Genomic DNA, 72,089 nt, shown 5'->3' on the forward strand with positions numbered 1-72,089 from the left:
GTTTCCTGGGTGAAAGTCCTTTTTATTTGACCCATCCACCTCCCTACCCAAACCCTTTCTCGTTTGTTGTACTCGTTATTATACCACGTAACTTTCGCTCAATATTTTGAGTCATCTGATCTGCGTGTTGCTTGTCTTACGTCACTTGCTGCAAAAAACGTCCACATTCAATGTCTGGTTTTCAGAAACGAAGAACGGCAACAACAACAAAAAAAGAAAATTTGGCTGCTGGGCTTAAGACAGACAAATGGGAATGGCTAGTTATTAGTTGTTGTGAGCTTCTGTGTGAAATGTGCTTGAAAGCTGGAACAAAGGGGCCATTGGGGTCTTTATCCGTTGTATTCCCTTGCTGTCAAATATTGATTGGATATGACCCAATGTTAGCCACAACAAGCGTGGAAACATGTATTTTTATGACATTATGTCCAACCTTTGTTTTGCAATCTAATTAAAGCATGTGATGCATAGCGAACGGCTCCATTTAGAGCAATTCCATCCTTGGCAGCACCTGCAGCTGACCCGTTTCTCTGCCCCATTTGGCTTGTGGCCATCGTTTCAAAAGAGTGAAAGCAAGAGATTTGTGTCATAACAAAACTACCTTAGTCTTTGCCTGTAAAAAGAAGATCAATCTAACCATACACACGGGACAATTTATTGAGCTAAACCCTCAGCCTTGAAGTGATAAAAAGAGGGACGAGCACATAGAGAGTAACAAGTATTAAGCAATAAAGAAAGGCAGGCGAGAGGAGATATGTCTGTGCTGCCCCGTCTTCCCTCTGGAAAGATGAGGAGCTCATGATACCTGCATGGTTCAGCCACTGGCCCCTGCGGTGTCTGGTGAGATTGTTCAGCACCGAGTTGAATTAATCAGTGTAAATGTTATAAATAATATAGTCAGCATATGAATTGGCTTCTATTTTGGGGTTGGAAAGTCAACGAATCTGCAGTACGTAATTTAGTTAGTTTTCCTTTCTTACTGACAGAAAAAAAGTTAAGAGCATGGGGAACTTTTCACCTTAAGTCTATATTGTTGCCATGGGTAAGCCTCTTTACGGCGTCCAATTATATAGACACGACTGACAAATCTATTCCCAAATAAGGTGAACACTGTACAGTGAATACTGTGAAAGCAATGTGACATAAAAAAAAACCTATTAACAAAATCTTGAAAGCTTATTGTCCCTTTTCTATCTGCCCTCGAAAAATAGACAGACTCTTGTCCTGGTTACGTAATTGTGGAGTTGGGGTTATAAACAGTCCAGTCTCCAAGTGGAATTACGTATAGTGGTTTGTTAGGACAATCAAAGCCCTTTGCTTTCTCTTTTATCTGATTCAGGAAGAACAAAAATGGCTTGGATAACTTTACTACAGTATATTGCGGTCCACAAATACGGTTATTTTTGTTTAGACGGGGTACCAATTCAATATACTGTGACTCTGCATTGTTCTTTCAATTCTGTTGTCAAGCAGCAGAATGGCCAATGGCTCAAATCAATGGGAATGTATCTGTCTAGAAGCTTCTGAATTACAATGTGAAGTGAACTCTCTCAGCTTGAATAAAAAAGGTTCAACAGTAATGAATCCTCATTATCCATACAGCTCAAGTGGAACACTGAGGCAAAGTTTATCTTAATTGCCGACAATGGTGCTGATCCTGTGATCGATAGGGATCGTCTTTCCAGAATACATGCATTTGTTAAATGGCTGAGAGACAGATTCCTGCTAATGGCGAATGCAACAGGCCAATGGTGAATTTAACCCTGCCCCAAAGTGCAGTTTTCCAAATGCCAGGTCACAGCATGAGGCTCCAGCTCTGGCAGAATTGTTCATCTTTTGAATGTTGCTTTGCTTTTTTTATTGAACAAGGACAGACAGATTGTACTTCATTCATTAAATAATGCAAATACCTTCTTAACTTTTGTTGATCTTTAATATAGCATTTATGAATCTTATGCAATAATTTAATTAATAGGCATTTAATGATTTATTGACAAATAAGTGAACTGCTCCAGGGCATTGGTTTGCATATGGACTTTAGTGTCCCCACCAATATTTTTGGAGGACAGAATTGTGCCTACCAATGTTTGAGCAAATCCGTTTGCATTATCTTTGGAGTGAAGTCATATTGGATAACTCTGATTTGCCCTCCCAGAGGCTACATCTTCAAGGTGACCTAGATTGGCTGAAAGGGAGGGTGTTAGCTGATGGCTTCCTTTAAGTGCAAATATAGCATTACTGCCAGTCACTGCAGGAGGTAAGCGCTGAGCTTCATCTATTTTAACTTGACCGCTCTGTGTCGCTGTCCTTTGTGCCCCCCCCCCTGCTTAGAGACACCTTTGCGCTGTTTGGGACTGTCTCTCTGCTCCGTGGTGCTCGTACGCTCGGGGAAGCGACTTTGAGCTGCACTTTACCGAAGTGGTGAAATTAGATTTGTGTGGGCAATAAGCCGCACATGGCTGAGATGTATGCCCTATAAGAAGTTGTTTTGTTGGTTTTGGTTTTCTGTCTTCAATGAAAAGGAGCGCACAACAGCTTCCCTAAACTTTGTCTCATCTAAAGAGCAGAGACCCAAACAGGGTTGGGTGTCTATCAGGCGGTCTGACTAATGTAACGCACAGCAGACTATAGGGCAGCTGGGTTTTGTTATTCTCATTCAAATTACAACTTTTTTCTCGTAATATTTGTTTTGCTAAATATTACCACTAAGCCCATTTCTTCTCCAAATCTCACAACACGCATATGTGTCGACTAGTCCGACCTGATGGTGGAATAACAGAAAAGGTCAGACGGTCGCTAAATTAAAAGATGTGTCATCGTCATGGCTTGATCGTGTATTCCAACCAACACAACTGGAAATGTATTTTGGAAGCAACGATCCAACTTCCAGTGGTTAATCAGGGTGCCTGCACAGAGAAGAGCAGCAAGGATTTTTAATACACTGTTCATTGCATTAAGACAATTTACAGTAGGGTGCTATTTTGGAATCCATTAATCCATTTTCTAAACCACTTCACCTGTTCAGGGTGTGGCAGTACTGATTCCCAGGAATTCAGCTGATCGGGAATGCGCCTCAACCTGGAAAGTGGACAAGAGCAGCTGTCAGCAGCAGGGGCGTTGACAAAAAACTGCGGTCAAGTCGGAGTTTTCAGCTGCCTTCAAAGAATAAACAGGAAGTGACATAAATTGTTATATCCTTTTACATCCGATCTGTAGGCTACTTGTAGTTTACAGATTTATTCATGTGTGTTTGTAAATATATATTTATGTGGAAACTGGCGTGTATCTACAGTGTATGCTATCCTTTGTTCTTTTTATGTCTGCCTGTGAAACACATTGCTTCTCGTTTTGAATTGTTGTATGAATAAGCGTTATTATTATCAACCACACAAGATATGTTTTCAGATTAAACCTTCATTGCACAACATGAGACTAATAGCCACCAATCGAGCATTCAATTATAATTGCACAGAAAAATAGGTGGGTCATGCAGTCGGTGGAGAGCAACTGCGGCCGCCTCGCTCTCTTGAGGTTATCGTTGCCCACGTGTTCATGACGTCAGAACAAGTCGGGATCAAGTCAGGCACAGATCTAATCGCATGCATTGTGCGCCGATCGGCGGTGATCGATTCTGCTCAGGACTGGCTCATCTCGAACAAGCCTACTGTCACGGCCTTGGTTTAGGTTTAGTTTGTTGGATTGTCCTTTATTAAAATCACTGAAATATCCTTCTGGTCCTATATTTACCTGCATTTGGGTCGATCCCCTGTTGCCCTTTTTGCCCCCCACGTGACAGTCGTGAGAAATAGTACAGAACGATTAAGAAACAAATATCACTAGTACCTTCACAAGGAAAAAATGCCACTTGAACTTATACCGCTCTTCAATAATACACAAATGCCTCATTAGAAATAAGTGTATTAAAAGGGGTTCCAATGATAAACCAATAAACAAAATAAAGCCTGCAGGCATTAGGTAATTGTTGGCAAGCACAAACTCTTTCAGAATGCTCAATATCAACCTCAAACAGAAAAAGTTAAGACAGCAGAGAGTCCTCAAGAGGGCCTAACAACCAGTTTCTGGCTGACTCTGCTAAAATGAGGTCTGCATTAGCCAGAGGAAGGATCGAAATGCCCTGGGTGTGCAATTCCCCACCTCTCTTAAGAAGTGGTGTCGTCCCAACCTTATTGGCCAAGATGGGAAATGCGCCATGCTGCTCTCAATTCTTACTTAGGAGCAGGTCCCCAAATCCTGTGCAACAGGTGATTTGGATATCCCTCTGATCAACTCAGGGGAATTTTGACATTCAACTAAAATTAATGTTTGGGGAGGGGGTAAAGACAGTAAGTACCAAAGAATGATGGACTGCTACAAGGGTCACAGTCTATCCAGTCCATCATAAGGTCAGACAATAGGAGTGACTCACTCGTTGTTTACTTTTCACCAGCAAAACCTTTATTTCAGCTTTAAATAAGCACTCATGAAGTATTCAATTAGCTTGTCTGAGCGTATGTGCTGTGAGGCTGCCCATGTATTGATATAACAGAGTTAGAACTCAACTACAAACCACAGACTAAATCTAAGAAGGGACGTCACCCATTGGTTTGTGAAATACTGTTTTGTCATCTTGGTTATTGGCCATTGCCATCTTGTTTTTTTGCTACAGAAGTGACACAAGAGGGTGGAGCTAAGCAAACACTGAAGACATTTTAAGGCAGCCGAAGTCTTACAATTAACTTCATAAACTGAAAACACACTGTAAAAGGGTTAACAATTGTATACTCAACTCTCATAGAATCATGTTTACAATGTTTGCTAAGGTAATACATCAAGTGAGAAATAGGGTCATTTTCTTATTGACTATAGACTTATTTTTGCAACATGAGGAGTCGTCCCATGCTGGCCATGAGAATGATTGCAAGTTGAAGGAACTTCTGCATTGGCTTCATTTTTCAGAACTGGAGTTTGATGTCTGCTACAGACAAAAACAAGCTGAAAGCTGCAAATTAAGCATCAGACTTGACTTTTTAATCACATAAGAGAGATATTTTATTCAGTGTTATCAATCAACAATTATCAAAAGCATTTCTCAGAGTCTTCTGGATGATATTGTGTCTTTTCCTCTAATTATATCAACCCTTCATTTTTCTGGGTGAAACTAATTGTACAGATTGTTGTTATGACAAGTAATCTAAGGATGCAGCTAGGCATTAAATTGACTGTTTTGTAAATCATGGGTTGGATTGAAATCTAATGCTTGTGCGTCAAAAAAGCCTTTTTCACAAATAGCATATCCACCGTGTTGTATAACTCCACTGTGTGGAAGGCGGTCCTGGATACCATCAGAGTTTAGGCAAACTGTCCTGCTTTTTATGGAATTTGGGGAAGTTTAAACTCCAGCAATGCCAGCCAATGCTATGGAAGACAGCTTTATGTCTGTCAAATGCAATAGACGGTCCTCATCCTCAAAGCCTTTTCTTGTGACGTTAAAGACATTCTGTTTGAAAATAGGACGTGTAAATAATACTAGTCTGAACTCACAGATTCACATATCATACTTCTAATATCCGGACAAACTAGTTCACTGCATGTTAAGGATAATGATGCTATTGTATTTTCATATCCTGAGTCTTTTAAAGTTACTACAAGGAACTTTCATTTTGTGTTGATTTTGGCGGTCCCTGTGGACAAAAGGGGGAGTGTTTCCAAGCACCAGAATCCATTTTGACAGTCTGCTCGGCACATTCCTGGTTCTGGTTCTCCCGTGCCTCCCTTCTGCCGGCCGCTGAGCTCTCCTCCTCCCAGTGGAGCTTCTGACGGCAGGTCGAGAGCCGGAGCAAAGCCGCATCTCGGTCTATTCGCGGTGAGCAATCTAGCGAATATTTAAGACATTTTTACAAGATTGCCGCTTCATAGTGAGTCAACTGGAAACATTGACAAGTGTGCTGGCTACTGTGTTTTAAAACAATGCACAAGGCTAATGTTAGCTTTATAGAATACACAAACATCCTGACGGAGTTCACGTCTTTAATCACGCATGCTTAAAGGTGGTTGACAAAGTGTTCTACTGTGGGAGAACTCACTCGACCTATGTCTATGTCAACGTGAAGGGCCTGTGTCTCACCGAGAACTAGGCCAGTCAGATCACCTCTCATTGCTCCTCATCCCAGCAAGGAAAACAAAGCCAAACACAAAGACTATAAAAACTTGGCCAGAGGGAGCACTCTCTCAGCTACAGGACAGCGACCCTGTGACTGTCAACGACGTCACTTCACCTGCAGAGGAACTGAACTATTTCTTAGCTCGCTTTGAGTTAAAGAAAAAGAAGCCCAACAGAGATACTCTGCCTTCAACCGCCTCCAGCACCCACACACTCAATCTACAGGAACACAGAGTGAGATGTATGCAAAGGTCGGTGAACCCGAGGAAGGCCGCCGAGTCATTTAGAACACTGGGGGAGCTTTTTAAGGATGCCCTTCGTAGACTATAGCTCAGCTTTCAATATAATCACTCCAGACTAGTCTGCAATATGTCTGACTTAGACCTCCCACTTCCCACCTGCACCTGGATAAAGGACTTCCTCACCAACTGCCAGTTGTTAAATTTGACTCCCAACTCTCTCCTCCATCCTCACGCTCTGCACCGGCTCTCCACAAGGCTGTGTGCAGAGTCCATCCCTCTAAATGAACCCTGGAATGGGCCGGGAGAAAAGCCACTGGTGGCCTTCTCCCGCTCCTCCATTGAGAGTGTACTGGCGAACTGCATCTCGGTACGGTATGCCGGCTGCTCAGCAGCAGATAAGAGGGTCAAAATCACCGGCTGCCCTCTGCCCTCCCTGGAAGACATCTCCAGTTCCTGCTGCCTCTGCCGAGGCAAAACACATTATGAATGGCCCTTGTTTAACCTGTTGCCCTCTGGCAGGCACTACAGGACCATCAAAGCAAAGTTAAAATGAGTTTCTTTCCTGGGCCATAAGCACACTTAACTCCATCAAGCATTGAATGACCCCTCGTATGCAATCTGTGAGTAGAAACCCACTGGATCTTGTGCAATTATGATATTCATACTAGTTCAATGGTTACATTATTTTAGTGCAATAATTAGATTGTATTTATTTTACTTACTATTTTAGAACCTGTTGTCTGCTGTGGACGTGTGTTAACTGAGGTTGTCTTGTTTTTGTGATGTTTTTTCTGCGTCTTTTAATTGCACTGATCAGCAGTAGTGCCCTCAATTCCATTGTATTCAGTACAATGACAATAAAGGCTTTCTATTCTATTCAAGCTTACTAGTTACAGCCAATGAAATCAACAAGCGACACAAATTTTGCTTTTGTCTGAAATCATACATTCATGGCTTGAGGAATTACTAAAAGTTCTGATGGCAAGTCTGCCACCGTTATTGTAAACTACACAGGAAACTATGGATAATCAGGTTTGGGTTGAAAATAACAAAAATAAATGTGTATATATATATATATATATATATGAATATGTTTGGACAAATGTGAAAAACTTCAAAGATAAATCAAGGTTAATATGCTTCCATATTTATATATACAAAAGTGTCGTATTTGTTAAGAGATGGACCGACCTGATGTTATGGGAAGGCCACGTCGGTACCTCAAAACGGAAGTTCAGGCAACAAAAATACTCAGTTTTAAGAAAAACATCATGGTTGGGCTTAAAATAAGTACGTAAACTAACAAACATCAACTATGTAACTTCAAAGTAACACAAACACCGGTCTTCTGGTTGAAAGTCCTACCTCCCACCGTATGTACTATGTCACTTGCTCTGAGTGTACCATATCCACGCAGTTGCATTTTCATTGCTGTCAGTATAGACTATATGGCGTAAAATGACCCACAAAATGCAAGAATGGCGTTGTTATTGCACATGAAATGACAAGTTGTCGTGTCGTTCATATGCCATTTGAAGAGAGGCTGGATAGATAGTGTCGAGAGAACGGACAAATTCCATGCAAATACATTCATTTTTTTTTTTATAATAGTCATAAACAAGTGGGCAGACATTCAAACGGATTGAAGATACGCAGGATGGACTGCCACTGGCAGAGGTAATAGGTTTCTGTAAAACAGGTTCAGGTCAGTTACAGATTTAAGAGAACATGTGGGGAAACAGGCCCTCACTCCTCTTTATGGAAATGAAGCAGCTGTTGTTGATAATGCAATTGGATGAGATCCTGCACGCTGCTAATGGAAAGTCAGCTCTGATAGTTTGCTGCTACATCACCAATCTGGAGCATCACAGCTGATACTCTCCAAGCCAACTCTATCAATCACTCAGAAAGCACGCCGGCTCCAAACCCTGTTATTTCGGTTGCCGAGCAGGGGGTCAGTATTAGCACTGATGTAATTGGACTGGTGGAGCAGCGGCACTGACAGTGCAAGAATAAACGACTTCAATTAACGTCCTATTGTGCTTGTCCTCATGTTCTCCCCTAATCCACAAATCCAGTTAATTTTAAAGAACAAATGAAGCCTGTAACAAAAAAAAATGTCATCCATCTCTTCTGGGATGAAAAAATATAAATTGTTTGACAAACAACCAACAAGCATTTTGATCAGCAAAGGGCTTTTGGGGATGAGTTTCATGTCTCGGGCTGGGTAAATCTTTATAAATAAAGCTCCACTGAAGCTCAGCGCAAATTTGCCCACTTTTGGAGACAGCGGTGTAAGTATTAGTTAATCTAAGAAGGGATGCTGAGTATCTGTAATCAACTTTGTGCACTGAATTCTCTATGTTCTGCAGAGTAGAGACATCCAATCATTTTGTGCAGTGCTGTTTATTAAATTCTACTCACTCAGCAGACACAAAATTGACCTGGTGTTCATTGTACACCCACAATGCAGTATTTCACTTTCTGTCACCAAAATGCTTTAAAGTCCAGTGTGTAGGATTTTGGCAGAAATTGAATGTAGTATTCATAAGTTTACATTAGTGTATAATCAACCTACAACTAACAATCGTGTTTTTATGAGCTTAGAATGAGCGGGTTCTCTTCACGGAGTTTGCCATGTTGCACCGTAATGTTTGTACAACCCAAACTCTGGCTTTAGAGTGGGCCTTTCTACGGAGGAGTATTCAGTTTGCCATCTGCAAACTCACTGCTAAATGCCACTTAATCCCACACACTGGACCTTTAAATCCATATTGCACCAGGTGAATACATTCTAAATCAACCCACAAATGAAGTACTGCCTCCCTCCCTGCCTAACATCTCCATCTTGACTGCCCTCACATTAGCCTTCCAACGGTTGTAAAAAGTTATGCCACATTCTCGTGTTACTGAACAGTAAACGATGGTTATTGCCCGAGGAGCTCCGTTTTTTCACACGCTACCTCCTTGGCAGTCTGTCAATACAGTGTCAGGAGACGTTCCTTCATGCACATCCACGGATGTTAAGTCAAAGACATGCTTACAGACACTACTGTGGGTCATTAGCAAAAGGCAATATTTCACCACTTGCAGTGGGCAACCGGTTCTGACAGAATATGTGCTCTGCTAGAGAAATGGGGTTTCTGTAATGATCTGCAGCTCGGATCCGTGTTAATGAGCCTCGAATCAGAGTTAACGTAATAACCAGTTTCCGATTTGTAATGTCAGCATTTAAGTCGTCGGGGAAGTCCGATTTTTCTGACGTCCATGTGTACTAGCTAGTTGTCGTCTTCTCCCCTGCCCTTTTGGGTGTGCATTGTCTCATTTCTTGGCACATCTCTGCCACCTGTATACATATAATATATTCATAATAAATACATGAAGGAATGTGTATCGCGTCACCCACTTGTGCGTCGTTGAGCACGTGTATGAGATAAACAAACAGCTGACTCTTTCAAACACGTCCACAGTGCTACAGAGGAAACTTTTAAACACATAATAAAAGAACATGGTGCCAAACTGTTTATTGTCAATGTCAACCTCTTCCCATTTCCAACCGTCAAATAACACAGCTTGGTCAGTGCTCCTCGGCATCAACGCCCATTTAGCGTGTCTATGCAACGCACCAACCCACGACATTACGGGCGGAGCAACAGGATGTTGTATAAGGATGGAGACAGTCCAAATGGGGGCGGGTAGATGGGTCAAGACGTAGCACATGGAGAAATGTGACCGGATGATTGAACACTTTGACCTGCTACTGTGATTCATACTGTGGACAATTAAATGTGCATCAAATTGCACGGCGGATAACAATATCGAGCTATTCTTGACCAAAGCGGCGGACTTACTGACCCACATTCCATACGTACCATAGATCCCTTCGTCTAGAGTGGCTATGGACTTCTACGCATTTTACCCATTTTAGTTTATTAGATGTCTGTTTATTAAAGGGACAGTGTGGAGGATTTGTGCACTCGGCGGCTCACATTACCCCAGTTTCAATAGCGCCTCCGAGAAAACTACGGCGGCCTTCAGGTAACTTAAAAACACAAAAGGCTCTCGCTGGAGCCGTTATTTGGTTTGTCCATTCTGGGCAACACCATGATTCTTAGTTTCAGGTGATTATTATGAATATTATATTTCATATCTGCTAATAGATCGCCCAAAATATTCCACACTGGCCCTTAAACAAAAAAAACCCACCTTAGTCTTTCTCATACACCCACACAAAAAGCTGAAATGTATCAGGTGCCAATTTTCAATATGCCGTCCAACATCCCTGTTCTCATTACATTAGAATTTCCATTGTTACATGTCCTGCATTCAAAGCCACCGGAGTTTGAAGTTGACAAAGCTGTACAGGCTTTAGTACCAGATGTCTTACGTTTGACTTGAATTAAAATTCCTTAGCTATCCAGTTACTTTCATTCAAATTGATATGGAAATTTAAACAGTTCTGAAGAAAAGCCTTTGAATTCTGCTTCAATAATGTTGGTGCAGTTGAACAGAGTCCTGATGGAATGTCCTGCAGTCTCTCTCCTACAGAGAAAAACACAATGAATGGCATTTTGTCCGACTTTCTAAACTTATTTAAAGTCTTTTTTTTATCTTTTAATAATATTCCGTGGCATGTCAGTACACCTCTAAAATCCTTGCTGATGTTATCATCATTAATGGCAAGTCATGCACCTGTCTCTCCGGGCAAGGGCTCATTCACCGTGTGACATTGTCTATCACTTTGGCGCGTTTCCTGTCTTACACCCTCACGTCAGTTTGTTGCCTCTGGTCCATCTCTGGCGAGAGCACAGCTGCAAAGCCTTACATTTACCCCAATCCACCAGCTGCAGACGTCACCTGGCAGGCTGTCGTCGCTTCCAAAATGGCTTTTGACCTGTGACCAGAAAAAATTTGTCAAGGACATATACTTTGTGATATTTGTAAAAAGTGAGAGATTCATTTTAAAGGTATTTTGAGATGCAACACGGTATCATCACAAGGTTTTTTTATTTGAATGGATTTAATAGCACTGAAACTGGCACTTAAAGAAAATATTACATTTCATCCTGCATCTTCCTTTTCATCTGTTCATCTTTGACCCACAGACTTTGGTCATTAATGTGTTTATCTCTGTAAAAGGACGAAAAATAGCTTTTAGTGACCTTATGACCTTTCCCATTGTAATATACCATTAGACCAAACATGGGAGAGATATATACTCTATTAAGTTTTATTTGTGTCCTCAAACTCTAAGTTGAAGTTCGAAGGTACAAAAAAATCAATCAATGCTGGTAATAATTATCATCAAATAAAAGTACACATATAGTCATGTGATAGCACTCAGCCCATGGTGCAATGTGTACGATTTGGCAATCGGCAGCAGACACGGCGCTGACTGGAGGCCCAGGCCGTGCTGCTGGAGGGAAGAGAGGCGCGGGAGAACCAGGACCAGGACTGCGCGGGGAAAACTGTCAGAGCCTAGTGCAGAAATATGGGAGGTTTTCTAAAGGGACTCTGGTGCTCGAAAACACTACCGCTTTTGTACGCAGGGATGCCAAAATCAACACAAAAGTTTGAGATCACAAAAAATAACCTTAACCTTGAACTTGATTCATGTCTTCGTTACTAATCTACTAATCTGGAGTAAATTACACACGGCTTTCAAATAAGCGTGTAAACTTGTCAAACAGAACTGAAAATGCAACCTTTTGCTGGGAGGCTCCGGTTGACGGGCCTTCAGTTAGCATTCAGCTACCGGTAAAAAAGGGTAAAGGAAGGAGGAGACGGAAATAAGAGTCAAGTTCTCGTTTCTGTCACTTTGGATTTTAGTCCAATAAACAAACTATCAAAATATACAGAGACTTTGTTTTATTACTGATTGTACATTTAAATTGTATGGATCCAGTAATAGAGGTGAAATGCTTTCCCTTATTTCTTTGGAGCAGGTGGCCAGATGTTACACATTGAACCTTTTAATTAAAGACTGAGCAAACTGCTATTTCACAGGTAACTGGCAGTTCATTTTACTTTGTTTTTAAGGTATTTTTATATACTCAATCCTGACATTCATACCAGACGCTACTGTTGGGTAATCAAGCAGTTTTAATTTGTTAACCAAACATTTATATCATTGAAAATGATGTCCAGAAAGAGCAACAAATAAAAACTGGTGGAAGAAAATAATCTCTTTGCTCTTTTGGCACAATTTAATGAACTAGGCAGTGAGTAGAAAAACAAAGAGCAAGTCTATCCGTGCTCTGATGAGATTAATAGAGCAAAGCAGCCGAGAGCGGCCACAGATTTTCAGGGTGAAAGTGAGCAGATTTCCAAAACAGTCCCTGTCGATGCCGCTATTTATAAGGAGAAATGAACCATTACTGTATCTAATTTGTGGCAAATTGATCCCTGAGACTCAGGTTGTCATCCATCGCCCTGCTTGTGTGTTTAGACTCCGATTTATACTTTGTCAGAGGGGACTGGAGCTGGGAGGACAAATGTGTCAGCTCACCGCCTCTCCGAGGGCCCTGTCACAGAAGAGCTATGACGGCGAAGAAGCCAGCCGAGGAAGGATTCACTCAGGTTTGTTGGCGACAGGAAGCTCCGCAGGCCGACGTCACAGAGGGAGCCAATCTTCAGGTGCAACGTAATGGATACGATACAGTGAAGCGGGGCATGACATGGGTAATTTGTTGGAAAGCTCGCTCACTGGTCGACAAATAGAAAACACGCGGAAAAACATTTTACAAATTTATGTCACAGTCTCTTCTAAAATGGGGGTCACTCATTTTACACATGGCCGACCAGAGCAGGACTCCACTTGTTGATAGCCTTTCTGACTTGTTAGCGAGGTTTCACCTAAAGCCACCAGTCTGCAGTTGATGCGGTTTCTGAACATGGGCAGCAGGGATGCGGTTATTAATACTTTTTCAATCATCAGAGATTAAGTGTCACACACCCAGTACGCCCTGCTGATGATTTGTGTGCATAATATAGCTTTACACTTTGACTTCATGCAGAGTATGCAATATATGAACGGACATGTGACAAATTATTACAGAAAAAGAACTGAATGAAAGAGTCGGGAAACATATTATTTGCACACAGGACAGGAAGGGGTCGCTGAATGGGTTGATGAGTTTGAAGATAATGTGAATCCTATGCTGTGGCCTTCACAGTCACCTTGTATACTCAATTGAATGCCAATGGGAGATTGTATTGCTTTCAGCAAACATCAAAACACTGAATGAGGAAATATGTTTTGATGTGTTCTTCTCTTTAGAATTATATGGACAAGGGTGTAGAGGAGGGAGGGTGAAGAATGCTGTTTATACTCAAGCCTTTTCTGAATGTTGAAGATGACATTCAGGCAAAACAAAAAATCTGAATCAGAAAAGAAAATGGTAAGCTGGAAACATTTAGGATGGCCATTCAAGTAGAGTGCACCAAATAGCACAAGAAGAAGACACTCTATAAATCAGTTCATTCTCCATTCAAACGTTTTTCTAGCTATTTAAAGAAAAAACAGGACAAAAAGGCCTGACTGAGAAAGTACAATTTCCTGCAAAGCTCGGAGCTTTGCTTGCATGTAGGCGTGCAGACTGCAGTGTGGACACATTTTGTGATTACAAACATGTGAAAAGATGAGAAATAAAAGATGTAGAATAAATGGTAAATGTTTAGTGAATGCATTTATTAGACCTGGGGAGTCCCACAGAACTACAACTGTTAACCATCAGTAGTAATAGTACTATGTCTGACTACCACTGCTACTTCATGTACTACTACCACCACAACTGACCACACAAGTACAGTCATGCACAAATCAAGGCCAGACTTTGAGGTTAAACACCAGTGTGTGTGGTTTTATTGTTTTTATCACGATGTTCTTCAGATATGATCATAAATGTCTGCATGAAAGTTCAGTGTTTCAACTGGTAAAGCGTTACTTTATCCCCATCTAGTGGTAGACATTAGTTAATGCAAGTGTTGTTGTTTTTTAACAGAGTGAGCTTTATTGGGGAGGTATGAGAAGATACCCGGAATTGTACTCTGGTCTTTGTGGCTCTCATAATACACAGACATAGAAACATAGCGAGGACAACACACGTGAGCAAGACTAAACATAAACATTTAACTATTGTGTACAAATAACAGTAACTTAGAGTAGTAGTAGTTGTACACATATTGGATTCATTCTAAATTGGTTTTTGTGTTTATGTGAAGCATTTTTTGTTTACAAAAAAATATAACTAAAGGATATAATGAAATATGTGTTATTAAAACTATTATTATTATTACCATTATTATATCCTTTATTTATACATAATGTTTTTTAAAGTTTACAAAGTGCTTCACACAACCATATAAGAAAATACATTTGCAATATCAAATTAGTGTAAGCAGTCCAAATATTGACAATTTAAAAGCCAGTTTATAAAAATGAGTCTTTGAACGCAAGCAGCTTAAAAGGGGGAGGAGCTTAGGCTGCGCAGTTTGAAGAGCAGTGTGACAGCGGAGCCGTTGGGATGGCGGTGGAGTGGGCATCACACATCGGGTACAAGTTATAAACTAGATGACAACTGGACCTGTGATGGGTGAAAAGTGACTCCGATCAACAACTTTTTTGTTTCGTTCCCCCCTCCCCTCAAAGTCATGCGCCTGTTGATCGGTCTGCTATCTGCGCTGATTTCATGCGGGAATGGGAAAGCGACTGGAGAGTTCACTCCGACCGGACAGTCTCTGCATATCAATGACGGGAACTCTTCTAACCGGGATCACACGAGACAAGAGCCCTTTCAGCACCGACAACAAGCGCCCGATGCCTTGTCAGGTTTGTGTGGCCTTCACTGTATCAATAGTATCATTATAGGCCTTTCAATGTGCTTCATATCTTTGACGCGAGCTGGAAATAAATCACATTGTAGCAGGAGAATAAGGATTAATTTGACTGTTTTATTATTATTATTTCTACTCCATCGACCGTCATATGACAGGTCTTCCTCTCACAGATTAAAGACTCCCATGTCCTCATTTGGTCGGACCATCTGTATCTAAATCTACTGATCAGTTCATGAGTAATGTGATGATGGAGCTGGCTGCTGTCACCTCATGAGTAACGGTTTCTCCCATCTGTCCCTTGTTGTTGTTTTTACTGCATCCCCACCACTAAGACCGCAATTAATCAGTTCATATGAGCATTATTCATACATTATAACAACAGTATAGCCTTGTAAAGGAGATGCCATAATATTCATAAAGAAATGACTTGTCTATTAATACAAAGTGTTTTGATCATGTGTTTGGATGCTCAGCTCAGAGGGCCCTTAATATCACCCACTCTGCGTTATCGTGTCATTCGAATAAAGTGTTTACAGAAGAGCACACTCCTGCTTCTTTGTGCCATGTGGCTATAAATCTAAATGGTTAAATCTAAACTGCTTCTCACTGTCTCACACACACACACACACACACACACACACACACACACACACACACACACACACACACACAGATGCATGTGCTTGTCATGGCAATGTTCTTGTTCACAGCCGAGCGGCGGAGAGGAGCTGAAAGAGGGATTTGTGACCCTTTTCATCAACTGATTCATGACTAATTCATGCCGCTGTGGGAGTACATTACCATCCGTCACCACATGATCCTCGGGTCGGCTTCGTCGGCCGAAAACACTTGGAAATGCACCCAAGCATGCTGTTGTCACTTGCACCCTCCCGGACCCCCCCCCCCCCCCCAAGCCTTGTCGTGCCAAGCCTTCTCCTCTCAGCCTCCCTCCTGTACAGAGTTAGCTCTCTGTAGAAGGGCTGCCCACTCTCCACTTCTACTTTTAAATAAGAAGAGAGAATGTAGATAAACAAATGAACAAACAAAAAAAACCACTCCTTATGACACCTATTATGAGATTCATTGTTGTCCCTTCATGATGGGCAAAGCAACAGATTTAAAGATGTAATCATCCACCCCAGGGGAGGATTGCAGTTATTTGACAACAGTACTGGTGGTTGTTCGGACATTAAGTCTTTGTGCCCCCCCCCACCCTAAGCATCTTTTCACTTCAATTCGTGTCAGTTCAATCTGATATTGCTGACTCGTGCCCGAGGGCGATTTGGCCCACATATGAAAGGGTGCATTTGTGTTTTCCTCCATCGGTGGAATGTATGGCCTAATTCCAACATGCATGTTTTTTTGGGGGGGGGGGGGGTCAGCAGAGATAAGTCCCTGTTGGACCATCTGTTTGTGCTGCCTGGTGGTCTCACAGAATTGACCAGTCAACATGTTTTGCTTGATACATCAGCCAAAGCAAACATGGTGTTTTTCTATAATTATAGCTTGCCATTCTAATTTTTGCCACATTCACAATTTAGTCTTTGAACAGCGGAAATATCTTCCGTGAGCTATGAATGAAAACGTTTTTTAAAAAGTTCACAAATTGATGATGAAGAAATGGTTTGAAAACACTTCACTTGGGTAAATGCATTATTTTTATTGGACACTGGGTTTGTCAGTATAGTCAAGCAATATCACACACACGACGTGGGATCTATTCCTCATCTGCCTCGACGGGCTCAGACGGACCATTTCAATCCACTTCATAAACCTCTTTGTGCCGTGGGTCAGTGCGCCAAATGTGTGGATTATAGTAATCTGGCACGAAACACCTCCACTTCAGATCTAGTGACCCCCTTCTGTTATGTTTGGCCACAAGCAGAGCACACGTAAAGCGGACGCTGCCTCTCCCATAACAAGCATCCTCTTGTCCATCTGCACTGGTGTATGTATCCCAGTGGGGTGACACTAACACTGCCAAATGTAGGGTTTCATAGTGAGGATGAAAATACAGGCACCGCTATGGAAGCCCATTTCTGCCACTGTGATGAAAGAAAAGGTCCTATAAGCATTGCAAAATAATTACTTCAAAAGAATGACTTCAATGGGCAGTGTATGGAAGCGCAAATGAATATATTCTCATTATTTTGAGATATTAAGTTTTTCTTGTGAGATTCTAAGTCATCATTTTGAGTAGGTACTTATTATTTTTGAGATACTAAGTCTGAAAATTAAGGTACTAACTCATAATGTTGTGATACTAAGTCAAAATATTCTCATTATTTTGCAGATACTATTATTTTGAGACGCTTAGTCTTTATTTTTTGGATACTAACTCATTGTTTTGACATGCTAAATCAATGACCTACGGGAGTTTTTATTTAAATTGTTTATCCTAGTGGCTGAAATGGGCTTCCATACTCCTGGCAGCTACACACAACAGTGCATGATTTGGTTTATTTGAACCCAAAAGATGATCTTTTTCTAAACCTATCCAAATAGGATTGTTGCTGAAACCAAAGGAGATTTCTGGCAGAGAGGATGCCAACTCCTCCCATGCGCGGTAGCTCCTGGCATTTGTCTGCTTATTATCAAAGGGGATTGTTTGAGGCAATGATATGGGACAATCTGGTTATCTGGTTTTGGCACCTGCTGAAATATTGTTAAAAGCTGGTAACATAAGGCATGGCTTTGTGAGTTTTCAGTAAAGCTCTGGCAAATAATTTAGCAGCAGGATTATGAGCAATAAGACCAGCATCAGTGTCGAATTGACACCATTAGAGAAATACTTTTCGACATTATGACCCGGTAGGATTGCAGCTATAGCGATGTTGCAGCATTTAGCTACTAATAAAAAGGGCAGTAAGGACATTTTATGGCCTCTTAGCATTTAATAACTATGATAGTGTAGCTGTGGAGGGTTGGTGATGAGCCAGCCGGCTGCTGAGATTTATGGCTCCCAAAACTCTCTGGCTCTTTCTGGTCCAGACGGCATAAGGACAGTCACTTCAGTGGAGAAAATGTATAGCTGGGTAAAATATGAAGGAAGATTCCTTGGGCGCTGGCCAGTCCTAGCAGACTTTTGCAGCTCTACAATGTAGGCACTGTTGGTACTGAGAAGTTTCTTTGAAGTACTGTTCATGTATTCATCACTAGTTGTTTGGGCTCAGATTTTTACAGGTCCGTGCAATCCTACAGTTTTGTTTCTGGTCACAAATGTGCTTTTCTAACCCGCTGCTATGCCACCTTTACAGCTGAATGACTGCAGGTGTTCAATACAACCCACCAGGAAACACGTTGGCGTTGACGTTTCTAAACAAAAAATATGTTTCATATCAGAGTTAAGGTTACCATGTGGTTAACAATGTGAAACAACAGGTTAGGTTTAAGAAACAAAACTACTTGGTTAAGGTTCGAAAAAACAAACATGGTTCGTGTTAAAATTAAAACTTAATAATGTAAAGTAGCAACCGGTAACATTGTAACTAGTACAAATAAATAGCAACCGCCCTTAGCGGACTTGCTTACGTAACAATTGTAACAATGTTACATAACCGGCGAAACTCAAGATTTACTTTTTGTTTCACACGGGACATGAACAGTGATGTCCTGGGTGAAAGTCCCAATTGCACTAATTGTTTTGTTGGCCACTTAGGGGCAGCAGAATATACAAGTTCTGCTCTGTTCGCATTTCGAGCAACAAGAGCAACAAAATGGCCAAGCGTGGCCAGCTACATTGAAGTGTTGCTCAAGCGCTCGTTGACATATCTTCATGTCACTGGCTTTCATTGAAAGTGATTGTTCATTTTGTGTTTATTTTGGGGTTCCCTCCACAAGCACCACATTCCCTTTAGAAAACCTAATTTTACTGCAGCGGGTGTCGGACAGTCTGCTACACGCGGTCCTGGTTCTGGTTCTCCCGTGACTCCCTTCCCTCCAGCAGGCCCAGCAATACGGCCTGGGCCCTCCCGCAGCACAGTGTCGATGTTAGCTCCCTGGGGCGACCGATGGAGCAGCGAGGCAAAGCTCTGCTCCTAGCCGGAGGAGGGTGCTGAACTCTCCTCCGGCAGCTAACCCCGATCTGGGTCGGTCTTTCTGGTGAACCTGCAAGATTTTATCTGATTTTGCGCAAGATCCGACCCAGTTGCTCTGATGACAAGTGTTAAGAATAGCTTTATAACAATAACTTTATAACAATAACTTCTTGCTGGTGGCTCCGTAGGCATCTGTATTAAATTGAGACTTTTTCATAACCAGTGAAAAGTTCCTCACAGTAACTTTAAGTTTAGGTAAAAAAACTACTCGGTTGGGTTTAGGAAAAGATTGTGGTTTGGGTTGAAATAACTACAGAAAGGTCGTTCTATAAGTACCGAAATTACACGACAAATAAGTCAACGTTAACTTCGGGTTTCACACTTGACACAAACAGTGGTCTCCTAGGTGAAAGTCCTGTGTTTTTTGACCCATCTGTCCACCCTAACCTCCTCCCTTCCTGAACTGTATTGCTCTTTGCATTATATCACCTGTCCTGGGTTAACGTGGGTTATATACAATTTACAGTGCATTAGTTTTCATAGGTATAGCTACGAACAGTGTATGGAAACAGCCTGCATGCTTTGATCCTTGGTGAGATATTTGTCTTTCCATGACCATCATTTATTCATATGCGCAACTGATGTATCACTGAGCATTCCTTCATTGTTATGTAACAGAACATTATACGTCTATGAAATAACAAGTCTTGTTGTCTTGTTGACTCACTATTGGGCATCGGTGCGCTGTGTGAAAGTGGTTAATTGGGTTTTTGGATGAGGTGACACATTATCATGAGGCTCTAAATGGTATTCTATAGGAGCTACCTGCAAATATGTAACGATTAGAGCCTTGTCATGAATCACATTATTGGAAATGTGCACTGTATTTAGCTGTCTGCATGCTGATGCAGCATAATTGAATGCACGCTTTGCTGAACTAATTGGACAATTTTACCATTTGTATTTGTGTCCACCTCTATAAAATCTCCTGGGATTAATTGATTGATATCCTCCAGGGATTCTACAAATTACCTTTTATTAACGTGCTGTCAATAAGGGCCCTTCTAGGTTAATTGGAAACATAGGTAACCCCATTCTGTTAAAGCATACGGTTGTACTGCATGAAAAAATAACAGAAACAACTTACAATTACTTTTAATGCAGTCCCGTCTACAAGTACTGCCTTCGTGGAGCTTATAATTATAAATTTCGCTGACAGTTTGTCAGAGGTGGAATTTTTGGTAATTTGTGGTGTTATAGTGGTTTGCATTCTGACCATCCCTTGTAGATAATGTGTGAATCTGAACTTGTATGAATTGTTTCATCCTTCTAAAAGCAGTACTATTGCCATCCCAAACCCATCTTTGTCTGAACCCAATCTTTTATTTTTTTCCCCAGATTCTGCTTTTGACCTAAAGGTCCAGGTTAACAACGTGCTGAGTCGTCAGTACCTGAGCCAAGCGGTGGTGGAGGTCTACATCAACTACACCAGGACCAACACAGCTCTTACTGGGGAGGACGGCGGTGTTTTGCTCCATGTACCTTACCAGACTGGGATGCCAATCACAATTGTGGCCACCAAGGACGGCTACATTTGCACACTGCTGCCTTGTAAAACCAACAGAATGCCAAGTAAGATATTTAAAGTGTGGTTGTGCTGAATCACCAGCGATAATGAGCTTCATGCAGTGTAATTTTCTTTTATTCATCATTGGCTCTTACGATTATGGAAATGTTAAGTGAGCACATTTTGACTGTTTTTAGTATGGCTGAAAGTTGTCCACTGAGTGGCTCCACTTCATTAGGATAGTTTCTCTCTCCTCTTGGCAGTTCAGACATCTGCTGTCCCATGGCCTGTTGAGGTGGGTTTATTTGACACACAAAGCCACATCATGTGGATCTGTATTCACAATCTGCACTGAAGGATAGATAGCGGGCTCTTTTCTTAAATCGGGACACTTCATACAGTGTCATGTAAAAATATAATAATCACAGAAAACATGAGCTTCAAATACTTCAGTGATTTTCTAAAGTGGTTGTTATTGCAGGGCCACATTGTGCTTCACCCCACTGCATTTGACACCCAATTAGTAAGTAAGTAAGTAAGTCAAATGTATTTATAAAGCGCTTTTTACAGACATAAGTCACAAAGTGCTTAACAGGGCAGAATTACAAACATAAAAAACACAATGTGACCATAGGGCCTATCATTTACATCATTTACACAACATAATTTACACAATAATAATTAGGTGCAGCACCCAGGCAGAACTCTTTGAGAACATTTTATAATCCACGTCTGGAGTGTGTGCCTCCTACTGTCTCCGTTTATCATCTGCCATCTTCAGTGGGGAGTGTGTCTATGTTCATTCAACCCTATGTTCTTTCAGCCCTAGGTTCCCTCAGATCAGTACATCCACCGGTGCTATGGTTCTGATGGTCCATTATTTCAAAACATTAATAGTCCAAAAAATGTCCGAAACCTCACTGTCCAAGAGCCTGTTATCCCGAAAAACACACCGCAATAGTTCCGAAGGCCCATTGCTCAAAAAATATGACAAACAGAACCACATGGCAAATTTCTATGACACATTTTGCACCGTCATTGTATTTTTCCTACTGTGGCGAAGCCCTGACACACCGTAAACCTAATCCTGATTGGTTTACCCAGATATTCTCACTCCAACCCGAACCAGTTTAACTCCTCATGCCTTAACCTAACTAATCCAACCAACAAAGGCAAAGAGTACTAGCCAATCTGTCTGCCTGTTTTCGGATATTGTTAGTGCGGTATCTCAAAAAGTCAAGGATGGGGCTAAGCAAACAAAGGTCCTTCATTTGGGATGGACAAAACGTCTATGAGGGACCATATGGCTGAGGGTACATAGGGCCTAATTTGGGATGGACAAAATGTTAATCAGGGAACATAGGGCTGAGGGAATACAGACCTAATTTGGCATGGACAAAATGTTTATGAGGGAACATAGGGCTGAGGGAACTTAGGCTCGCCCACTTACAGGGATATGCATTTCTATTGAAAGTGACACATGTTCTCCGAGGAGACATAAATGGGTTCTTCTCTGTTTGGAAACCTGTTATGGATTTTATTGGAGAGGAATATGCCAAAATCATACTAAGAGGTTTTGCAACCGTGGGATCCAAGTGACTCAGTGAGGGAAGAAAGTCCACAATATTTTGTTTGTCACTGAGTATGGTTGGCCACCATGTTGTATGTAATTCATGTGGAGGACAATATTTGGCATAAAAAATGTGTGGGCTGAAAAGTGTTTCTGTGTAGGAGGGAGGTTTTTGTAACTTTGGGTTCCAGGGGACGCCCAGGGAGCTAGGTTCACAATGTTCATTGGTATCTAGTTGGAGGATGATGATCTATGCGGGTTTTTTTTATTTTTTGTATTAACAGTTTCTTGCCAGAAAAGTGAACTCACCCATTTCTTGCCTCTGTGCAGAGGTTGATATAACACAATGACAATATCACACTGCCATCTAGTGGAAAAACTGCAAGTTTTTAAAGGAAGTACTTTTTTACTAATGTTGCATGTCCTTCCCTCTTGTATCATTGCTGTAGTATTTTCGTCTGTGACCATGTCACTATTTGGTCTGAATCAGGGGAACATCTGGCTCTTCGATGATTCGGTCCTTATCACTGGCAAAACATCTGGTACTGTATATATTGTTAAATCCACTTTCTTTCTTGCTCATGTTCTCTATGTCTCTCACTTGTCTCAGTACAAGCATTGATTAAAAACCTACATATATTTTTTAACCACATATTTCCAGGTGTTATTCATCATGTTTCCCTTTATTTGCAGATGCTGCATCACAGCCTATTGTCCAGTTTCCCAAGAGCCTGCTGAATCTGACAGACAGCAGTAACGCCACCTCTGTTAAAGCGTACCTGACCATCCCCAAGGTGCCGTCAAAGGAGGACAGCTTTCTTCACACGATGGGCATCATGAGCAGTAAATCAGGTATACAGTGAAAGTATTCAGAAAGCAATTAGTTGATGATAACACAAAAGACAATATGTCAATTACATACAAATGTTAACCGTGACTGTCTCATTTTTTTTGCATTAAAAAAACAACCAAACATTTTCCAATGTGAGGCTGTATTAAATGGATTCAAATTGTAACAATGCTACAATGGAACCATTCAATCAAAGTGTTTATTCATGAATATATCATTCAAGACAATGTCATGAGTTTCATTGGTCGAGTCCTCGTATTCTCTTAAAGCTTTACCTCCTCTGGTTTTCAAGGATACGTCAGTGTGGAGTTGAGTCCGGTTGCGGCTGTCAGTGTGCAGCTTTTCTCAGGAGACACGGAGCTACATGTGAGTGGGCCCATACAGATTAGCCTCAGCATTCCAGACAGCTGTGGACTTCAGACTTCCAATGTTGTTCCAGCGTGGTTCCTTAACCGGACCACTGGTGAGTAGATGTCACAGTCACACACACACACACACACACACACACACACACACACACACACACACACACACACACTAAAATCTAGCCTTTTTTGATTTTTAGAGTCGGGGAAGTGAGGATGATTTCATGGGCTCTACAGGGAATTGTAATTTAAAGCAACAGTTGGTAACTTTATTAAAAATAACTTTGTGCCATATTTGCTCAAACTGATCTTACAGGATTGTGGTAGTTGTGGAAAAATAGTTTGTTGTACAAAAAGTGTTGTTGTGTTTGTTTTGTTGTCTGTTTGTTTTTCCTAGGTGGATGGATGAGAAAGGGGCTCGGGACGGTGGTGTCAGTAGATGGAAAACTCATGTGGACATTCACAGCACCTCACCTTGGTTACTGGATTGCAGCACCTTTGTCATCAACCAGAGGCAAGTTCTCACCCTAAATATGCTCATCTAATGTAATACAGTGTTCTATATTTTCTGACACTACCAACCTGGGCATGTTCTATGGTCACAGGGCAATGTTGTGGTAATAAATCAAATGTGTCAGATGGATATTAATGAATGACAAGCATTGATTTTATAATGGTTGTTATAAAGGTTCTGTATAATGGAGTTTCTGTGATTGTGGCAATTCATTTTTGCCCAATGACTATAAAGACATTTGATTTTGAATTTCTTATGACAAATAATTGGACTGGAACTGGCGTAGGTCAGTGTAAAAAAAAAAGCTAAATATGTATTTAATTTACTTTTTTGGATACAAAATGCACCTTGTTCATTTTGTATCTTTATTGCATGTGTTATATTTCATCCAAACCTCTTCTTCTGACCATCCATATGCTTTAGGTTTCTTCAGACTTGCCATCCCCATTGACTTCATCTCACACCATTCATCTCTCCTGATGGTTGTCCTTGGAGGAATGCTTGTTATTGTCACCTGTCTCCTGGTTGGGTTGTTGTGTCATCGCAGGTAACAGAGGCTTCCATCTCATACTTGTCCATACAGTATTTACGATAAGTTGTGGTGATGTTAATGAACGTGGCATGAGTATTTTATCAGTTTCAGAGGACTGTTCCTTTTAAAAGCACTTTGATATCAGTAAAATCCATTATTCTTCCAAGTTTAATGCTAAAATCTGTATTTTTTACCGCGTTCTCATGTAGTGTATGCCACATACATTTTATTTTTCTGTCTACAGACGTTCGCTCAGTGAAACTAAAACAAAGATCCTACCAGCGATGAGAAAAGACCAAACCACCTCAACGTGTGACGTTGAAGTCTTCGAAGTATCTTCAGCGGATTCCTTTCATCTACAGGTTGGAATGAACCATTCATTCGCAGAAAGGGGGGATAATCGGCACAACGCCACTGTTATTTCTATGCACAACGCCGATGTGATAGCCAACCCCAATGCTGTGGCCACCAGGGTGGAGCGTAACGAACCGGAGCGAACCGCTGCCCTGAATGATCTGAGGTGTTTGCACGAAACCACGGATCAGATCGGAGCTCCGGCCTCACTGACGGATAATTTGTTTTTCTACAACCAACCTGTTGCCATTTTTCACGCTCCAGCATTCTTCCACTTGGAGGAGCCGCCGGAGCATCCCCAGTGGAGCAAGTCGGCCACTCTTCCCCGTGCGGGGTCCGCAGCTGAGCCGCCGAGTCAAGGCAGCTTTACGCAGGCTCTGCCAAAAGGTCCCTCTGCCAACCAGAACCAGGCAGCGGAAAATGAGGACCAGCTCGGGGTTCTAGAGGGCTCTCAGGCTGAAACTTCAACCAACGCATCCAGGGGTCACTTCAGCCTCACGGAGTCAGCGTCGGTCCCAGGGACATTGAATAAAATCAGGGCCAGCGGCAGACACTCCGTGCATGCCTTGGCAGAACTTTCTAAAATCCCCTCAACTCAGCCTCCTCGAGCCTGGTTTGTATCACTGGAGGGCAAACCCGCGGCTGAGATCCATTACGCAGTGTCAGAGCAGCAGAGGCGGCGAAGGCCAGTCGAGAGTCGAGAAACCAGCTTAGACTCGGGAGTGGATATGAGCGAACTGAACCAGACGCCTGGAAGGAGGAACGTTACGCTGGAGCGCAAAGCCACTTTTGTCAAAAGCAATAAACCTGCACCTCCACAGTAAAAGCCCTTAACACATCCATGCCTATAGTCTGAGTTTGTATAAACAGCATTGAGTCTATCTGTGACACGTGACTTATTTACCTTCTTGTTGCTTCATGTTCTACATCGATGTTAAGGTGCCAATCCAAGTTGTGCGTAGCGGCCCATTTCTACCACCGGATGTCACGTGGTCTGTGTTGCAACTGTTGCGCATGTACAAAAGTGTGAACAGTCCAAAGCAGAGCATGTGGATTTAGCAGTTGTTTTCTAACAGCCTCTCCTGCCTCTAACTGACGGTTTTAACAAGAAACATAGAACATTTTGCAAAGTGTCAGATATCATTTTAAGTTGCATAGTTGCAGTTGCCCTATTTGTCTGCCTCCAACGTGTCAAAGACAACAACTAGATTGAGATTAATGAGGTCAAACTCTTACTCTTTCATAATGACCACTCTTACATTTTTACTCCTCCCCCAGATTAACAGACCGACTACCATGGCTGACTGCACATGACTGAACGTTTGTTAGTTTAACTATGTCACCTGATTTGTCTTTGTGCATATTTGTTTGTGCGTGTTTTTTATGTATATTATCATGAAGTGAATCTTTTTCATAATATTTTAATAATAATAAAATAATAAATGAATTTGGTGAAGCCAGTTAGTTTGACATGATTCTAAGTCTCCTATGAAGGAATGATAAGGCATTCATTTGAATTGAGGGACCCTTTTAATGACTTTAATATCTGCACACTCGATGGCTCATCGTAAAGTGAGCTATCAATTCTGCTGTTAAGATGCAAAAAGGGTTTTTGTTCTGGATGCTCTGCAGATCTTTTTCAGCAGGTAAGTGGTTGAACTGTTTAGTGGTGGAATTAAAAAAAAAAAAACAGGTCGTGCTGTAGTGGTGCTGGCCTTTTTAACATGGCAGCTAGAAGCAGTGACAACTAACCCACCACAGTAATCTCACTACGATAGAGAACAACAAATGATCTCTTGAAAGAAAAAGTCTCTGTGTCCCAGAACACAGACAGCACAAGAGCACAGAAAACCCCCTCACACTAGATATTAGTGACATCAGCATGTATGACGACTCTGCTTTGTGCCAGCTCACTATGCCATCACCTCTGATGTTATAACTGAAATCATTTATTTTACAATGTATATAGGCAGAGCTTGATTGTTGCTGAATTATGTCAATATTTAAACATTATTTTTCAGCGGCAATGTTCTTGATTTTCTTTTCTCTGAAAAATGATCAATGTGATTAAATACTATATATTCCATCCTAAACCTGTATTAGGCCTGATTTATCAGCTGTATCAGAGACACGCATTGTATAGACACAATAGTAAACACATATAAAGCACATGTAGGCGATTTGGTCCTGTTTGTTACCAGGATATTGTTTTCAAAGAAGAACAGACTAATGACATTTATTGGACAGTTAGGCCATGAACAAGGGAACAAGTGAGTTTTGATGGGATAGCACCACCATGTGGTCATTTTAAAGCACTTCATATTTTGGCTGATAACACCTAAAACATGAGGTCTAAAATCAAACTGCATTTCTTGGTAAATAATGAATCTGCCCAATACAATTTTTTTAGTGGTTCATATTTTATAGCATCTTTCAGATTATCCTGATGGCTTAAGCAGCACTTTATTTACAATAAGACAATACATATTTGTAATGCAAGTTTTTAGATATTTCTAAGAACCAGTTGAAGACTCATCGGGGGCCATGATTGTTAAATAGAAAGTCATGAATACAAGGGAGGACTTGGACTGAATGTCCACTTTGCTCCGTGTAGAGATAGATCTGTATAAAGCACATGTAGTCATGGTCACATTAACCTGTTGAGGGAACCAGATACAAAGTTTACCGCCTCTTCCTGCCCTCTGTGCATCTTTATATACCTGCTACCTCCACGTTCCCATCAACAACACAAGACAAATATTTTGCATAGGTTTAAATGCAACTTGTATATGATTAATGAATAAAGATGAAGATGTTGCTTGTACATGAGTTCATAGAGTGTCATTGGACTTATACAAGCTACATACTAAAAGACTTACCTTTGTTACTGTTGTGGAAATTTATCATATCGTTCTTTTAGGTATAACTTGTATCGCTTAAACCTGCATATATGTAGATGAGGCCAACCAGGCTCATTTAAAACCTAACGATAAATGAGTTCATCCGTATTTTAGCATTTCTGACTTGCTGTAGTGTTATTTCACCACCTAACCCTCTTCCCACGAAAAAGCTGGGAACCGGCCTTGGTCTGTGCAGCGGCAGACAGAGGAGGACGACATCTGCGAAGGGGGGGTGAAGGGAGGAGACGAGATAACGTGCATATACTCTGTTTTTGTCTATTCCTTGTTGTTAGACCTCCGAACCATCTGTGGGGTAAGAGCTCTATCCATTCAGCTGAATTATCATTAGTGTCTGTTAAATAAATATGTTTTTATATTTTAAGAGTTTTCTCATCTCGATTATTTCTCACCGGGAGGTTAAAAAGATTATTTTCCACGACAGTTACCATGTTATTTAACGACATGTAACATGTTAATTAAGAGTGATGGTTAAATAGTAATACAAAATATGTCAGCAGTCTAAACCAACAGCTTGATTACAAAATGATGAATTATTATTATTGTAATAAGTATTATATGATCATTCAGACGCATAAATATTAAAAAAGACATTCACGTTTATATTCTACATAATTATTGCAGGGACATGCAGCAGAGCACCATTAACATATCCATATCTAATAATATACAGGCTGTAAGAACACAGCAGACAATGTGACTGAGGACGCTGTCAGATGTATACATTGATATCTATGGACTTGATCTCAGGCTGGTTGGATAAAACATTAGATTACAGAGGTGACATGTGATGCGAGACACAGATACAAAGTGGACGTCGAGGGTTTTTCTGAAGGTACGTCGATTATTTGAAATCATCATTTCAACATAAACAACAACTCCAGCGGTCAAGAAAAGTATTTTCTCAAGTTTAGCTCAACAATTTATTGCAAATCATCACTTCTACTGCGGACTTCTTCCTTCCTGACAAGAAGTAAAGCCTCAGAGGCTGACGAAAGCGACAAAACCAACTTCCATCATGGAAGATGTGAGATTTGAACACTTTGAACACTAGTTTAGCTACATTGTGTTCTGTGTGTTTTACCATCGAGACTTTCAGATCCCTCAAAGTGAAGTGATAATCGGCTCTGCATGAACACACCTCCACCCCGGGGGTCACACAGGAAACATACGGATAATAAACTGTTATGAATAATGTAGGACACGGTCCTTTTTACTGTAATGATTCACACTTTTATTAGGATACTGGACTCAGCTCAATTCATCTACTTAGTTAAAAAAACACCCCAAATGCCCATGAATCAGTTTAAATCACTGCTCTACTGTTATCATTATAGGCTAGTATTATATATATATATATAAAATGAATGATAATGATATTAAATCTTCATAATGTGCAGCAATAAAGCACAATATCAACTGTTGTGTTGGTTAGGGGTTAGGTCTAACACCGACACTCTTTTAATTTTATGATTACATGTTGCATATTCCTTAATTTTTGTTTTTAATAAGGCTACAACTGCAAATCTGGGGTCTAACGTTTAAGCAGAGAAAACCTGTCCACGCTGCGTACCTGTGTGAGGAACAGGTGTTCACAGGGGCCCAGCAGCTCAAATGGTCATTACATTTAATCCTTTTTACTGGTAACAAACTGTGTTAAATGCATTGTAAATTTCATTAACATGGCAAACCCAAAAATTAAAAAACAGAACCTTTAATCATGGCTTGGTATATTATGTGCAGCAGCCTGCTTTAAACCAATGAATGGACCATTCGTGTGGGAGAATCCAGTCAGAATGAATCAACATTTACAACTGACAGATACTAGATGAGGCCTTCAGTCTGGAATTTCTCCTCAATCTGCTTTATTTCCATGAGATAACAATACCAGAAGTACAAAATCAAGCACACAGACAAGATAAATCCTGTCACTAAACATATCTTCACAACCATTAAAAAAATACAGCCTCTTTATCAATTACATTATTAGCTAGCACATTGTACTTCCAATATTGTTTAGCAACATTGTTCTGTGATTTCAATGAGCTGTGGATAGGTCTGGAGAACACCAGGCTCTTTCAGGACTGCAGAATGAAGAAGTCATCCGCCTTCAGGCAGTCGAGTTCCACTTATTGCTCCATGGGTACCACATCGGGGACCGATGAATCGGGGACCTGTGAAAGAGAGCAGGTTTTGTTTAACAATCCTAAATGAATGAGGTTTTCATTTGCTTTTGGGAAATTTAACTTTTTGCAGATGTGGAACAAAGTCTTGGACTCCACCTGTATGTGTCAGCATGTGTTGAAGCGGTGCATGTGGAGATCACCTGTCTTCTAAATGTCTGTGAGTGTGAATGTGTCTCTTTGCTCTGTCGCTGGCGACCTGATCAGTATGCTGTCCCCTCCCTGCCCCTTTATGTTAAGATAAGCTTCCCTCAACAGGATAAGTGAGTATAGAAATGTGTTGGATGGGATGAGTTTTGTTTAGCTCAGCTCACTTAGCAGATTGGATCAGTAGCAGCTTTGCTCAAAACGAGTGAAACACAGCAACAAACGGATGAACCAATGTTTTCAAAATGTTAAACGTGTCCTGTGCGTTTCAGCAAGAGTGATACGAGGCTGCTATACAAAGTATTTATGAAACGTTCTTGGTTTGTCCCACTATGGGTAATTAGAAAAAACAAACTAACCCATCAACGTGTATATTACTGTGTGAGGGTTTCTACCACTGTGTGTGTGTGTGTGTGTGTCACTGTACCTGAGAGGAGGGTGGTGTTCCAGCTGCTCTTCCTGAAAGGAAAGCAGTGTTAGGACTTTATGAAATGCCCCAAAAGAAAAAATATGTAACAGATCGATAGTAATGAGTTGGTCAAATGTTACCTGCACCACCTCGGGACGTGTTCACTGAGATATTGACATCACCTTTAACATTAGATATTTTACCCTTGGAAATCACACTGCCCCCAGTTGCAGTGATATCTGCTTGGGGAAACTGTCCAGCAGCATTTCCTGAAGGAAGAAAAAATACATGCTCAGTTCAAATGTTGCCATTAAGTGTTCAAAAGGTTCAAACCTAAATGGAGTTGTAAATGAGCTAAACAAAGAAATATGAAAGTTTACCAGTCTGACTAGGTCCTGGATCACCCCCTGTTACAAAGTTACAGTTGATGTTGTTCACATTTGTGATTTCTCTGTCTTCAACAACACTGCCACCATCCGCGTACACTGTTGGTGGACCTGTAAATATTAATAATAATCAAATAATAATTCAAAAAATGAACGACAATTGATAGAAAAGGCAAACTTGAACCTCTGACTTGTTTGAAGCCAGACGCAAAGTTGAGGCTCGCTCACAGTCTGTGCAGTGCAGAGTAGGGCCGTATACAGGAATGGTACCAGCTAATCTTTACCTTCAGCGCTGACAAGTATCTCCTCCTTTCTGAACTATTATTCTTAAAAGCACCCTCATCTTGTCTAATGCACTGGTTTGATTTTATAAAAATCTGAAACTCATTCATAGATAAAATATGCTTAACCTTTACATACTGTTCATATTGGATGCCTTCACAGTATGGTTCGGGTCAATTTTGACCCAGACCAAGGATTCCCTCATAGTAAGTGTCTATACCACATTTTTAAACTACAGATCTATTTAGAATGTCTAAATAGCCTATGACTCATTAATAAATGTATGATTAATCCTTAATAAATGTTTCAGAGAGCAGGGAGAGTGTATTTTCTAAGTTTACAACATTCGTTTTTGGACAAAAACATCTACTATTACACATTATCGTGTCCTATTTTACATAGCACATAAAAACATAAAAGCCATAATGACTTAAATATATTTTACTGAATTTGGAAATGGCATGAACATTCTGGAACAGTTATAATATAACCATATTTAATCATTGCAACCATCAAACGTTGTCCTCACTGCTATATCATAAGAAATCATGATTATCAATATTAATTCAACATTTACCACTTAGAGTACAAAACATTATATAATAAAATGCTTATTATAAACTAGTCAATAATCAGTCAGTAATAAGAGTTTTCCACCACGTTGTCTTCCTGCTCTGACACTATCAACCTCCTGATGTTGGAAGAACAGATGGAGGGCCTGTTGCACACTGAATCTTGCTGCCATGATGTCAGTCACTGAGGTACCTTTATAATCCATCTAAATAGATACGGCTCAAATTTGACCCAAAACAGCCTCAGTGTACAAAAACTTGTAGCACCTGTACAAAAGTATAACATTTTTAGTTTAGGGTATTTTTACTGCTGTCAAATGTCAAAACGGGTCAAATTTGACCCTAACAGTATGTAAGGGTTAAGGATGTAATCCGGGTTACTTGAAAGCTACTTACAGTGTTGTCCCATCCCTGAATTCAGCTGGTCCATGGTCTGCAATGAGAAAAAAGATAACACACAAGATGCTGAACAGGAAGTTTGACTGAGAGGTGACATGATGCTTAAAGTTGATTTGTTTGTTCCCTCCTGTGGAATTCACTTATATTCTGTCACCCAGAATGGAAAGTGAATAGGCTTTATGTAACTACACAGCACAATACAAAACTCTCAGGTCACGCGGGGGGAAACATGTAAAGTTGCTCTACAAAATGTAGACAAAGTCAAAAGAAGACTGAACACATCCTGTTTCCTCGTTCATATTCTCTATATCCTCTGCACTCAAAGCTAAGAGCTGGCTGACAATATTTCATATAGCAGGATATAAGAATATACTGCTGGTACAAAGAAAACTTCTTATGTCGTACCTTTTAATTCTATCAGTGTTTTGTTGTGTTGTGTGTGTGCGTGATGGTGTTTTGTAGGTGTGTGTGTGTGTGTGTGTGTGTGTGTGTGTGTGTGTGTGTGTGTGTGTGTGTGTGTGTGTGTGTGTAATCAACAAGTTAAGCTACGTTATTGTTTGCATAAATAACTTCTCTCGGTGACTGAAAACTATTCAAACAGTACTGAGTATGATGAGTAAAATTGATAAATGTCTTCAAGCACATACAAGCAGAACCGTTAAATAGACTCACACGACAACCACGTTTACTTTACTTCAACTAGACCTCACACAAACGGAGAGTCTCTTCATGACACAAGAAATAGAATAAAAACTGCCGCCTACCTTTTGTGAAGTTCGACTTATCGGACAAAAACTCTGGGAATGAAAATGTTTCTTTAAAAAGGAAAGTTGAAACAAACAGTTTAAAAGAGTCTTCAGAAACCAAAAGCTCGCTACTTCCCGTGTCTTCTCTCTGCCAGCTGTAAGGGCTGCACAGATGTGCACTCCCTTTTTCTCTCTCGCAAACTGTGAGTCATTGACAGCAACAAGTTATAAAACACAGGAAGCGTGCAGCGCAGTTCATAGGGGGTGTAGTCCTGCCCTGCTGAAGCACAGCATAATAACATGGTTATAATGTAAACAAACACCATTTATAGCAGCAGGGAAACACTATACACTTGGGGAACAGACTTCAACATAACACAAGAGAAAAGAAGATGATTTGCCAGTTGTAAAATGAGACGAAAGGAGAAAACATTTGTAAACAATATCCTATTTCTGCTATTCAGTTTTTTTTTCTTCTTTTCCAAAGTCTCCTGTGGTAGAAGAAGTAGGCCCTACTCAATAGAAAATGAAAAGAAAATGTGATCTGTCTCTGAGTTTCTGTTCTTTATACACAGTGATAAACAAGCTTCATAACAAAGTATGCTGAGGGTTGGTACCACGTTGAACCAGTCAACCTTTGAAACAAACTTCAATGTTATCTGTCTTCACAGACATCCTGTGGACCGCAAGGTCACGGCTATAATGAGACAGCTGCACTGTCTGTTTCTCAGTTACCGAACATCATGAAAAAGTACAAGTATTATGTATATATCATTCTGTATTTTTCCAACACATCTCATACTTGTCCATCCAGTATTTACTGTAAGTTGTGGTGATGTTAATGAGTGTGGCATGAGTATTTTATCAGTTTCAGTGGAGTATTCTTTTAAAAGCACTGTTAAAGGAGCCCAGTATACTACTGTAAAATACTGAGGTGTCTTTCCCAGGAGTGAGCCGTGATCCGTTACACCACTAATATTTACATATATACACACCACTGATATGAATGGCATACCACCCTGATTCAACGGTATAGATTACTAATATGAACTTTCAAGCGGCACCTGCCTTCAGGAAATGGTGTGCCGTTGGAAAAGTACTGGCATACCACTCTAGGGATAGGTATCACTGAACAACAGTAGCATACCATCGGCCACTTTTCGATCTCGGCGTGACTCCCTCAGACACTGAATTAAAATAGTCAAGAACAGTGTAATAGAACTGCATCACAGTCTAGCTTGTTAACAAGTCTTATACACATTTATAGTTCATTTGAACTGCATGAACTCACACATGAATGAAAACAATAAGGAGAGAGAACACCTTGAAAGAGGAGTTGACTGCAGCGTCTGGCAGGTATCCTTAATCTCTGATGACGAGTGACTGTAAAACAAACAAAATAAAAACTTTAGAAACACAATGTTCTGAACTTCTGGGAATTTCTATGACATCAGGATATAAACACACTTAAAAGAAGCTTTGGGTGTGCAACTGTGGGTTCGCATGTGCCTCACATGTGTTAACATATCAGTGCAAGTCTTTGCAAAAAGCTAATACAACAATACCATACAGTTTAAATCAACAGACATGCCTATGTGATGAGCTGATTACGTTAGGGGAAGAAATTAAGCTCAGACAATGGACCACAATGGACTAACGTTCAACACTAAAATTAGTTTGATCTGGTTTTAATGTTGCTCCTGTGATAACACACACTAACCTTACTGTTAGCGTTACCTCAACTGTTCATCGTCTTGAACACACCTCAGCGATTTCTGGTCCCCTCTCCCTTTTAATAATCGTCCCGTTTGCATTCCTATAGTCGGTTCAATAATAGCACAAGTAAACACAAGTTAGGTTACTAACGTTACATCTTAACACTAATTGGTGATTAACTTTACTTATGTTACTTTAAGTTGCTATGCTGTTAGCAAGCTAACCTTTCTAAGGCTAATTGAGCTCGAGCTAGCTAATGTCACAGAGCTAGCTCCACCAATATTAGCAACCTAACGAAACAGAACAAGTAAAACATTATCTGAGATGTTAGCAGTTTAATAATCATGAAGAAAAAACAATACTGGAGACTTTGAATTTCGGATGATAAGCGTAAGTTACTTCGGCTCCTCGGTTGATCTCCACATGGCTGTGAATGATGAACTGAAGCTTTGCTCCAAAGTCACGTTCGAGAGCAGTCGCTCACGTCTTTTCACTCAAAAATTACTTTTAGGCAATGAGCAGTTTGAATAATAAAAATATTCTATCGACATAAGGGACACATTAACCTACAACAGACAGTATGATGTAACTTAGACAGTACTAGAGAGTATGGAGAGTAAAATTGATAAATGTCTTCAAGCACATACAAGCAGAACCGTTAAATAGACTCACACGACAACCACGTGTACTTTACTTCAGCTAGACCACACACAAACGGAGATTCTCTTCATGACACAAGAAATAGAATAAAAACTGCTGCCTACCTTTTGTGAAGTTCGACTTATCGGACAAAAACTCTGGGAATGAAAATGTTTCTTGAAAAAGGAAAGAAACAGTTTAAAAGAGTCTTCAGAAACCAGAAGCTCGCTACTCCCGTGTCTTATCACTGCACGCTTTAAGGGCTGCACCTCTTTCTCCGCCCATACAACCACGTCACAGCAACCACGTCACTGCAACAGGCTAAGATAAATAGATGGAGCAAACACAGGTCTGCACAAGCGTGCAGCACAGTTCATACGGGGTGGAGTCCTGCCCTGCTGAAGCACAGCATAATAACCTGGTTATAATGTAAACGAACACCATTTATAACAGCAGGGAAACACTATACACTGGGGGAGCAGACTTTAACATAACACAAGAGAAAAGAAGATGATTTGCCAGTTGTAAAATGAGACGAAAGGAGAAAACATTTGTAAACAATATTTATTTTGCCTTCTTTTCCAAACTCTCCTGTGGTAGAAGAAGTAGGCCCTACTCAATAGAAAATGAAAATCTTTTTTAGACTTTAGTCTTTTTGTTTCTGGTAAAATAAAGGATTAAACAGCAACAGAGGCTTATGCTCATACTTGTCCATCCAGTATTTACTGTAAGTTGTGGTGATGTTAATGAGCGTGGCATGACTGAAACCAAATAATAAGTAAGTCATTATAACTAAAGTGAATGGCAATAAACCCCATAACAACAAGGGAAATGATGGGATGTGATAGTAAGTCAAATCAGTGGTGTAGGGTGTGTGCATGAGTGCTGAGTGTGTTGAGAGAAGTAGATGTTGCTTTAATGGGAACAAAATCTTGGAGCTTTATCCTCGGAGAGCCCCGGGCCCAGGTGCCTCCAACTAGAGCGATCAACACCTCCAGATATCTGCTGCATTAAAGAGACACATACATAGACAAGTAAACAGCGAGGGGACGGTCACACATCCCTCCATAACAGCTGGGTCCTGAAGGGAATCCCAGTACCAACATATCATAACTATTATAATACAATACATTTTTCCAGTAACACCAAAACATGACAAAAATTGTCTGAATCCCAGAGTCCATATACTTTACCAATAATTCTGTTGTGATCTGAAAAGCATCTTAGGTGAACCGGTGACCCCCTCCAGCAGTCCAGCATCCCTTGCACCAGGCTCCCGCCCCATCAACCGGTGCACCTATAGGAAGCAGTTTAGGAGGTTAGGAAAAGACAAGAGGAGAACCAAGGAGAGCAACACTTAGTAAACCCTTATTACTGGGGAGCCCTGGACGACGCGTCCACCACCACGATGTCGGTCCTCTTTACATGATGAATATCCAAACAGTAAGACTGCAAAAAGGAGTGACCACCTGATTAACCTCTGGTTGGAACACTGCAACGAGTTAAGGGAGGTCAGTGGGGTTGTGATCAGTGTAAACAACTACAGCTGTACCACTGCCACCAACATACACATCAAAATGTTTCAAGTCCAGGATTAATTTAAGTGACAGGAGTTACTTTTCTTTGAGAAGAAAATAACAGGCGTGTCTATCCCCAGGCCATCTGCATGCATGAGGACGGACCCTGCACCTCCATAGCTAGCATCCACCTATATTTGAAACTGCCTGTCCAAGCGTGGGGCAGCCAGAACTGGAGAAGAGCAGAGGAGTGTTTTCACCTGTTTGAATGCTTCTTGACAGCCCAGTGACCAGACAAATTTAGCCTTACCCTTAAGCAAATCAGTGAGTGGTGCTACAGCTTTTTCTACAAAAACTCCTATAACAGCCAACAAGGCCAAGAAAACGCATCAACTCTTTTTCTGTTGTAGGAACTGGATACTGTTCAGTGGCCTGAACTTTTGCACTGATTAACTTGGCCAAACACCCGGCCGAGGTAGGTCTCAAACTCACACTTTGTAAGGTTAACCGTTGTTTTTGATTGAATGACACTATTACCGCTTTTAATGCAGTTGAAATGAATCACACCATATTTTTCAAAGTAATATTCAATGAAGGTGAAGTTAATGGAAGCTTCAAAGATTCCAATCACAGCAGCTGAATGAAGACGATTATGAATATAAAGCATCTCAAATTTATCATACAGCATCCCAAATATGCTTTCCTGACCAGATGAGAGTTTCTGTTTCAGGAGACAGAGAGATTCCTGTTGGTGCATGCAGTGTGAATGTTTTACAGTGGACATTTATATCTGCAGGCTTCAAGTTTTATTACAGGCTAAATTAGAGATGCATTGCACATACCGGTTACAATATGATGACTGAGGTGTTTATTCAATAAAAGAAAGGATTGTATATGTTCTACAAATATATTCATGAGAATCAGCCTTTAATTTCGCCCAGTACAGAGCACAGAGTCTGCCTAAAAGGTATTTAAAGTTTTATTTTGAAGGGCACTTTGATTAAGAGTGTTAAAAAAGACAGGGAAAAGAAGCATAACAAAATACATATTTAGATTGTTTTTGTTGGTTGTAACACAAGCACTTGACTGTTGATAGCCAATCACAACAGCTGTTACCTGTGTTACTGCTTAGTGTCTGATGGACTGTAAAAGAATGGAGTTTCTGCCACCTAGTGCCTAGTGCTTGAACGCTTCGCTCATTAAACTGTCTGCTGTTTATGAGAGGAGCTGCTGTGATTGAAATCATTGAAGCTTACGTTAACTCAACCCGCAACCTCGACAAAATATGCCTTAAAGGTATTCAAAGTTTTATTTTGAAACGAAATTTGGTGGAAAGTGTTCCGATGACGAGAAAAAGAAGCAGCGAATTAGTGGAAAATATAACATAGTTAACAAAATATAAATAAGGTGTCTGCTGTTCTTGAGAGGAGCTGCTGTCAAGCTGAATAGCTACATTTCTGATACTGTCTGTGTCCATGTATCTCCAAATTTGGTGATTATTTTCAGGCTGCATAATATCTAAGAGATTGACATTCTTTTTATTTAAAAAGAGAAAAAAAGATTTTCGGAGAAATCTACAGAAAAAATCACAAAGTGTCGTAAAATAAACACCTATATGTGTATATTGGATGCTTTTTTCACTTCAAAGAAAGAAAAGGGCTGCAGGGCGTCTGCATAATTGATTGATTAATATAAAAATTAATTATTAATGATGTGTTTGAATTTATAATTGCAGTTGACTGAAACATTTTACTGATGGCATATTAGAAATTGAGAAAGTCAGCCCTTTATTGGTGACTTACTAACTTTTCTAACGTCAGACTGGATGATTTCTTTTAAATGAGAGAAACACAAGCATGTTATTATATAGTTCATAGCCGTTCATAAAAGATGACTTATCAAAACATTACAAGTAAGTAAAGGTGTCTGCTGGCAAACTAAAATAAAAAAGATACAAAATAATAATAATAAAAGTGTGACGAGGAAATGTGATTCATCTGTTACATGTGAATTCCCGTGGACACAAACAAGACTGATCTGATGACTGCAGACAATGATGGAATTTATGAACATCAGTGCAAAGGCTTACAGGTACACAGAAACAGAGAAAATTATTTTTTAGGTAGCTTGTTGGACAGTCTCTGCTTTCAGATCTCCATTAACATGCTCGGGGAGAAGCTGGTGTTGGGGAACAGAGACAGGGAGGAGCGTTCTCAGTTTAGAGGAGGAGCAGGAGTTGGTGGAGGAATAAGCATCTCTGGAACACGACTCTTGTCATAGAAGGAATTGTCCTGGCGGCCCTCGATCAGCTCCTGGTAGATCTGGACGTGTGAAGTCCAACAGCGTCTGGAGAAAACCACAGTGAAAATGTGTTGTATTAAAACACCATGCATCACCAAACCTCCATTAAAAAAAACATTACACTCAGAGTCAATTAAAGGAGTGTTTACATTCAGAAAACAGACTTTCTAACATTTGAGGTCTTTCCTTTAATGAAGAGATTCAACGTCAGCTATTATTCCAAGAGGATCACTCAAACATGTAACATCCTTTTTTTAACTGAATAACTTCAACAGGATTTATTATTTCTAAAGACCACATGAAGTTAAAATACATGGCTAGATACTGAGACACTAATCCATCACACTGCTATACATCAGCCTGACCAACACTACCTTGAGTTCAGACTAGTGGGAGGAAGAAGAGCTCTCTCTGGTCCATGGAGTTCAGCATCACAGTCAGTCAGCGAATGGAAATACTTCTGAGACACCTGTCAGAATGTAAACAGAAAGACAGCTTTACTTTATCAGTCCAGAGATGTGATTATTACTCAGTTATGTTGTTGCATGTTATCTGAAAGCTTCTATTTACCAGTGTGTCTCTGGTCCCTGCTGTTCCACTCTTAGGTCTTCACATGGCAACAGGAGGCAGCGGTGCAGGTTGATGGAGGAGGCTGTAGATGGAGCTACAGTTGTCTGGCAGATTCTTCAGGTGGAGTTGGAGGTGCAGGGCGATGGTTGTAGCTGGAGGTTGAGGCTGCAGTGCAATAGACCTGTACAGTGGGTTCAGACTGTGTCCCATAACATTCAGTCTTGACAATATACTCTATCTATACTATGTCTTTGCTATTTAGTAAACTGTAAAACACTCTTGGTCCGGAGGATTATCTTGTGAACAATTTGAAAGAACAAGAATGAGAATGTCTCACCTGGTCGTCCCTGCAGCATGGACACTGTCTGCATGCTGAGGGCCTCCTCCTGCTCTCTGCTTGGCGAGCAGAAATTCTTCTTCCTGTCTGGCTGTCTGTCAGGATAACGGGAACATTACACTGCAACAACACACACTCACACTGTAATTAATTGCTGTAAATTTACGGAGGATTTATTAACATGGTATTTTACAGTATTTCATAATAACTGTAACATACAGTTAAATGTTCATCACTCGCATGTAAATTAACATTCAATGCCGTCAATTAACCATAACAGCAGACTACTGTAATTTATCAGCATAATACAGTATTTTCTGTGAAGTGGTGGTAATACGCTTCTCGATACAAGTTCAATCTAAGTTACATCATACTGTCTGTTGTAGGTTAATGTGTCCCTTATGTCGATAGAATATTTTTATTATTCAAACTGCTCATTGCCTAAAAGTAATTTTTGAGTGAAAAGACGTGAGCGACTGCTCTCGAACGTGACTTTGGAGCAAAGCTTCAGTTCATCATTCACAGCCATGTGGAGATCAACCGAGGAGCCGAAGTAACTTACGCTTATCATCCGAAATTCAAAGTCTCCAGTATTGTTTTTTCTTCATGATTATTAAACTGCTAACATCTCAGATAATGTTTTACTTGTTCTGTTTCGTTAGGTTGCTAATATTGGTGGAGCTAGCTCTGTGACATTAGCTAGCTCGAGCTCAATTAGCCTTAGAAAGGTTAGCTTGCTAACAGCATAGCAACTTAAAGTAACATAAGTAAAGTTAATCACCAATTAGTGTTAAGATGTAACGTTAGTAACCTAACTTGTGTTTACTTGTGCTATTATTGAACCGACTATAGGAATGCAAACGGGACGATTATTAAAAGGGAGAGGGGACCAGAAATCGCTGAGGTGTGTTCAAGACGATGAACAGTTGAGGTAACGCTAACAGTAAGGTTAGTGTGTGTTATCACAGGAGCAACATTAAAACCAGATCAAACTAATTTTAGTGTTGAACGTTAGTCCATTGTGGTCCATTGTCTGAGCTTAATTTCTTCCCCTAACGTAATCAGCTCATCACATAGGCATGTCTGTTGATTTAAACTGTATGGTATTGTTGTATTAGCTTTTTGCAAAGACTTGCACTGATATGTTAACACATGTGAGGCACATGCGAACCCACAGTTGCACACCCAAAGCTTCTTTTAAGTGTGTTTATATCCTGATGTCATAGAAATTCCCAGAAGTTCAGAACATTGTGTTTCTAAAGTTTTTATTTTGTTTGTTTTACAGTCACTCGTCATCAGAGATTAAGGATACCTGCCAGACGCTGCAGTCAACTCCTCTTTCAAGGTGTTCTCTCTCCTTATTGTTTTCATTCATGTGTGAGTTCATGCAGTTCAAATGAACTATAAATGTGTATAAGACTTGTTAACAAGCTAGACTGTGATGCAGTTCTATTACACTGTTCTTGACTATTTTAATTCAGTGTCTGAGGGAGTCACGCCGAGATCGAAAAGTGGCCGATGGTATGCTACTGTTGTTCAGTGATACCTATCCCTAGAGTGGTATGCCAGTACTTTTCCAACGGCACACCATTTCCTGAAGGCAGGTGCCGCTTGAAAGTTCATATTAGTAATCTATACCGTTGAATCAGGGTGGTATGCCATTCATATCAGTGGTGTGTATATATGTAAATATTAGTGGTGTAACGGATCACGGCTCACTCCTGGGAAAGACACCTCAGTATTTTACAGTAGTATACTGGGCTCCTTTAACAGAGCTTTTAAAAGAATACTCCACTGAAACTGATAAAATACTCATGCCACACTCATTAACATCACCACAACTTACAGTAAATACTGGATGGACAAGTATGAGATGTGTTGGAAAAATACAGAATGATATATGCATAATACTTGTACTTTTTCATGATGTTCGGTAACTGAGAAACAGACAGTGCAGCTGTCTCATTATAGCCGTGACCTTGCGGTCCACAGGATGTCTGTGAAGACAGATAACATTGAAGTTTGTTTCAAAGGTTGACTGGTTCAACGTGGTACCAACCCTCAGCATACTTTGTTATGAAGCTTGTTTATCACTGTGTATAAAGAACAGAAACTCAGAGACAGATCACATTTTGTTTTCATTTTCTATTGAGTAGGGCCTACTTCTTCTACCACAGGAGACTTTGGAAAAGAAGAAAAAAAAACTGAATAGCAGAAATAGGATATTGTTTACAAATGTTTTCTCCTTTCGTCTCATTTTACAACTGGCAAATCATCTTCTTTTCTCTTGTGTTATGTTGAAGTCTGTTCCCCAAGTGTATAGTGTTTCCCTGCTGCTATAAATGGTGTTTGTTTACATTATAACCATGTTATTATGCTGTGCTTCAGCAGGGCAGGACTACACCCCCTATGAACTGCGCTGCACGCTTCCTGTGTTTTATAACTTGTTGCTGTCAATGACCCACAGTTTGCGAGAGAGAAAAAGGGAGTGCACATCTGTGCAGCCCTTACAGCTGGCAGAGAGAAGACACGGGAAGTAGCGAGCTTTTGGTTTCTGAAGACTCTTTTAAACTGTTTGTTTCAACTTTCCTTTTTAAAGAAACATTTTCATTCCCACAGTTTTTGTCTGATAAGTCGAACTTCACAAAAGGTAGGCGGCAGTTTTTATTCTATTTCTTGTGTCATGAAGAGACTCTCCGTTTGTGTGTGGTCTAGTTGAAGTAAAGTACACGTGGTTGTCGTGTGAGTCTATTTAACGGTTCTGCTTGTATGTGCTTGAAGACATTTATCAATTTTACTCATCATACTCAGTACTGTTTGAATAGTTTTCAGTCACCGAGAGAAGTTATTTATGCAAACAATAACGTAGCTTAACTTGTTGATTACACACACACACAAACACACACACACACACACACCTACACACACACAATCACACACGAACACAGACACGCACACACACAGGCACACTCACACACACACACAATCACACACACACCCACTCTCACACACACACACACACACCTACACACACACACACACACACACACACACACACACACACACACACACACACACACACACACACACAACAACAAAACACTGATAGAATTAAAAGGTACAACATAAGAAGTTATTTTTGTACCAGCAGTATTTTCTTATATCCTGCTATATGAAATATTGTCAGCCAGCTCTTAGCTTTGAGTGCAGAGGATATAGAGAATATGAACGAGGAAACAGGATGTGTTCAGTCTTCTTTTGACTTTGTTTACACCTTGTGTGTTATCTTCCTTCTCATTGCAGATCATGGACAAGCTGAATTCAGAGAAGGGACAACTCCGTAAGTGGCTTTCAAGTAACCCGGATTACATCCTTCAGCAGTGCGGGAATATTTTATTTATGAATGAGTTTCAGATTTTTACAAAAATCAAACCAGTGCATTAGACAAGATGAGGGTGCTTTTAAGAATAATAATTCAGAAAGGAGGAGATACTTGTCAGCGCTGAAGGTAAAGATTAGCTGGTACCATTCCTGTATACGGCCCTACTCTGCACTGCACAGACTGTGAGCAAGACTCAACTTTGCGTCTGGCTTCAAACAAGTCAGAGGTTCAAGTTTGCCTTTTCTATCAATTGTCATTCATTTTTTGAATTGTGATTGTTATTAATATTTACAGGTTCACCAACAGTGTACGCGGATGATGCCAGTGTTGTTATCGCCAGAGTAATCACAAAAGCGAAAAAACCCATCAACTATAACATTGTAACAGGGGGTGATCCAGGACCTAGTCAGACCGGTAAACTTTCATATTTCTTTGTTAAGCTCATTTACAACTCCATTTAGGTTTGAACCTTTTGAACACTTAATGGCAACATTTGAACTGAGCATGTATTTTTTCTTCCTTCAGGAAATGCTACTGGACAGTTTCCCCAAGCAGATATCACTGCAACTGGGGGCAGTGTGGTTTGCATGGATACAATATCTGATGCTGATGGCGATCTCAATTTCTCAGTGAACACGTCCCGAGGTGGTGCAGGTAACATTTGACCAACTCATTACTATCGATCTGTTACGTATTTTTTCTTTCGGGGCATTTCATAAAGTCCTAACACTGCTTTCCTTTCAGGGAGAGCAGCTGGAACACCACCCTCCTCTCAGGTACAGTGACACACACACACACAGTGGTAGAAACCCTCACACAGTAATATACACGTTGATGGGTTAGTTTGTTTTTTCTAATTACCCATAGTGGGACAAACCAAGAACGTTTCATAAATACTTTTTATAGCAGCCTCGTATCACTCTTACTGAAATGCACATGACACGTTTAACATTTTGAAAACTAAGTGAGCTGAGCTAAACAAAACTCATCCCATCCATCACATTTCTACACTCACTTATCCTGTTGAGGGAAGCTTATCTTAACATAAAGGGGCAGGGAGGGGACAGCATACTGATCAGGTCGCCAGCGACAGAGCAAAGAGACACATTCACACTCACAGACATTTAGAAGACAGGCGATCTCCACATGCACCGCTTCAACACATGCTGACACATACAAGTGGTGTCCAAGACTGTCTGACATTTGCAAAAAGTAAAATTTCCCAAAACCAAACGTCTCATTGCATTAAAACCTCATTCATTTAGGATTAATAAACGAACCCTCGTCTTTCACAGGGCCCCGCTGTGAAAAAGATCAAGGAGCACAAGATGGAACTCATCAACTGCCTGATGGCAGATCACTCCTTCATTCTGCAGCATGCGCACGGCAAAGAAATCATCACACAAAGACAATATTGGAATTTGAAAGATATCTCTCCGCCAGAAAGAAATGTTACTAACCTGATCGATGAAGTGATTGTTAATGGACAAGACTCCTGCTCTCTTTTTCTTCAAGTTCTGAAAGAGCCTGATGTTCTCGAGACCTACCCACAGCTCATTGAAATCACAAAACAATGTTGCTAAACAATATTGCAAGTGCAATGTGTTAGCTACAATGTAATTGATAAAGAGGCTGTATTTTTTTAATGGTTGTGAAGATATGTTTAGTGACAGGATTTATCTTGTCTGTGTGCTTGATTTTGTACTTCTGGTAATGATATCTAATGGAAATAAATCATATTGAGCAGAAATTCCAGGCTGAAGGCCTCACTTATTATCTATTATTTAACACAGTTTGTTTCGAGTAAAAAGGATGAAATGTAATGACCATTTGAGCTGAAATTATCATCCAACCTTTCAAAAGCTTTTACTTAACAAGCTTTTGAATTACGTCAAACTATGGCGACAGAATCATGTCAATAATACTTTAAACTAAGCATCTGAGAAACATTTTTATCCCCAACCACACACAAGCCAATTAGTTTGACATGACTTGTAGTCTCCATTTAAGGAATGATAAGGCATTCATTTTAATTAAGGGACCCTTTACTGACTTTAATATCTGCACCTGATGGCTCATCCTAAAGTGAGCTATCAATTCTGATGTGTTTTACAATGTATAAAAGCAAAGCTTGATTTTTGCAGACTTGTATCTCTTTGTATCACATGCAATTAAGATACAAAAGACACACATTGTATAGAGACAATAGTAAGCACATGTAAAGCACATGTTGCTATTTGGTCCCGTTTGTTCACTGGATATTTATAAAAAATAACGACATAACAGACTAATGACATTTATCGGCAAGTTTGGCCATGAACAAGGGAACAACTTTTTATTTTTTCATTTATTGTTTTATTTGATAAGGGACAGCGCACATTAATAACAACATTGCTGTAAATGTGCCAGAGTTAACCAAGAGGCTATTTTTCATCTGTAGTCCCAAGAGGCAGATGTTAGAAAGTAAACCTAAAAACAGAATATAAGATTACATTTACACGGTTATGCAATACTGAGCCTTTACAATGCGTGCACAAACAATGAAAGAAGTGAGAATATTAATATCAGTAGTATCATCATTCAGGAGAGTCTTATACTTCATTGTCAAGTACTAACAAGACATGCAACACAGAGGCTCACAAAGTCAACACACACAAAGCAAATAAAATGAAGGATAACTATGTTAAAATAGAAACATGGACTAAAGACAATATTATGCCGCATTGTTAGACACTAAATCCACATCCACGTCAGAGGCACAAAACATAAAAGCATGCAGAGTATGTAAATATATCAATCAGTCAGACACAGCTAAACAACAATAAAAGACATGCATGCAGGTAGAAGAGGGTCGACCGGCAATTTCAAGACAGACAGACAGGTGACAACAGACAGATGGAGGGAAGTTCAACACAAACAGATTTAGGACAGTAAGGTGCAGTTACATTGCTGACAGAGCTGGGTACTAACGAACCATTTCTTTAAACGAGCTTTAAATGAACTGTATGTTTGTAGTTCTCTAATGGTCTCTGGGATGGAGGTCACTCTAGGATCTCTAATATGAATGTATCCGTTTCATGTGAATTATGTGGACACAAACAAGACTGATCTGATGACTGCAGACAATGATGGGATTTAATGAACATCAGGGAGCGTAGTTCTCTAGTAGGATAATATTGTACCATCAGCTCTTTAAGATATGATGGTGCCTCACCAATTAGGGCTTTATAGGTAAGCAGAAGGATTTTAAATTCTATTCTAGATTTCCCAGTGAGCAAAACTAAAAAAAGAGATCATATTCTATATATATATATCTTTTCTTAGTTTTTGTTAGTACACGAGCTGCAGCATTCTGAATCAGCTGGAGCGATTTAAGAGACTTATTAGAGCAGCCTTATAATAAGGAATTGCAGTAATCTAGTCTAGAGGTAACAAATACATGAACTAATTTATCTGCATCGCTTTGAGACAGGATGTGCCTGATTTTTGAAAAAAGGCAATCCTTGAAGTTTGTTTTATCTTTAAAAGACAAATCCTGATCAAAGGTAACTCTGAGATTCTTTATGGTGCTGCTGGATGCCAGCGCAATGCCATCTAGAGAAACTATATCATTAGATATTTAATTTCTGACGTGTTCTGGACCTAAAAGAATAACTTCAGTTTTTTCTGAGTTTAACATTAGGAAGTTGCAGGTCATGCAGGTTTTTATGTCCTTAAGACATGCTTGAAGTTTAGCGAGCTGGTTGGTTTCATCTGGCTTGATCGATAGATATAATTGAGTATCATCTGCAGAACAATGAAAGTTTATAGAGTGTTTTCTGATAATATTGCCTAAAGGAAGCATATTTAAGGTGAATAAGATTGGTCCAAGCACAGAACCTTGTGGGACTCCATGACGAACGTTGGTGTTCATCGAGGTTTCATCGTTTACATATTCAAACTGAGATCGATCTGATTAATAGGTTTTAAACCAGTTTAGTGCGGTTCCTTTAATGCCAATATAATGTTCTAATCTCTGTAACAGGATGTAACAGGATGTAATGGTCAATGGTGTTGAACGCAGCACTAAGGTCTAACAAGACCAGGTCGAGGGTGTGGTTAAAACAATGAGTGGGTTTCTGTACACTCTGACAGAAGCCAATCGAATCTAATAATGAGATAAACGCAGTATTAAGGCTATCATGATCAACATCCACATGAATATTAAAGTCACCTACAATAATTACTTGATCTGTTTTAAAGACTTGATAAGAATTCTGAAAATTCTGATAGGAATTCACAATACGGACCTATACACTATAACAAATAGAATTGGCAGTATTGTATATATATATATATATATATATATATATATATATATATATATATATATATATATATATATATGTATAGTGTGTGTATATATATGCACACATCACATTGAATCTGCGTGATTATCTACGTGACCTGATGCTCGGTCCTGAAGCTCCTGTTTGAGGTGTTCCTGGACCACTGTGACCTGAGAGTCCCATTAGAGTTTATCTAAAAGTTATGACTTTGCTGCTTTGTTGATTATGTATACACAATTTATATACATCATTTTAAAGAAGGTTTTGGTCATTTTTAAATGTATAAAGGGTCCTGTGGTGTTAGAGAAACGTAACATGTTCCTTCAAAAAGGCTTTATGTATTTACACAGTTAAAACAGGTGATAAAGAAAACATAATCGATTTCAAACCTGATCCATTTACATCCTGACTATGAAAACATAACCCTGTACTACAGGTAGTAAATAGTGACTGTAAGTAACAAGACATTTCTCAGTTTTACATGTAAACTTTATTATATGTTGACTGATGACAATATGAATTATACAATATTCTCTTCAAAATTTTGAAAGATTATCAAACACATATCTGTGAGTTTGACAAACATTACACAGCATGAATATGGTAATAACCGAGGTTAGATGGGTTACTTTTAAAGTGTGTTCGAATACAATTACAAATTACCTGTTAAAAAATGTAATCAGTAACCTGATCCAAGTATCACAATATACAAGTAATGTAAAATGATTATCTCTGTAATTTTAAGATTATTTCAATTCTAAAGATGGAAATAAAGAGAAAGGAAAAAATCACGCTGAAATCTCATGATTTTGTTCGTAAAGCAGGAGAAGATAAATAACACAGTACAGTGCAAGTCCTGCCTTCCAGCTGGAAAAAGTTGTTATCATTCAAGTTCTCAAATGATTTGGCCCACTAGTGTTGCTGGATGTTAACAGCAGCGGCAGTATCCATATATATTAAATTACGCATATTTGTAGCGCTGTACATACCCCCTTTGGTAACACTTTCTAATAACTACACACTATGAAGCATTAGTAAACACATAATTCATCATTTAGAAAGCATTATTCCAACATTAATAATTCATGAGTATGCAGTTCATAACAACAGTTAAACATGTTTTATTCTTGATTAATAAGCTCGTCTATTATGTGTTTGTGTTTGTGTTGGTTAAAATGAATAATTAAATAAGTAAATGTAAACTAATATGCAAAGCTCCTGGTTAGCTCAGTCGTAGATTTACAAATGTTTTATATCCAGCCATGTTCTCCTGATGAAGAACGTCTTTGTTTCTTTGTTACATGAATGAATGGCTGAGAGGTTTGTATTTAACAGTATATTGTTTGCGTCTTGTAATAAATATTGATATGGTCTTGATCACTTTGTGTTGTGTCTATTTGCCTTTTCTGTTAAAAAACTATGGGTTTTGAGGCTCTGCTGGCCTTTCAATGTCATTTATAAATGCTTTGTAAGGCATAAATAGTCCTCACTTTAGATGAGGTCACACAAAATACTTTACTAAGGACTAGTAACTACCTTAATAAATCATGAATTAATCATGAATTGCAGTATTAATACGCATTTATAAAGCATACACTACCGTTCAAAAGTTTGGGGTCACTTAGAAATGTCCTTATTCCTCAAAGAAAAGCACTGTTTCTTTCAATGAAGATAACATTAAATTAATCAGAAATACACTCTATACATTGTTAATGTGGTTAATGACTATTCTAGGTGGAAACGTCTGGTTTTAATGAAATATCTACATAGGTGTATAGAGGCCCATTTCCAGCAACTATCACTCCAGTGTTCTAATCGCCTCAGAAGACTAATTGATGATTAGAAAACCCTTGAAAACAGTTATGCTGGTGAGAGAAGCTATAAAACTGGCCTTCCTTTGAGCTAGTTGAGTATCTGGAGCATCACATTTGTGGGATCGATTATACTCTCAACATGGCCAGAAAAAGAGAACTTTCATGTGAAACTCGCCAGTCTATTCTTGTTCTTAGAAATGAAGGCTATTCCATGCGAGAAATTGCAAAGAAACTGAAAATTGACACGAAATTGTCTGGGTGACCCCAAACTTTTGAACGGTAGTGTATATTAACATACTCCATAACCATTAGTGCATATCTAAATCATTATATATATAAATGCATGAATAATGTCCATCTAAATAAGTTATTAATCATTTACTAACACTTTATCAATGAGCTTATTAATCATCTACAACTCCTTAATAATTGGTTTGTAAAATATATAATATTTACAAATGGGGAATCCATCATTTATAAAGTATGAAAACACAATAATGAAACACATAATAGACAAGCTTATTAATCAAGAATAAAACATTTATAACTGTTGTTATGAACTGCATACTAATGAATTATTAATGTAGGAACAATGCTTTATAAATGATGAATTAAGTGTTTACTCATACTTAACTAATGCTTCATTGTGTGTAGTTATTATAAAGTGTTACCATCCTTTTTTACATTAAAGCCTCTAATGAGGTTTTTCAAAAGAAGCTTTGAATGTCTGTTTATGATGTCATAACCCTGAAAAATTGGCAAGATATGTTAAATACAAGATGTAATATATGCAAGATAAGACTTTTGACCTTTGAACTCTTGGTAGACCAGTTAATCATGACTTAGAAAAAGGTCTGGTCTTAATATCACATGTTTATTACAAGATCAGTTTAGCATATTGAGAAGATGTACAGCCTAGCTGCGTAACCGATACCCCCTCCCGTTGCTCTCGAAGCGCAGGGAGACGGCTTGTGAGACTGTCCCAGCCCGCTTAGGGAGACGAGATCCAGGATAACTTAATACCACGAGCCAGCGTCGTATATCTCTTATTTCAGGCTAAAAACGTCGGCCTTCCCGGTGTGTGTGTAACAGGTGTGTGAGGCCTGGATGTACTCCAGGGCGGACCCGCTCTAGAGGGCCACCGCTGGAGGAGGAACCCTGTGTGGTTGGGAACCTCGCTTGGTGATTAAGGGCAGCTTCAGGACCCTGGCCCAAACACTCTTCACCTAAATACCAATCTAATCCCTATTGTTTCCTAATACAGATCAGCTAATGTCTAAACATTATTAACCAGCACTGCAACATCACATAGGATACATAAGCAGAGCTTCAAAATCAATCCGAGCCAATCCAGTTAATAAATCACAACATTAATGAATAACACCATCTTAACCTTAGCTTGTAGCAGCAATGTGATTCAAATCACAATGTCTAAAGAATTTACTACTGTCAGCTAATCCCAGGGGAAGAGCACCGTTACCTTGAGGAAACTACGAGGGCCCCACCAGAGATGAGCAACACTGGACTTTGGTTGGAATGCACAAAATACAAACCAGTTTTATTTGGTTTTACAATCACGTGATTACATTTTGATAAATGATAAAAAGTCACATGAAAGCACTTTTATAATTGAACCGTCTCGAATCAATATGGGATTATATGTAGCGAGTATATTGAAATCTGAAAATGTATTCTTTGCTTGATAATAAACAATAGATCGTAAATCAAAAAATAACACCGTGAGATCGGACCTCTTGCTCGGTTGTCACAGGGGTCATGTCTCCTGCATGTCGGTTAGGTGTGAAACTATAATGCACCTCAAGGACTTCTTCAATTAAGAGTCAGCCAGGTGCTCAAAACACAGGATGCTGTCTTAATGCTTTTTGGTGTCTGGCCCCTCGCTCCTAAGGCAGAGAGGTGTTAGATAGCATCAAAGGTCACCTGCAGTATCAGCGAAACTACAGTTGTTGCACGTCTTTGTTTAATCTACAATTTCCATAAATCAATTAAACAATTTGTGTATCAATTGTTTTAATAGAAAAATAGAGAGATAAGTTCTCAGGGTTTGGTGTGTCTCGGACATTCATGGTGGATACCTCAACTATATACTATATGACTAGCAATAGTCTCTAGCTCTACTTACATGATTAAAATTAGCTTCATTATCATTCATTCTGATAATTAAAAAAGGGAAATGTAGATTATAGTTCTGTGGATGAAATCATTTTGTTTAATATATTCCTGTATGTGTTAGCTTCTAGAGGGTTACTCTGTAGTTCACTGCCTGAGAAATCAAGATATTGTACAGCTCGAGAAGAAACCATTACTCTTCTCAGCTGCCTGTCTGGCCTGTTGTTCATGCATTGTCTGCAACTTTTCTCTTTCTGCTCTCAGTTCTCTGTCATGCTGTTCCTTAATTTTACTCTGCATGTTTGCCATATCCTTTTCTTGCTGCTCTCCGTCTCTCTTTCTCTCTGCTTCTCTCTGTTTACTCTCTCTCTCTCTGTCCTCACCAAACATCTCCACCATCTTCTTCATTTTCTCATCAAACTCTTTGCTCTTCCTCTCGCTCTCAGCCTTGAGTTGGTCGGTCATTCTCTTCATCTCTTGGTCATATTTTTCCTGTATTTCCTTGGTCAGTTTCTCTTGCTCTTTCCGAATTTGCTCTTCTTTCTCTTTCAAGATGCGTTGTTTCTCCTCTTCGTTTTTCCTTTCTGCCTCTTGGAACATCTCGTTGGTGTAGTGGCTTCCTCCGTTCTTCTGGACTACATTTCTGATCTTCTGGAGCAGCTCAGTGACCTGAGAGTGATCCTTCAGCTTATTATTGAAGACATGGTACTGGCCATTACATCTGTCTACAAGTTCCTGCAGCTCTGAGCTACCCTCCAAAAAGTCCTCAATAGATGAGTCTTCAAGAAGGTCACCATGAGTAAAGAGCACCATGCTGTATTTGTCTGCAGCCTCGCCAAAGAGTTCTTGAATTCTCTGCACCGTCTGCTTTTCCTCATCAGTGTATCTTCCCAGCTTGATGACCACCAGGAACACATGGGGTCCAGGAGCAGCATAAGAGATGCACTGGGAGAGATCTTTAGATGTTTTCTCCTCGTTAAACCTGGTGTCAAAGAGGCCCGGGGTGTCGATAACAGCAACCTGTTGCCTATCCACCTCAGCGTCGCCCTTGGTACAGTGCACTGTCATAGACTTTGCACCGAACTTTGATTGAAAGCACTTTCGTCCCAGAATGGTGTTTCCAGTGGCACTCTTCCCAATTCCAGTCTTCCCCACCATCACTATCCTCAGCTCCTCATCATTTTTTCTGCTGCTTCCTGTGTAGAAGAATGAGTGACACTGAATAAGACTCTACATCAGGTTGTACACACGTTGTACTCAACGTAACTTGTACAGATATAGGAGAAAAGAAGCATCCATTCTGCTGCTTTGACAGAGCCAATAAAGGAGTTTGTTGGAGGTTCCAATTTACAACATTTGTTGCAGACTTTCATTTGAGACAAATAAATGTTCTCATCTGGCTTTCTGTCCATCATCTAATGTGGCGTCCATATACTGTTCAGTTCACCACTTACAGGAAAAGGCAGCAGGTCTTTTAAAGCAGTGGTCCTCAACTGGTCTGGCTGCGGGACCCACCATCACCCCTTAATGACAAGCCGCGACCCAAATCGAGGAAAATGTTAAACTTCTCAAATTTACTTAATGAAAAGATGGTGCAGTTTGAACCTGAGCTGAAAATGTCCTCTGCAGTCATAGTATAGGGAGCTCTCTTGTGCAGAGAAATTGTTCCTGTAAGTCCCCGTCCCACACATGTTTCACTTAAACGAGTAAAACTGCTTTGTTTGTTATGTCTGTAGATCCGTTTGTAATGCAAAATGACCACTTGCCTAAATTAGAGCTGTGGTCTGTTGTTTGATGTCATCCGACATGTCTTCAATTCGTCTACTTATAGTGTCATTTGACAGAGGTATAGTTTTCAGTTTATCCCCTGCTGATATTAGCATTACAAGACATTAATGCCAAATATTGTTAAGGAGTGTGAATAGACGGCACTCCGCTGCATTAAAAATCCCCTTTTTTTATAGGCAAAGGTCCGCAACCCACTGAAAACGGGTCCGCGACCCACTTTTGAGTCGCAACCCACCAGTTGAAAATCACTGTTTTAAAGTCCCCCCTCTGTCAGATGAAAGTGGAACTGGAAGTTGAAAACCTGTCTGCCTATCCAGACTGACACATTTTTTTGAGGGTGTTTAAGATTTTAAGATTTTAAAAAAAGAATAATTCTTGATCAAATAAAAATGTTAATAAAACAGTTTTTGAGTCACTTCACTTAATAAATCAAAGAAAACTCTCAACTGAAACTCCCTTCAAAAGGCAATTCAACCTCCCTACCAAATAACTATACAATGACAAAAACAGAACAAATTAACTTTTGACTCTGATTCTTAAGAACGGAAACTGCATTCATCTCACTCCACTATGGATAATGATTTTTATTTTCTAGTGATGAAGAAATTGTGATTTTAAGTATTCCAGAATTTATATCAGGCTACATTCTTGGTACTAAAGTCAGAAAAACTAAATGTATTTACAGTTCTACCGTCTAATACAGTATTAGTTTATAGGAGGTACAGGGGAACATTTCATAAAATTAGATTCAGCAGTGAGCACTACTATATCAACATACAATCATTTACTTTAAAACATAGATACAGTTTCCGACTTACCTCGGTTTGTGGCCATGTTTGGGTTAAAGAGTTCAGTAGATACTGCAGCTGAAGTTCAGACAGTTCAGAGTGCGTCTGCTGCAGCTCTGTTAGAACGGCCCTTTATGTACTAAACAACACCCACAAATAGAAAGACAAACCAAAGCTATTTATGGAGGTTTCGGTTATGGAAGGATTTTGTAATAGATGGGGTAAAGGTGAGAATATATGCTAAATACAATATAGTCTTTAATCATTTTGGAGTATACGGAGTCTAGTCTTAACAAAAAGCAAGAGACATTAGTTATTTTAGATGAATTAATCAAGATAGTATTACTATTAGCTTAAACAATCTCACAAGCTGTGTCACATAACACATTCAGTTATTACCAGAGCTTTAGTTGAGTATTAGTATTTAGTTTAGTATACATACTTTCAAATGTTTAAACCTTGATCCCTTTCCAAAACACATCCATGACCTCAGGTTGAAAATATTGAGGAAAGAAAAGACAATAATTTAACTCTGCATACAGTAATGACAGTGACTCCAGATAAATATGGAACTTGTGTGGAGAAAAGTTTTTCTTGATGAGCACATGCTGCCTTATTTGTCACAGCGTTTTATAACTTAACTTTCCTTTGCAGGTTCCCGCTGTTGTTTGACTTGTACTTTCTGTTTGAACTCAGCCTTTCAAAAAAGGCTTATTCAGGCTGACAGTTTAACCCCTATTTATATCACTTCTCTATCAGGTCCTGCTGTACTTTCAGGAAAGTCCCTGCATCACCACGTCGCCCCCTCCTGAGCATTTACATGAAATGTCAGCACTTCTTTGAAGCAGCACAAAGCTCCTCCTCCCCTTCAGTATTTACAGGAAAAGGCAGCAGTTCTCTTAATAGTGCAGGGCTGCAAGACATTGCGAGGCAAGTATATTTGAATATGACATACTATAAACAAAGACAATTCAAAGTGCCTTTCAAACTGTATTAACCACATTAACCAGAAAGTGCATCAATAGAAATGAAAAGAAATTTCATAAAGTCCTAACACTGCTTTCCTTTCAGGAAGAGCAGCTGGAACACTGTCTTCCTCTCAGGTGACACACACACAGTGGTAGAAACCCTCACACAGTAATATACACTTTGACGGGCTAGTTTGTTTTTTCTCATTACCCATAGTGGGACAAACCAAGAACATTTCAGAAATACTTTGTATCGCAGCCTCGTATCACTCTTGCTGACACGCACATGACACGTTTAACATTTTGAAAACATTGGTTCATCCGTTTGTTGCTGTGTTTCATAGTGATGGGAATTCCGGCTCTTTTTAGAGAACCGTCTCTTTTGGCTCGGCTCACTAAAAAGAGACGGCTCTTTCGGCTCCCAAATGGCTCTTCAGATTTTTTGATGCTTAAATTAATGTATTACCAACAATAATGTAAAATGATGCGCAATATGAATTACTAATGTAAAAAAAACATGCACAATATCAAATGTTTATTATATAAATACACTTTTATTTATACACTCTACAGAGTGATAAAAAAAATTTTTTTGAAAGTGCAAAAACAAACGTTTAACTATTTACAAATGAACTTAACTAACTTTTTATCAACTTTTATTAACTAACTATTTTATTTCATTAATATCAGGTTCACTTGCTTGTCTTTTTTCTTCCAATTGCACTGATGGATGAACAGTTCTCATGTGCCTGTGCAGGTTGTTTGTGGAGCCAGCTCGATATGAGATTTTAGTCTTGCAGACTCTACATTCTGCCTTAGTTTGGTCAATGTAATTGAAATGTGTCCAGATTTTGCTGCGTTTCCTGTTGACACTCATTTTCTCAACTTTAGTTTTTTTTTACCTTTCCAGTCCGTTGCTCTCTTTCTCTATCGTGACTCGTCTCCCTCCCTCCTGTTCGTGTGCTTGCTGTGTGCTGTGCTGTGTGTGTAACTCCCGCCCCTACCCCCTCAGCTCAGCGCAGGCACAGAGACCACACATATTGACCAATCAAATGCGGCTTGAGAGAGCGAGCGAGAGCGAGAGCGAGCGCGAGAGAGAGAGAGAGAGAAAAAAAAAACGGCTCCCAATCAGGAGCCGGCTCCCGTCGTTCACGTCAAAGAGCCGGCTCTCAGAGCCGTTTCGTTCGCGACCGACACATCACTAGTGTTTCACTCGTTTTGAGCAAAGCTGCTACTGATCCAATCTGCTAAGTGAGCTGAGCTAAACAAAACTCATCCCATCCATCACATTTCTACACTCACTTATCCTGTTGAGGGAAGCTTATCTTAACATAAAGGGGCAGGGAGGGGACAGCATACTGATCAGGTCGCCAGCGACAGAGCAAAGAGACACATTCACACTCAGACATTTAGAAGACAGGCGATCTCCACATGCACCGCTTCAACACATGCTGACACATACAAGTGGAGTCCAAGACTGTCTCACATTTGCAAAAAGTAAAATTTCCCAAAACCAAACGTCTCATTGCATGAAAACCTCATTCATTTAGGATTAATAAACGAACCCTCGTCTTTCACAGGGCCCCGCTGTGAAAAAGATCAAGCAGCACAAGGTGGAACTCATCAACTGCCTGATGGCAGATCACTCCTTCATTCTGCAGCATGCTCACGGCAAAGAAATCATCACAGAAAGACAATATTGGAAATTGAAGCATATCACAACTCCAGAAGAAAATGTTACTAACCTGATTGATGAAGTGATTGTTAATGGACAAGACTCCTGCTCTCTTTTTCTTCAAGTTCTGAAAGAGCCTTTTGTTCTCGAGACCTACCCGCGGCTCGTTGAAATCACAAAACAATGTTGCTAAACAATATTGCAAGTGCAATGTGTTAGCTACAATGTATTTGATAAAGAGGCTGTATTTTTTTTAATGGTTGTGAAGATATGTTTAGTGACAGGATTTATCTTGTCTGTGTGCTTGATTTTGTACTTCTGGTAATGATATCTAATGGAAATAAATCATATTGAGCAGAAATTCCAGGCTGAAGGCCTCACTTATTATCTATTATTTAACACAGTTTGTTTAGAGTAAAAAGGATGAAATGTAATGACCATTTGAGCTGAAATTATCTTCCAACCTTTCAAAAGCTTTTACTTAACAAGCTTTTGACTTACGTCAAACTATGGCGACAGAATCATGTCAATAATACTTTAAACTAAGCATCTGAGAAACATTTTCATCCCCAACCACACACAAGCCAATTAGTTTGACATGACTTTTAGTCTCCATTTAAGGAATGATAAGGCATTCATTTTAATTAAGGGACCCTTTACTGACTCTAATATCTGCACCTGATGGGGAGCGTAGTTCTCTAGTAGGATAATATTGTACCATAAGCTCTTTAAGATATGATGGTGCCTCACCAATTAGGGCTTTATAGGTAAGCAGAAGGATTTTAAATTCTATTCTAGATTTTCCAGTGAGCAAAACTAAGAAAAAGAGATCATAATATATATATATATATATATCTTTTCTTAGTTTTTGTTAGTACACGAGCTGCAGCATTCTGAATCAGCTGGAGCGATTTAAGAGACTTATTAGAGCAGCCTTATAATAAGGAATTGCAGTAATCTAGTCTAGAGGTAACAAATACATGAACTAATTTCTCTGCATCGCTTTGAGACAGGATGTGCCTGATTTTTAAAAAAAGGCAATCCTTGAAGTTTGTTTTATCTTTAAAAGACAAATCCTGATCAAAGGTAACTCCGAGATTCATTACGGTGCTGCTGGATGCCAGTGCAATTGTCGTGGGGCATGGTGGAGGACTCAAGCGCAGACCAGGCAGAGTAGTGTGAAAAGAGTAATTTTAATGAACAAAATAATCCAAAAACAGACCATACAGGAATCGGCAGGGAATCCACAGAGCAGACAAGAGACGAGGGAGGAAACTCCAGCAGGACAGGGAAGACAGACGGGAAAACCGGGAACAGGACAAGCCGAACGGGCGGGTAGACAATACAAGGATCTGGCCAGGAGTGATTGAGGGGCAGGAGTTTATGTAGGGGGAAGAACAGGTGAGAGGAGTTGTGCTGATGAGGGGGAAGTGCTTGATTGGTGATCAGAGGCAGGTGAAGGGAATAGGCTGAGGGAGTGACTGACAGGTAGAGTGAGGAGGGTAGAAAAACACAGAGGCAAAGCCTAATCATGACAGCAATGCCATCTAGAGAAACTATATCATTAGATAATTAATTTCTGAGGTGTTCTGGACCTAAAAGAACTAAACTTTTTATGTCCTTAAGACATGCTTGAAGTTTAGCGAGCTGGTTGGTTTCATCTGGCTTGATCGATAGAGATAATTGAGTATCATCTGCAGAACAATGAAAGTTTATAGAGTGTTTTCTGATAATGTTGCCTAAAGGAAGCATATTTAAGGTGAATAAGATTGGTCCAAGCACAGAACCTTGTGTGGTTAAAACAATGAGTGGGTTTCTGTACACTCTGACAGAAGCCAATCGAATCTAATAATGAGATAAACGCAGTATTAAGGCTATCATGATCAACATCCACATGAATATTTAAGTCACCTACAATAATTACTTGATCTGTTTTAAAGACTTGATAAGAACTCTGAAAATTCCGATCGGAATTCACAATACGGACCTATACACTATAACAAATAGAATTGGCAGTATTATATATATATATATATTTATATATATTTATATGTACACATCACATTGAATCTGCGTGATTATCTACGTGACCTGATGCTCGGTCCTGAAGCTCCTGTTTGAGGTGTTCCTGGACCACTGTGACCTGAGAGTCCCATTAAAGTTTGTCTAAAAGTTATGACTTTGCTGCTTTGTTGATTATGTATACACAATTTATATACATCATTTTAAAGAAGGTTTTGGTCATTTTTAAATGTATAAAGGGTCCTGTGGTGTTAGAGGAATATAACATGTTCTTTCAAAAAGGCTTTATGTATTTACACAGTTAAAACAGGTGATAAAGAAAACATAATTGATTTCAAACCTGATCCATTTACATCCTGACTATGAAAACGTAACCCTGTACTACAGGTAGTAAATAGTGACTGTAAGTAACAAGACATTTCTCAGTTTTACATGTAAACTTTATGATATGTTGACTGATGACAATATGAATTATACAATATTCTCTACAGAATTTTGAAAGATTATCAAACACATATCTGTGAGTTTGACAAACATTACACAGCATGAATATGGTAATAACCGAGGTTAGATGGGTTACTTTTAAAGTGTATTCCAATACAATTACAAATTACCTGTTGAAAAATGTAATCAGTAACCTGATCCAAGTATCACAATATACAAGTCATGTAAAATGATTATCTCTGTAATGTTATGATTATTTCAATTCTAAAGATGTAAATAAAGAGAAAGAAAAAAATCACGCTGAAATCTCATGATTTTGTTCGTAAAGCAGGAAAAGATAAATAACACAGTACAGTGCAAGTCCTGCCTTCCAGCTGGAAAAAGTTGTTATCATTCAAGTTCTCAAATGATTTGGCCCACTAGTGTTGCTGGATGTTAACAGCAGCGGCAGTATCCACATATATTAAATTATGCATATTTGTAGCGCTGTACATACCCCCTTTGGTAACACTTTCTAATAACTACACACTATAAAGCATTAGTAAACACATAATTCATCATTTAGAAAGCATTGTTCCAACATTAATAATTCATTAGTATGCAGTTCATAACAACAGTTAAACATGTTTTATGCTTGATTAATAAGCTCGTCTATTATGTGTTTGTGTTTCTGTTGGTTAAAATGAATAATTAAATAAGTAAATGTAAACTAATATGCAAAGCTCCTGGTTAGCTCAGTCTTATATTTACAAATGTTTTATATCCAGCCATGTTCTCCTGAAGAAGAATGTCTTTGTTTCTTTGTTACATGAATGAATGGCTGAGAGGTTTGTATTTAACAGTATATTGTTTGTGTCTTATGAATATTGATATGTTCTTGATCACTTTGTGTTGTGTCTATTTGCCTTTTCTGTTTAAAAACTATGGGTTTTGAGGCTCTGCTGGCCTTTCAATGTCATTTATAAATGCTTTGTAAGGCATAAATAGTCCTCACTTTAGATGAGGTCACACAAAATACTTTACTAAGGACTAGTAACTACCTTAATAAATCATGAATTAATCATGAATTGCAGTATTAATACGCGTTTATAAAGCATATATTAACATAGTCTCTAACCATTAGTGCATATCTAAATCATTATATATATAAATGCATGAATAATGTCCATCTAAATAAGTTATTAATCATTTACTAACACTTTATAAATGATGTTAATAATCATCTACAACTCCTTAATAATTGGTTTGTAAAATATACAATACTTAATTTACAAATGGGGAATCCATCATTTATAAAGTATGAAAACACAATAATGAAACACATAATAGACAAGCTTATTAATCAAGAATAAAACATTTATAACTGTTGTTATGAACTGCATACTAATGAGTTAATGTAGGAACAATGCTTTATAAATGATGAATTAAGTGTTTACTCATACTTAACTAATGCTTCATAGTGTGTAGTTATTATAAAGTGTTACCATCCTTTTTTTACATTAAAGCCTCTAATGAGGTTTTTCAAAAGAAGCTTTGAATGTCTGTCTATGATGTCATCACCCTGAAAAATTGGCAAGATATGTTAAATACAAGATGTAATATATGCAAGATAAGACTTTTGACCTTTGAACTCTTGGTAGAACAGTTAATCATGACATAGAAAAAGGTCTGGTCTTAATATCACAAGTTTATTACAAGATCAGTTTAACATATTGAGAAGATGTACAGCCTAGCTGCGTAACCGATACCCCCTCCCGTTGCTCTCGAAGCGCAGGGAGACAGCTTATTCAATAACCTCTGATCTAGGTAACGAACGCACCCCCAAAATCTACACGCGAGACTGTCCCAGCCCGCTTAGGGAGACGAAATCCAGGATAAGTTAATACCACGAGCCAGCGTCGTATCTCTTATTTCAGGCTAAAAACGTCGGCCTTCCCGACTGACGGATATCAACGGATTTAGGTGTGTGTGTAACAGGTGTGTGAGGCCTGGATGTACTCCAGGGCAGACCCGTTCTAGAGGGCCACCGCTGGAGGAGGAACCCTGTGTGGTTGGGAACCTCGCTTGGTTATTAAGGGCAGCTTCAGGACCCTGGCCCTAACACCCTTCACCTAAATACCAATCTAATCCCTATTGTTTCCTAATACAGATCAGCTAATGTCTAAACATTATTAACCAGCACTGCAACATCACATAGGATACATAAGCAGAGCTTCAAAGTCAATCTGACACAATCCAGTTAATAAATCACAACATTAATGAATAACACAATCTTAACCTTAGCTTGTAGCAGCAATGTGATTCAAATCACAATGTCTAAAGAATTTACTACTGTCAGCTAATCCCAGGGGAAGAGCACCGTTACCTTGAGGAAACTACGAGAGCCCCACCAGAGATGAGCAACACTGGACTTTGGTTGGAATGCACAAAATACAAACCAGTTTTATTTGGTTTTACAAAAGGTTTAGAAGAAGAAATAATACAAAAAATGAAGTAAAAGATCATGCAAAATGTCAAAAGCACTAAGTTCACAAGGAACAGAGTTTACCCAAAACCCCCAAAAGAGCCAGAGCCCCGATCCTTTGTTGTCTCCCCATATTTGTGTTCTTCTTCTTGCTTCCTGCAACCTCCGGGTCCATATAAAGTAGACAACAGATCATTCTTAAATCATTGGACAAGACAGTTCTCATTGTCTTATCACCTCTGACAGTCCTACTTTTTAAGTTTAACGCTTTTCCTGCTAGCCCCCCATTTTTGGCTAAGGTGTCTGTCTAGCCCTCACTGAACAGAATGTTCACTAACACAAATGTTGATTTCTGAATTTCTCATTAAATCATGTCAGAGTGAGTTTAACTCAAAGTTCACTTATTTCATTTAACTTTTACATACAGTCAACATTACAATCACGTATGATTATATTTTGATGAATGATAAAAAGTCAAACATTAAAGCACTTTTATAATTGAACCGTCTCTAATCAATATGGGATTATATGCAGCGAGTATATTGATATCTGAAAATGCATTCTTTGCTTGATTATAAACAATAGATCGTAAATCATCATAGACAATGGAAAACAAAAGAAGAATAAACAATCTTGTATGAAAAAAAAATAACCGTGAGATCGGACCTCTTGCTCGGTTGTCACAGGGGTCATGTCTCGTGCATGTCGGTTAGGTGTGAAACTATAATGCACCTCGAGGACTTCTTCAATTAAGAGTCAGTCAGGTGCTCAAAACACAGGATGCTGTCTTAATGCTTTTTGGTGTCTGGCCCCTCGCTCCTAAGGCAGAGAGGTGTTAGATAGCATCAAAGGTCACCTGCAGTATCAGCGAAACTACAGTTGTTGCACGTCTTTGTTTAATCTACAATTTCCATAAATCAATTAAACAATTTGTGTATCAATTGTTTTAATAGAAAAATAGAGCGATAAGTTCTCAGGGTTTGGTGTGTCTCGGACATTCATGGTGGATACCTCAACAATATGAACACTTACAGCTTTACATAACTTGTGAAAAGTTACACTTTTAAATGTTAATGATATGCGTACATTTATTAATATGAAAAGTTAACTTACACACTGAATACCTCCTAAAACCAAATTCAAAAAGAAATCATGCGTGACTTAGCCTGACTAGCAATAGTCTCTAGCTCTACTTACATGATTAAAATTAGCTTAATTATCATTCATTCTGATAATTAAAAAAGGGAAAAGTAGATTATAGTTCTGTGGATGAAATCATTTTGTTTAATATATTCCTGTATGTGTTAGCTGCTATAGGGTTACTCTGTAAACTGCCTGAGAAATCAAAGTATTGTACAGCTCGACAAGAAACCACTACTCTTCTCAGCTGCCTGTCTGGCCTGTTGTTGATGCATTGCCTGCAACCTTTCTCTTTCTGCTCTCAGTTCTCTGTCATGCTGTTCCTTAATTTGACTCTGCATGTTTGCCATATCCTTTTCTTTCTGCTCTCTGTCTCTCTTTATCTCTGCTTCTCTCTGTTTACTCTCCCTCTCTCTGTCCTTACCAAACTTCTCCACCATCTTCATCATATTCTCCTCAAACTGTTTGCTCTTCCACTCGCTCGCAGCCTTGAGTTGGTCGGTCATTCTCTTCATCTCTTGGTCATATTTTTCCTGTAGTTTCTTGGTCAGTTTCTCTTCCTCTTTCCGAATTTGCTCTTCTTTCTCTTTCAGGATGCGTTGTTTCTCCTCTTCGATTTTCCTCTCTGCCTCTTGGAACATCTCGTTGGTGTAGTGGCTTCCTCCGTTCCTCTGGACTACATTTCTGATCTTCTGGAGCAGCTCAGTGACCTGAGAGTGATCCTTCAGCTTATTATTGAAGACATGGTACTGGCCATTACATCTGCCCACAAGTTCCTGCAGCTCCGAGCTACCCTCCAAGAACTCCTCAATAGATGTGTCTTCAAGAAGGTCACCATGAGTAAAGAGCACCATGCTGTATTTGTCTGCAGTCTGGCCAAAGAGTTCTTGAATTCTCTGCACCGTCTGCTTTTCCTCTTCAGTGTATCTGCCCAGCTTGATGATCACCAGGAACACATGGGGTCCAGGAGCAGCATAACAAATGCACTGGGAGAGATCTTTAGATGTTTTCTCCATTTTAAACCTGGTGTCAAAGAAGCCCGGGGTGTCGATAACAGCAACCTGTTGTCCATCCACCTCAGCGTCGCCCTTGGAACAGTATACTGTCATAGACTTTGCACTGAACTTTGAGTCAAAGCACTTTCGTCCCAGAATGGTGTTTCCAGTGGCACTCTTCCCAATTCCAGTCTTCCCCACCATTACTATCCTCAGCTCCTCATCATTTTTTCTGCTGCTTCCTGTGTAGAAAAATCAGTGACACTGAATAAGACTCTATATCAGGTTGTACACACGTTGTACTCAATGCCACTTGTACAGATATAGGAGAAAAGAAGCATCCATTCTGCTGCTTTGACAGAGCCAATAAAGGAGTTTGTTGGAGGTTCCAATTTACAACATTTGTTCCAGAATTTCATTTGAGACAAATAAATGTTCTCCTCTGGCTTTCTTTCCATCATCTAATATGGCGTCCATATACTGTTCAGTTCACCACTTACAGGAAAAGGCAGAAGGTCTTTTAAAGCAGTGGTTCTCAACTGGTCTGGCTGCGGGACCCACCATCACCCCTTAATGACAAGCCGCGACCCAAATCGAGGAAAATGTTCAACTTCTCAAATGTACTTAATGAAAAGATGGTGCAGTTTGAACCTGAGCTGAAAATGTCCTCTGCAGTCGCAGTATAGGGAGCTCTCTTGTGCAGAGAAATTGTTCCTGTCAGTCCCCGTCCCACACATGTTTCACGTAAACGAGTAAAACTGCTTTGTTTGTTATGTCTGTAGATCCGTTTGTAATGCAAAATGACCACTTGCCTAAATTCGAGCTGTGGTCTGTTGTTTGATGTCATCCGACATGTCTTCAATTCGTCTACTTATAGTGTCATTTGACAGAGGTATAGTTTTCAGTTTATCCCCTGCTGATATTAGCATTACAAGACATTAATGCCAAATATTGTTAAGGAGTGTGAATACACGGCTCTCCGCTGCATAAGAAATCCCCTTTTTTATAGGCAAAGGCTGAAAACCCACTGAAAACGGGTCCACGACCCACTTTTGGGTCGCGACCCACCAGTTGAAAATCACTGTTTTAAAGTCCCCCCTCTGTCAGATGAAAGTGGAACTGGAAGTTGAAAACCTGTCTGCCTATCCAGACTGACACATTTTTTTGAGGGTGTCTAAGATTTAAAAAAAAGAATAATTCTTGATAAAATAAAAAGGTTAATAATAAAACTGTTTTTCAGTCACTTCACTTAATAAATCAAAGAAAACTCAACTGAAACTCCCTTCAAAAGGCAATTCAACCTCCCTACCAAATAACAATACAATGACAAAAACAGAACAAATGAACTTTTGACTGATTCTTACAACCTGCATTCATCTGACTCAATTATGGATCATTTTTTTGTTATGTTCTAGTGATGAAGAAATTGTGATTTTAAGTATTCCAGAATTCATATCAGGTTACATTCTTGGTACTAAAGTCAGAAAAATGAAATGTATTTACAGTTCTACCGTCTAATACAGTATTAGTTTAGGACGTACAAAGGAACATTTCATAAAATTAGATTCAGCAGTGAGCACTACTATATCAACATAAAATAATTCACTTTAAAACATCGATACAGTTTCCGACTTACCTAGGTTTGTGGCCATGTTTGGGTTAAAGAGTGCAGTAGATACTGCAGCTGAAGTTCAGACAGTTCAGAGTGCGTCTGCTGCAGCTCTGTTAGAACGGCCCTTTATGTACTAAACAACACCCACAAATAGAAAGAGAAACCAAAGGTTTTATGGAGGTTTCGGTTATGGAAGGATTTTGTAATAGATGAGGTAAAGGTGAGAATATATGCTAAACACAATATAGTCTTTAATCATGTTGGAGTACATGTAGTCTAGTCTTAACAAAGAAAGCAAGAGACATTAGTTATTCTAGATGAATTAATCAAGATAGTGTTACTATTAGCTTAAACAATCGCACAAGCTGTGTCACATAACACATTCAGTTATTACCAGAGCTTTAGTTTAGTATACACTTTTAAGAGTACTTTCAAATGTTTAAACCTTGATCCCTTTCCAAAACACATCCATGACCTCAGGTTGAAAATATTGAGGAAAAAAAGACGATAATTTAACTCTGCATACAGTAATGACAGTGACTCCAGATAAATATGGAACTTGTGTGGAGAAAAGTTTTTCTCGATGAGCACACGCTGCCTTATTTGTCACAGCGTTTTATAACTTCACTTTCCTTTGCAGGTTCCCGCTCGATCAGGCCCTGCTGTACTTTCAGGAAAGTCCCTGCGTTACCACGTTGCCCATCCCTGAGCATTTACATGAAATGGCAGCACTTCTTTAAAGCAGCACAAAGCTCCTTCTCCCCTTCAGTATTTACAGGAAAAGGCAGCAGTTCTCTTAATAGTGCAGGGCTGCAAGACATTGCAAAGCAAGTTTATTTGAATATGACATACTTTTCTTGTAAATATATATAACAGAGATGATGTTCGGGTCAATTTGACCCGGCAGTGAAAGTGGAGGCTATAAGGGGTCAGAGGGGTCAAGTTTAGACCATTTCTTTCTTTGAAAATGTGAGACAAAGCATCTCTTACTCCTCCCAACATGTTTCACCCCATTTCACACACACACACACACACACACACACACACACACATACACACACATGTGCGGTCTCACTACCGCACCTGTGCGAGAAAGGAAAGGCGAACCTTTTTTTTTCTCGCGGGAAAACTCCGCCCACTCTTAGCAGGAGAGGGGAGAAACATATGAAAGGGTTGCTTGGGAGTCCTACCAACATTACACTCTGCAGATACATGCAACACAGCAGCTTACTGGAGGACAGCATGAGCAGCACATCCTCGATCACGACAGTGAAATAGAGGAGGATGTGTCTGAAGATGAAGACCATCTTGAGGTCAATTCAGATTATAATGGTGCTGATTATGAACCATCAGATGAGGAAACTGATATACCTGATCCTCCAAGCGAGACATTCGTGTCAAAAAATTGTGAAATACAGTGTTCATCCTCACCCAACACACGTCAGCCAAGACTGTCTGCTGAAAATATTATAAAGACAGTGCCAACATGTATTTGCACAAAGCACACCGTGACGACATGTCACTCGTGTGCTGTATAGACACACACACACACACACACACACACACACACCTCGTTCATTGTGTTCATATCTTGTTAATTTTTGTAAATGTCTGTTCCTTAACACTATAAGTAAACATGAGTACAGTTTAATTTCAATACAAATCCTCATGACTCATTTGGCTTGATTTTGAGTGAGCGGGTCAATATGACCCTGAACAGCAGAGGTGTCTCATCTCCATTTATCTACATCACCCCATGAAAAAAATAAAGTTTCAAAATATAAAAATAATTTAGAGAAAAATACATGTTATGGTAGACTAATGCAATTTACATCTAGGTTTTTCCAATGTACCTAAAAAATAGTTTGAACATGTTACCCTCATTGAACTATGATCTATGGACGGGGGAATTACTTCATTCCACTAAATACTGATTGAATTGTTAGTAAGGGTGTTGGTGATGAGGTACAAACTATATTTATTAGGATTTTTTGGTTTCTGACAACTTTTGGATGATTAAACATGCACCGGGTCATATTGACACGCGAACATCATGGCTGTACCTAAGAAACGAACATAACAGGAGGGTTAAGAGAACTGCTGCCTTTTCCTGTAAATACTGAAGGGGAGAAGGAGCTTTGTGCTGCTTTAAAGAAGTGCTGCCATTTCATTTAAATGCTCCGGGATGGGCGACGTGGTAACGCAGGGACTTTCCTGAAAGTACAGCAGGGCCTGATCGAGCGGGAACCTGCAAAGGAAAGTTAAGTTATAAAACGCTGTGACAAATAAGGCAGCATGTGGTCATCGAGAAAAACTTTTCTCCACACAAGTTCCATATTTATCTGGAGTCACTGTCATTACTGTATGCAAACAGTCATTCATTTAGGATTAATAAACGAACCCTCGTCTTTCACAGGGCCCCGCTGTGAAAAAGATTGTGGAGCACAAGGTGGAACTCATCGACTGCCTGATGGCAGATCACTCCTTCATTCTGCAGCATGCGCACTCCAAAGAAATCATCACACAAAGACAATATTGGAATTTGAAAGATATCTCTCCACCAGAAACAAAGGTTACTAACCTGATCGATGAAGTGATTGTTAATGGACAAGACTCCTGCTCTCTTTTTCTTCAAGTTCTGAAAGAGCCTGATGTTCTCAAGACCTACCCACAGCTCATTGAAATCACAAAACAATGTTGCTAAACAATATTGCAAGTGCAATGTGTTAGCTACAATGTATTTGATAAAGAGGCTGTATTTTTTTTAATGGTTGTGAAGATATGTTTAGTGACAGGATTTATCTTGTCTGTGTGCTTGATTTTGTACTTCTGGTAATGATATCTAATGGAAATAAATCATATTGAGCAGAAATTCCAGGCTGAAGGCCTCACTTATTATCTATTATTTAACACAGTTTGTTTCGAGTAAAAAGGATGAAATGTAATGACCATTTGAGCTGAAATTATCATCCAACCTTTCAAAAGCTTTTACTTAACAAGCTTTTGAATTATACGTCAAACTATGGCGACAGAATCATGTCAATAATACTTTAAACTAAGCATCTGAGAAACATTTTCATCCCCAACCACACACAAGTTTGACATGATTTGTAGTCTCCATTTAAGGAATGATAAGGCATTCATTTTAATTAAGGGACCCTTTACTGACTCTAATATCTGCACCTGATGGCTCATCCTAAAGTGAGCTATCAATTCTGATGTGTTTTACAATGTATAAAGGCAAAGCTTGATTTTTGCAGACTTGTATCTCTTTGTATCACATGCAATTAAGATACAAAAGACACACATTGTATAGAGACAATAGTAAGCACATGTAAAGCACATGTTGCTATTTGGTCCTGTTTGTTCACTGGATATTTATAAAAAAGAACGACATAACAGACTAATGACATTTATCGGCAAGTTTGGCCATGAACAAGGGAACAACTTTTTATTTTTTCATTTATTGGTTTATTTGATAAGGGACAGCGCACATTAATAAAAACATTGCTATAAATGTGCCAGAGTTAACCAAGAGGCTATTTTTCATCTGTAGTCCCAAGAGGCAGATGTTAGAAAGTAAACCTAAAAACAGAATATAAGATTACATTTACACGGTTATGCAATACTGAGCCTTTACAATGCGTGCACAAACAAGACTGATCTGATGACTGCAGACAATGATGGGATTTAATGAACATCAGTGCAAAGGCTTACAGGTACACAGTAACAGAGCAAAATAATATTTAGGTAGCTTGTTGGACAGTCTGCTTTCAGATCTCCATTAACTTGCTCGGGGAAAATCTGGTGTTGGGGAACAGAGACAGGGAGGAGTGTTCTTAGTTTCGAAGAGGAAACTGAGAACGCCCCTCCTCCACATTCCTGTGAATGTGGAGGAGGAATAAGCTTCTCTGGAGTGTTTACATTCAGAATGGAAACAGACTTTCTAACATTTGAGGTCTTTCCTTTAATGAAGAGTTTCAACATCAGCTATATTATTCCAAGATTATCACTCAAACATTTAACATCCTTGTTTTAACTTAATGACTTCTAGATTTCTAAAGACCACATGAAGTTAAAATACATGGCTAGACACAGAGACACTAATCCATCATACTGACGTCAGCCTGATACACTTGAGTTCAGACTAGTGGGAGGAAGAAGAGCTCTCTCTGGTCCATGGAGTTCAGCATCACAGTCAGTCAGCGAATGGAAATACTTCTGAGACACCTGTCAGAATGTAAACAGAAAGACAGCTTTACTTTATCAGTCCAGAGATGTGATTATTACAGATATGTTGTTGCATGTAAACGGCATGCTGAGGGCCTCCTCCCGCTCTCTCTGCTTGGGGAGCAGAGGTTCTCCTTCCTGTCTGCTTGTCTGTCAGGAGAACGGGAACATCAAACTGCAACAACACACACTCATGCTAGAATGAGGCTTTACAAGTAAAGTCACAGCAACTTCTGGCATTAGATAGAGAGCATTTCATTTCTGATATTTCCCCAAAAACATGACATGTATCTTTACAAGCGTAGTGGGTCTATCAGCCCATTGAACCAGTGAACCAGTTCATGGAGACCAGATTAAGTTTGCAGGGGGCTGAGCTGCTGGGCCCCTGTGAACACCTGTTCCTCACACAGGTACGCAGCGTGGAAAGGTTTTCTGTGCTTTAACGTTAGCCGACCCCAGATTTGCTGTTGTAGCCTTATTAAAAACATGAGTTCAGGAATATGCAACATGTAATCTAAAATTAGAGTGTCTGTGTTAAAACCTCCTCAAGAAAGGCCCTCAAGGTCAGGTAACACCACAGTTGATATTGTGCTTTATTGCGCCACTTTATGAATGTTGTAATCTAATCAGCCAGAACTCTCCTTCATATGAATTACATGTGATGTGCAAGCTGTTGGTTTAGACTGCTGACATATTTTTTATTACTATTTAACCATCACTCTTAAAATATATAAATATAAAAGCGCTCGTCAAAGTAAAATACGCGCGCGCATGGATCTCATTTGCGCTCTCGGATTTTGACAGTGATTTGCCTTCATAAATATGGATGAGAGAAAAACATCGCCACAGACACATCTTATCAGAATTTCAAACATATCTCACATTCAGAAAAATTGTTACTAACCTGAATGTTCAAGTGATTGTTGATGGTCGAGAATCCTGCTCTTCTTTTTCTTGAATATCTCAAAGAGCCTGATGTCCTCAGGTTATTAAAAGTTCAATATCATAGAAATAGACAATTGAAGGCTAAATTTGAACAAACAAAATTGGTTGTGACGATATACATGAGTGATACGGTTTCATCTTGTACTTGTTTGTGTACTTCTGGTGATGTTATCTTGTGAAAATAAATCTGAATGAGCAAAAATTGCAGGCTGAATGCCTCATCTAATATCAGTCATTGCGAGACATTTGTAAATGTTGATTCATTCTGACTGGATTCTCTCACACAAATGGACCATTCATTGGTTGAAAGCAGAATGCTGCACATCATCTACCAAGCCACTAGAGGTCACGATTGTAAAGGGTCTGTTTTTGAATTTTGGGGTTTGCCATGTTAATGAAATCTGCAATTTCACAAAGTCTCTTTTAAATACATGATTCTATAAAACCTGTAATGTAATGACCATTTGAGTTGAAATAATCATTACATGTTTTAATTGACAAGCTTTTGAATGCTATGTGGACAGAAACATGTCAATACTACATTACTCAAAAGGTTTTAATGAAGAATCTAAGAAACAGTTCCCAAAAGAATATCAACTGGTAACATATTATCTGTCGGGGAAAATGGGCATATTGGACTTAATTAGGACAAAAGCTGCCTTCACCTTTAATTGATCTCAGATCAGAGTAGGATTTACCCAATGAGAGCATCCAGACCCCATTTCATTTTCAATGAAAGGGCATTCGTTGCTGAATCACAGCCATCTGCTTCTGTTCTGGAATTACTGACAGGTGAATGTGAATATTTCGACTTCCTCGCAGCAACACCCCTGCGTCTCTGTCTTGGACAGAGGCCTTGGGTATCTGGCTTCAGACCAAGGTGCTCTGGATGTGTGGAGTAAGAGTTCAGAGGAAAGGTAGCTGGAGGATCTGTTCGGAATGGAAACAGTTTGACGCACTTGGTAGATCATAAAAACGGCAGCAGGATTAGCGCTGGCCCTATCGGGGACAGCGAATGACAAACACACTCTTACACTTCATGTGAACTGTGAGCTTGCCTCACTGCAGTATGCTGTAGCTACTTCTCTAGCATTTTCCTTTTGAGGCAAATGCACTGAACTGTGCATCATTTTGTTGGGGTGTTTGAATCAAGTGACACAATTATTTTTTTTAGTTTGCTGATATGTTGCCTGATAATTGTGCTGACATTAGCCAC

General features: G+C 39.5%; 4 protein-coding genes across 5 annotated transcripts; 2 read left to right on the forward strand and 2 right to left on the reverse strand.

Annotated features, from left to right (window-relative positions):
- Positions 1–6,526: 6,526 nt before the first annotated feature.
- LOC306704025 (protein FAM171B-like) lies at positions 6,527–26,355 on the forward strand (the record flags this gene model as incomplete). Its single annotated transcript, XM_079170236.1, has 10 exons — positions 6,527–6,869; positions 12,848–13,042; positions 15,050–15,229; positions 20,673–20,906; positions 22,861–22,953; positions 23,105–23,263; positions 23,554–23,724; positions 24,024–24,140; positions 24,564–24,687; positions 24,917–26,355. The coding sequence occupies 10 exons, from the start codon at positions 6,527–6,529 to the stop codon at positions 25,848–25,850; spliced, it is 2,550 nt and encodes an 849-aa protein (XP_079026362.1). The 3' UTR covers positions 25,851–26,355.
- A 3,432-nt stretch (positions 26,356–29,787) lies between these two features.
- Positions 29,788–35,687, reverse strand: LOC306704517 (uncharacterized protein). 2 transcript variants are annotated; one of them, XM_079170903.1, is made up of 8 exons: positions 35,549–35,687; positions 34,789–34,884; positions 33,087–34,451; positions 32,320–32,356; positions 31,064–31,180; positions 30,824–30,952; positions 30,702–30,733; positions 29,788–30,118 (listed from the first exon to the last, which is right to left on the reverse strand). In XM_079170903.1, the coding sequence occupies exons 4-8, from the start codon at positions 32,351–32,353 to the stop codon at positions 30,074–30,076; spliced, it is 357 nt and encodes a 118-aa protein (XP_079027029.1). In that variant the 5' UTR covers positions 32,354–32,356; positions 33,087–34,451; positions 34,789–34,884; positions 35,549–35,687; the 3' UTR covers positions 29,788–30,073. The 2 variants fall into 2 exon arrangements, with proteins under 2 accessions (XP_079027029.1, XP_079027030.1); XM_079170904.1 differs by lacking the exons at positions 33,087–34,451; positions 34,789–34,884 and having other exon boundaries at positions 35,549–35,681.
- A 6,630-nt stretch (positions 35,688–42,317) lies between these two features.
- LOC306704516 (uncharacterized protein) lies at positions 42,318–45,274 on the forward strand. Its single transcript, XM_079170902.1, has 7 exons — positions 42,318–42,699; positions 42,754–42,798; positions 43,452–43,488; positions 43,825–43,944; positions 44,056–44,184; positions 44,275–44,306; positions 44,826–45,274. Exons 3-7 carry the CDS (start codon positions 43,455–43,457, stop codon positions 45,111–45,113), a joined length of 603 nt encoding a protein of 200 aa, XP_079027028.1. The 5' UTR covers positions 42,318–42,699; positions 42,754–42,798; positions 43,452–43,454; the 3' UTR covers positions 45,114–45,274.
- A 6,560-nt stretch (positions 45,275–51,834) lies between these two features.
- On the reverse strand, positions 51,835–65,776 carry LOC306704026 (GTPase IMAP family member 8-like). The gene is made up of 3 exons (XM_079170237.1): positions 65,723–65,776; positions 63,303–64,328; positions 51,835–52,998 (listed from the first exon to the last, which is right to left on the reverse strand). Exons 1-3 carry the CDS (start codon positions 65,736–65,738, stop codon positions 51,965–51,967), a joined length of 2,076 nt encoding a protein of 691 aa, XP_079026363.1. The 5' UTR covers positions 65,739–65,776; the 3' UTR covers positions 51,835–51,964.
- Between the last annotated feature and the right edge of the window lie 6,313 nt (positions 65,777–72,089).

The sequence above is a fragment of the Pholis gunnellus genome (genome assembly GCF_910591455.1).
Source record: "Pholis gunnellus genome assembly, chromosome: 12".
Classification (NCBI taxonomy): domain Eukaryota; kingdom Metazoa; phylum Chordata; class Actinopteri; order Perciformes; family Pholidae; genus Pholis; species Pholis gunnellus.

Bases quoted from the DNA above. Each gene is read 5' to 3' on its own strand.
- LOC306704026 (XM_079170237.1), bottom strand. The intron at 52,999-63,302 runs TACTTTGATTTC...TCTTCTACACAG, and splicing joins TTTCTTGTCGAGCTGTACAA to GAAGCAGCAGAAAAAATGAT.
- LOC306704517 (XM_079170903.1), bottom strand. From the start codon at position 32,353: ATGGACCAGCTGAATTCAGGGATGGGACAACACT. The intron at 30,953-31,063 runs GTAAACTTTCAT...TTCTTCCTTCAG, and splicing joins TCCAGGACCTAGTCAGACTG to GAAATGCTGCTGGACAGTTT. The intron at 30,119-30,701 runs GTACAGTGACAC...TCTCTTTCACAG, and splicing joins GAACACCACCCTCCTCTCAG to GTCCCCGATTCATCGGTCCC.
- LOC306704516 (XM_079170902.1), top strand. From the start codon at position 43,455: ATGGACAAGCTGAATTCAGAGAAGGGACAACTCC. The intron at 43,945-44,055 runs GTAAACTTTCAT...TTCTTCCTTCAG, and splicing joins TCCAGGACCTAGTCAGACCG to GAAATGCTACTGGACAGTTT. The intron at 44,307-44,825 runs GTACAGTGACAC...CGTCTTTCACAG, and splicing joins GAACACCACCCTCCTCTCAG to GGCCCCGCTGTGAAAAAGAT.